We start from the raw sequence: 72089 nt of genomic DNA on the forward strand, positions 1-72089 counted from the left end.
AAAAAGACCGACAGGACTAATATAATTGCTACCAACTTCGTTTGAGAGCAATTAATAAAGAGTACTGAGGGTGTCAGGACAATTTACCCATTTGTATTTTACCCAATGCCAACTTAACCAATTTATCCTATTGCTAAATTTACCATATTTATATAATATTACTATATAATAAATGGCCTGTTTGACTTGATATGAAACTAACACAACATAACATGGGATTATATTGTCCACGTAAATATTTTAAATAATCCTTGTAATAGCGATTGCTAAATTGTAATCAGATAATTGAACGAAAAGATCAAAGAGAATTGGGTAAAATGGCATTGGGTACAATGGAATTGGGTAAATTGTCATGTAACCAGTACTGAGTAGTCATGATTACAGATTACTCATGACTTCTGAGCAATAGAAGACCGACAAAAAAAATTGCTGAAAACTTTGTTGCAATTGTGCGCAATTAACAAACATTAATTTAACAATTTCAATAATAATCGAACAGAAAAGTAAAACTTAAACTGCAAATCAATATCTAAATACCACAAACTCTTTGAATATAGAAATCATCTCTCCAGAAGCAATTAGTTTTCAGCAATAAGTCTAGTTCTTCTTGGCGCGTACTAAATTCCGGCTTTTTTGCCATAACATATCCAAAGACAAGCAGAAACTCAAGGTGATTCATACTTTTCGACCACTGTTCAATTGACTTGTTGATCTGAAACTTTTCGAGAATTCCTGGAGCGGCTTGAAATGCTAACACCTTAAGATTTGGTATACTTTGAACCGCATCCATTAAAAACTCAAATTCTTTCCGAATATTTTTGTCGATACCAACTAGATGCACACAAAGCACCTCTATTGAAGAATCTTGGATTTTGGTCATTGTTTCGCATTGCCCTTTCTTTTCCTTTGATGACCTCCAATACGTCAAAGCCAAGTTTCTCAAACCTTTAGGAATAACAACATGAGAGAAAATATCAGCTGGAATTGACAATGTTTGACATCTTGCACCTACAAGGTACTCAGTTTGATTCCAAGATTCCGCTTCATCGGGCTCCAAAATGCGACTCCCAATTTTGATGAACTGAAGGTTCGGTGCATTCTTTTCGAAAAAGGTGAAAAAGGACGCTTTAGGCTGTTTCAGCATTTCTATGTCTAAAAGTTTCAAGTTCGGGAACCGAGGGGTATCCGGAAGTTTGGGAACTTCAGGAGTCTGACGGACTTGACGATGACGTCGTAGGAATTGATCAAAACCATCTTCCGATTCATCGGAATCGGAAAAATCAGAAATATCATCCATGATCCAATTGGCTTGAATAACTTCTTCGAAAAACCACGCTTTCGCTATGTTCAAGGTCCTCATGCGAGGGAACCATTTTGATGACAGGCTCAAGATTCTGAACAAACTGAAACACAAACAGAACTATATGCAATGCTCATCAAATTTGAAATATTGCTGCAAAATAGTCAAAATGGACGCTTTCAACGTTAATAAAGGAAAGCATAAACAACTGACGCCGGAAAAATTGCTCTCGAACGACTAGCGGGAACTCAAACCTTTTGCAGGCTACTTCAGTCGGGGATGGGCGTAATTGGAGATTATTAAATACACTAAAACCACTGAAAAAATCAAAATGACAACAATTTTGGCGTACTTTTCATTTGATTCTTAGAAATGAATTGTCACCACTTGAGTTCACCTGCTGGCACATGTCAATGAGACAAAATATTAGATTACGCAAAAAAATCAAGGGCATAAAAATCATTCGAAAATTTAAAACGGTCAAGAAAAAAATTAGTGTTGCTTTCAAATCGAAATTTCTGGGCTACAAAAAAATTACATTTTAACTGTTGCTTTCAAATTGATGTTTCTGGGATAAAAAATTACGATTACAATAATGAACACTAAATATTTTGAGACCTTTGTAGAATATTCTTCTCACAGAGACAATAATGATTGTTTCAAATGCTGTAATCAAATTGTTTGTAATTGTCTGATTCGAAAAACGCAGCAACTGCTTCGAAAAAATTACAACAGTCCAGATCAAAAATTTTCACCGCAAAAAAAAGATAAAAATAATTTAAAAATTCTAAAAAAAACAAAGATGAAAAAATAAAAAATTACATGAAAAACTACTGAGCAAGTTGAAAAGTAAAAAAATTACTTTCCTAATTTGAAAATTACAGTTCAAAAAACTAATCTAAGGTCAAATTTTGCCGGCGGGAGAAACATGCTTATTGGCAAAAAGGCGGTAACTAAAGATGTTTGAATAGGCTTGACAAACAAGCCAAGACATTGGCTAAACATTACTTTGAGAACTAATTTTAACCAATCGCTGAACGTAGACTATTTTTTCAATTCCTCATTTACTATGAACATTTGAACCGCAAATATGAAACAGTAAACAGCAATTACAAGCATAGCTGGTAGATTGCCAGAAAATAGACGCAAAATCTTAAAAGGAAACTTTTTATTAAATGTTGAGATGTTATATTTTATGAAATTGATTAACTTATAGATCCTTCTATTAGCTGCCCTCAAATAACCTTCAATTAGAGGGACACGCATTCACTTGACCTTATCTCTTCCAATTAAAGCAAAGAAGTCAATTCAGAGAGAGGAAGTCATTATTGAGAGAGTAAGTCACGCGAATGGACAAAAGTACTCTCTGCATTAAGAGAGAAAAAAAATGTCACGCACGCAATGCAGTTGAAATTGCATGAACAATGAACAAAAAGCAGAATTAAAGTTATTGTGACGTCAAATGGTCGTAACGAAAATCTTGATGGCGAAAAAAAACATAGCAGGACAAGTCGATACAATTCAAAGAATTTTCATTGACTAAGCTGAAAACTGACCAAGAATGGACAATGAATGCATTGGGAAACCAATTTAGGAACTAATCAGATAAAAAATTTATAAATAGTAAAAATCAATGTCAAAATGCCGCATGTGAACAAAAAACCACTAGCGGGAAAGCAAATTTTTGTTGAAACACCATTTTCTCACTCCCACTTTATTATTAAGTCGAAAATTCCACGCCGCAAAGAAAATCGCATTTTCGCTTCAATTCCTGTTTCGGTTTGACCAAAATCATCACTTCTATTTGACTTGAAAACGTGTGAAAAGATCTTGAAAAAAACAGCGCCCCACCACAATTCAAATTTTTGAATTGTAAAACATTACCCGAAGAATTTCGGAAGCATCTCGAAGCGTCAAAAATTCAAAGGAAACCGTAAATACATCTGGAACTACAAAATTCGTTTTGAAACATTAACTCCTCATCAGCAGATTTGAAGAGAAAATTGGTAAAACTTACACTACTGTCACCAAGAACAAAAGGTGAGCATTGATATAATGGGAGAAAGTTGAAGTTAAAAACAAACACGGCATCAACCAATAACAATACAGAAAAAAGAACAGGATTAAGAAATAAAAAATCTGACAAAAATGAAACCTGAAGCCTTGATATCGTTCACATTAATATTACTAAAATCTTTCAGTATCGTTGACATAATGCCAAAATACTTAGGATGGCGAAAAAGCGATAGGCTCAAGAAAATGAGAGGGCTACAAATTATCATGAACAAACAAATTATACTAACTTGAGAAAGATAGACCTCCACATTCAACTGTGCTACCCAAAAGACACATTGCGAAAGCATAAGGCATGTAGTATTCCTATAAAATAAAACGAAAAATTTAAATAAAAAAATAGGACTCGAAAGACGCCAAGTTTTAAATTTTTTAAGTTGTTCTTATGAAGTCACTGCGATTAAGACAGAAAGAAAGTATAAATCTCTTATTGGAGACATCGTAGAGAAAACGAAATTAAACTTTTGCAAAAACTAAAATCACCAAAGAGCTCAACCATAAATTATTTCAAAATAACGTACCACTTTTTTTATTGATCCTGTGATCTGACAGTTTGATTTTCTTAATTTTTGAAAAATGAAATAGAAAAACATGAAGTAGAAAAACAAGTACATTTCTTTATTTAGCATTCAAGGCTAAGAAAAAATATATAGCTATCCTCCTGTAAAGATTGAAAAGTAGAAACACAGTTCAAAGATTAGAAACAATAAAATATTTTGCGAAACCGACTATTTTCTTACAAAAATCTACATATGAAGAAGCTTTCGCCAAAATTCAATTATTATTATAACGGTGCACAAAAAGACTTCTAGTAATTAAAACCAATAAACAAACAAAAAATTGGACAAAAACAGCCAAAATCGGGCAAGCAAGTGAACAACTTTAAAAAACAAAAATACCTCACGTTTCAAAGAGGCATGTTAAGTTGTCATAAGTGATGATTTTTGGACAAAAGGTCGGCTTTAAGATCTAAAAACAAAATTAATTTTAAAAGCCAAAAACGAACTAAAAAAAAGAAACATTTGCTCATTCAAATTTGAAGAGCATTATTAGACTCCCAAAAACAATGTGGAAACAATTTCAGAGGTTCACATATTCGTACAGCTTGTATTAAAGAAATTTTTTACAAAAAACTAAATTACAAGCACAAAAGGAGAGCCAATAGACAAAAAAATGGCTAAAAATGCCTATCTATATGCGGCATTCTGCCAAAAAACACATTTCAAAGTCGAAAAGTCCTTCACTGATCGATGCGGGTGATAAAAAAAACTTCTCTCGCTCAGAAAAAATGCGTTCACACGGCAATTTCACTCTTTTGCGTGTAGGTCAAACCGCTGTCTGAACGAATAGTACTTCCGGCAAAAAACCTTAGTCTTCGAGTCGTAAAAAAAAACAAAGAGAAGGCCAATGATAGCCTCAGCTATCGCTTTTCGGCTATTAATAAAAAAAACTAGCAGCAGCTAAGGGATGTTCAAATTTTCTGGAGCTGAACCAAAAACTATCTAAAATTTAAGTACCACTTTTATTGACCCTATGATCTCAAAGAGACAAAAACATTATTCCCCTTACGTAACAATTTGAAAGCTCAACAGTCATTTAGCATTCAAGGCTAAGGAAAAATATATAGCTATCCTCCTGTAAAAATTGAAAAGTAGAAACACAGTTCAAAGATTGGAAACAATAAAATATTTTGCGAAACCGACATTTGTCTGAAAAAAATCCACATATGAAAAAGCTTTCGCCAAATTTCAATTATTAGTAAAATGGTGCACAAAAAGACTTCTAGTAATTAAAACCAATAAACAAAAAATATTGGTCAAAAACAGCCAAAATCGGGCAAGCAAGTGAACAACTCTAAAATAAAAATACCTCACGTTTTAAAGAGGCATTCAATGCATGCAATATCATTGTTAAGTTGTCATATGCACTGATTTTTGAAAAGGTCTGCTTTAAGATCTAAAAACGAAATTAATTTTAAAAGCCATAAACGAACTAAAAAAGAAACATTTGCTCATTCAAATTTGAAGAGCATTATTAGACTCCCAAAAACAATGTGGAAACAATTTCAGAGGTTCACATATTCGTACAGCTTGTATTAAATTTTTTACAAAAAACTAAATTACAAGCACAAAAGGAGAGCCAATAGACAAAAAAATGGCTAAAAATGCCTATCTATATGCGGCATTCTGCCAAAAAACACATTTCAAAGTCGAAAAGTCGTTCACTGATCGATGCGGGTGATAAAAAAACTTCTCTCGCTCAGAAAAAATGCGTTCACACGGCAATTTCACTCTTTTGCGTGTAGGTCAAACCGCTGTCTGAACGAATAGTACTTCCGGCAAAAAACCTTAGTCTTCGAGTCGTAAAAAAAACTCCTCATCAGCAGATTTGAAGAGAAAATTGGTAAAACTTACACTACTGTCACCAAGAACAAAAGGTGAGCATTGATATAATGGGAGAAAGTTGAAGTTAAAAACAAACACGGCATCAACCAATAACAATACAGAAAAAAGAACAGGATTAAAAAATAAAAAATCTGACAAAAATGAAACCTGAAGCCTTGATATCGTTCACATTAATATTACTAAAAACTTTCAGTATCGTTGACATAATGCCAAAATACTTAGGATGGCGAAAAAGCGATAGGCTCAAGAAAATGAGAGGGCTACAAATTATCATGAACAAACAAATTATACTAACTTGAGAAAGATAGACCTCCACATTCATCTGTGCTACCCAAAAGACACATTGCGAAAGCATAAGGCATGTAGTATTCCTATAAAATAAAACGAAAAATTTAAATAAAAAAATAGGACTCGAAAGACGCCAAGTTTTAAATTTTTTAAGTTGTTCTTATGAAGTCACTGCGATTAAGACAGAAAGAAAGTATAAATCTCTTATTGGAGACATCGTAGAGAAAACGAAATTAAACTTTTGCAAAAACTAAAATCACCAAAGAGCTCAACCATAAATTATTTCAAAATAACGTACCACTTTTTTTATTGATCCTGTGATCTGACAGTTTGATTTTCTTAATTTTTGAAAAATGAAATAGAAAAACATGAAGTAGAAAAACAAGAACATTTCTTTATTTAGCATTCAAGGCTAAGAAAAAATATATAGCTATCCTCCTATAAAGATTGAAAAGCAGAAACACAGTTCAAAGATTGGAAACAATAAAATATTTTGCGAAACCGACTATTTTCTTACAACAATCTACATATGAAGAAGCTTTCGCCAAAATTCAATTATTATTATAACGGTGCACAAAAAGAGTTCTAGTAATTAAAACCAATAAACAAACAAAAAATTGGACAAAAACAGCCAAAATCGGGCAAGCAAGTGAACAACTTTAAAAAACAAAAATACCTCACGTTTCAAAGAGGCATGTTAAGTTGTCATAAGTGATGATTTTTGGACAAAAGGTCGGCTTTAAGATCTAAAAACAAAATTAATTTTAAAAGCCAAAAACGAACTAAAAAAAAGAAACATTTGCTCATTCAAATTTGAAGAGCATTATTAGACTCCCAAAAACAATGTGGAAACAATTTCAGAGGTTCACATATTCGTACAGCTTGTATTAAAGAAATTTTTTACAAAAAACTAAATTACAAGCACAAAAGGAGAGCCAATAGACAAAAAAATGGCTAAAAATGCCTATCTATATGCGGCATTCTGCCAAAAAACACATTTCAAAGTCGAAAAGTCCTTCACTGATCGATGCGGGTGATAAAAAAACTTCTCTCGCTCAGAAAAAATGCGTTCACACGGCAATTTCACTCTTTTGCGTGTAGGTCAAACCGCTGTCTGAACGAATAGTACTTCCGGCAAAAAACCTTAGTCTTCGAGTCGTAAAAAAAAACAAAGAGAAGGCCAATGATAGCCTCAGCTATCGCTTTTCGGCTATTAATAAAAAAAACTAGCAGCAGCTAAGGGATGTTCAAATTTTCTGGAGCTGAACCAAAAACTATCTAAAATTTAAGTACCACTTTTATTGACCCTATGATCTCAAAGAGACAAAAACATTATTCCCCTTACGTAACAATTTGAAAGCTCAACAGTCATTTAGCATTCAAGGCTAAGAAAAAATATATAGCTATCCTCCTGTAAAAATTGAAAAGTAGAAACACAGTTCAAAGATTGGAAACAATAAAATATTTTGCGAAACCGACATTTGTCTGAAAAAAATCCACATATGAAAAAGCTTTCGCCAAATTTCAATTATTAGTAAAATGGTGCACAAAAAGACTTCTAGTAATTAAAACCAATAAACAAAAAATATTGGTCAAAAACAGCCAAAATCGGGCAAGCAAGTGAACAACTCTAAAATAAAAATACCTCACGTTTTAAAGAGGCATTCAATGCATGCAATATCATTGTTAAGTTGTCATATGCACTGATTTTTGAAAAGGTCTGCTTTAAGATCTAAAAACGAAATTAATTTTAAAAGCCATAAACGAACTAAAAAAGAAACATTTGCTCATTCAAATTTGAAGAGCATGATTAGACTCCCAAAAACAATGTGGAAACAAATTCAGAGGTTCACATATTCATACCGCTTGTATTAATTTTTTTTTTTAAATTAAAATTACAAGCACAAAAGGTGAGCCAATGGATAAAAAACGGCTATAAATGCCTATCTATATGCAGCATTCTGCCAAAAAACACATTTCAAAGTCGAAAAGTCCTTCACTGATCGAAGCGCGTGATCAAAACTTCTCTCGCTCAGAAAAATTTAGTTCACACGGCAATTTCACTCTTTTGCGTTTCGGTCAAACCGCCGTCTGAAAGAATAGTACTTCCGGTTAAAAAAACCTTAGTCTTCGAGTCGTCAAAAACCAAGAGAAGGCCAATGATAGCCCCAGCCATCGCTTTTCGGCTATTAATAAAAAAACTAGCAGCAGCTAATGGATGTTCAAATTTTCTGTTTCTGGAGCTCAAACAAAAACTATTTAAAACTTACGTACCACTTTTATTGACCCTATGATCTCAATTAGACAAAAACATTGTTCCCCTTAAGTAACAAATTGAAAGCTCAACAGTCAAAAGTTCAAAAAATTGTCACCGCAAAAAACATGAAAAATATTTTAAAGATTCTGAAAAGAAACAAAGATGAAAAAATATTAAATTATAGTGAAAAACTACTGAGCAAGTTGAAATGTAAAAAAATTACTTTCCTAATTTGAAAATTACAGTTCTAAAAATAAATCTACGTCAAATATTGCCGGCGGGAGAAACATGCTTATTGCAAAAAGGCGGTAACTAAAGATGTTTGAATAGGCTTGACAAACAAGCCAAGACATTGGCTAAACATTACTTTGAGAACTAATTTTAACCAATCGCTTAACGTAGACTATTTTTTCAATTCCACATTTACTATGAACATTTGAACCGCAAATATAAAACAGTAAACAGAAATTATAAGCATAGCTGGCAGATTGCCAGAAAATAGCCTCAATATCTTAAAAGGAAACTTTTTATTAAATGCTGAGATGTTATATTAAATTGATTAAATTATAGATCCTTCTATTAGCTGCCCTCAAATAACCTTCAATTAGAGTGACCCGCATTCACTTGACCTTATCTCTTCCAATTAAAGCAACGAAGTCAATTCAGAGAGAGGAAGTCATTATTGAGAGAGGTAAGTCACGTTTGATAAAACTTAATAACGTACCACTTTTTTTATTGATCCTGTGATCTGAGTTTGATTTTCTTAATTTTTGAAAAATGAAATAGAAAAACAAGAAGTAGAAAAACAAGCACATTTCTTTATTTAGCATTCAAGGCTAAGAAAAAATATATAGCTATCCTCCTGTAAAGATTGAAAAGTAGAAACACAGTTCAAAGATTGGAAACAATAAAATATTTTGCGAAACCGACTATTTTCTTACAAAAATCTACATATGAAAAAGCTTCGCCAAAATTCAATTATTATTAAAACGGTGCACAAAAAGACTTCTAGTAATTAAAACCAATAAACAAACAAAAAATTGGACAAAAACAGCCAAAATCGGGCAAGCAAGTGAACAACTTTAAAAAACAAAAATACCTCACGTTTCAAAGAGGCACGTTAAGTTGTCATAAGTGATGATTTTTGGACAAAAGGTCGGCTTTAAGATCTAAAAACAAAATTAATTTTAAAAGCCAAAAACGAACTAAAAAAGAGAAACATTTGCTCATTCAAATTTGAAGAGCATTATTAGACTCCCAAAAACAATGTGGAAACAATTTCAGAGGTTCACATATTCGTACAGCTTGTATTCAAAAAAATTTTTTTTACAAAAAAACTAAATTACAAGCACAAAAGGAGAGCCAATAGACAAAAAATGGCTAAAAATGCCTATCTATATGCGGCATTCTGCCAAAAAACACATTTCAAAGTCGAAAAGTCCTTCACTGATCGATGCGGGTGATCAAAAAACTTCTCTCGCTCAGAAAAAATGCGTTCACAAGGCAATTTCACTCTTTTGCGTGTAGGTCAAACCGCTGTCTGAACGAATAGTACTTCCGGAAAAAAACTTAGTCTTCGAGTCGTGAAAAAAACAAAGAGAAGGCCAATGATAGTCTCAGCTATCGCTTTTCGGCTATTAATAAAAAAATAGCAGCAGCTAAGGGATGTTCAAATTTTCTGGAGCTGAACCAAAAACTATCTAAAATTTACGTACCACTTTTATTGACCCTATGATCTCAAAGAGACAAAAACATTATTCCGCTTAAGTAACAATTTGAAAGCTCAACAGTCAAAAGTTCAAAAAATTGTCACCGCAAAAAACATGAAAAATATTTTAAAGATTCTGAAAAGAAACAAAGATGAAAAAATATTAAATTATAGTGAAAAACTACTGAGCAAGTTGAAATGTAAAAAAATTACTTTCCTAATTTGAAAATTACAGTTCTAAAAATAAATCTACGTCAAATATTGCCGGCGGGAGAAACATGCTTATTGCAAAAAGGCGGTAACTAAAGATGTTTGAATAGGCTTGACAAACAAGCCAAGACATTGGCTAAACATTACTTTGAGAACTAATTTTAACCAATCGCTTAACGTAGACTATTTTTTCAATTCCACATTTACTATGAACATTTGAACCGCAAATATAAAACAGTAAACAGAAATTATAAGCATAGCTGGCAGATTGCCAGAAAATAGCCTCAATATCTTAAAAGGAAACTTTTTATTAAATGCTGAGATGTTATATTAAATTGATTAAATTATAGATCCTTCTATTAGCTGCCCTCAAATAACCTTCAATTAGAGTGACCCGCATTCACTTGACCTTATCTCTTCCAATTAAAGCAACGAAGTCAATTCAGAGAGAGGAAGTCATTATTGAGAGAGGTAAGTCACGTTTGATAAAACTTAATAACGTACCACTTTTTTTATTGATCCTGTGATCTGAGTTTGATTTTCTTAATTTTTGAAAAATGAAATAGAAAAACAAGAAGTAGAAAAACAAGCACATTTCTTTATTTAGCATTCAAGGCTAAGAAAAAATATATAGCTATCCTCCTGTAAAGATTGAAAAGTAGAAACACAGTTCAAAGATTGGAAACAATAAAATATTTTGCGAAACCGACTATTTTCTTACAACAATCTACATATGAAGAAGCTTTCGCCAAAATTCAATTATTATTATAACGGTGCACAAAAAGAGTTCTAGTAATTAAAACCAATAAACAAACAAAAAATTGGACAAAAACAGCCAAAATCGGGCAAGCAAGTGAACAACTTTAAAAAACAAAAATACCTCACGTTTCAAAGAGGCATGTTAAGTTGTCATAAGTGATGATTTTTGGACAAAAGGTCGGCTTTAAGATCTAAAAACAAAATTAATTTTAAAAGCCAAAAACGAACTAAAAAAGAGAAACATTTGCTCATTCAAATTTGAAGAGCATTATTAGACTCCCAAAAACAATGTGGAAACAATTTCAGAGGTTCACATATTCGTACAGCTTGTATTCAAAAAAATTTTTTTTACAAAAAAACTAAATTACAAGCACAAAAGGAGAGCCAATAGACAAAAAATGGCTAAAAATGCCTATCTATATGCGGCATTCTGCCAAAAAACACATTTCAAAGTCGAAAAGTCCTTCACTGATCGATGCGGGTGATCAAAAAACTTCTCTCGCTCAGAAAAAATGCGTTCACAAGGCAATTTCACTCTTTTGCGTGTAGGTCAAACCGCTGTCTGAACGAATAGTACTTCCGGAAAAAAACTTAGTCTTCGAGTCGTGAAAAAAACAAAGAGAAGGCCAATGATAGTCTCAGCTATCGCTTTTCGGCTATTAATAAAAAAACTAGCAGCAGCTAAGGGATGTTCAAATTTTCTGGAGCTGAACCAAAAACTATCTAAAATTTACGTACCACTTTTATTGACCCTATGATCTCAAAGAGACAAAAACATTATTCCGCTTAAGTAACAATTTGAAAGCTCAACAGTCATTTAGCATTCAAGGCTAAGAAAAAATATATAGCTATCCTCCTGTAAAAATTGAAAAGTAGAAACACAGTTCAAAGATTGGAAACAATAAAATATTTTGCGAAACCGACATTTGTCTGAAAAAAAATCCACATATGAAAATGCTTTCGCCAAATTTCAATTATTAGTAAAATGGTGCACAAAAAGACTTCTAGTAATTAAATCCAATAAACAAACAAAATATTGATAAAAAACAGCCAAAATCGGGCAAGCAAGTGAACAACTCTAAAATAAAAATACCTCACGTTTTAAAGAGGCATTCAATGCATGCAATATCATTGTTAAGTTGTCATATGCACTGATTTTTGAACAAAAGGTCTGCTTTAAGATCTAAAAACGAAATTAATTTTAAAAGCCATACACGAACTAAAAAAGAAACATTTGCTCATTCAAATTTGAAGAGCATTACTAGACTCCCAAAAACAATGTGGAAACAATTTCAGAGGTTCACATATTCATACCGCTTGTATTAAATTTTTTTTAAAAAAAAAATTAAAATTACAAGCACAAAAGGCGAGCCAATGGACAAAAAACGGCTATAAATGCCTATCTATATGCAGCATTCTGCCAAAAAACACCTTTCAAAGTCGAAAAGTCCTTCACTGATCGAAGCGCGTGATCAAAAAACTTCTCTCGCTCAGAAAATATTAGTTCACACGGCAATTTCACTCTTTTGCGTTTAGGTCAAACCGCCGTCTGAAAGAATAGTACTTCCGGTAAAAAAACCTTAGTCTTCGAGTCGTCAAAAACCAAGAGAAGGCCAATGATAGCCTCAGCCATCGCTTTTCGGCTATTAATAAAAAAACTAGCAGCAGCTAATGGATTTTCAAATTTTCTGTTTCTGGAGCTCAAACAAAAACTATTTAAAACTTACGTACCACTTATTGACCCTATGATCTCAATTAGACAAAAACATTGTTCCCCTTAAGTAACAAATTGAAAGCTCAACAGTCAAAAGTTCAAAAAATTGTCACCGCAAAAAACATGAAAAATATTTTAAAGATTCTGAAAAAAAACAAAGATGAAAAAATATTAAATTATAGTGAAAAACTACTGAGCAAGTTGAAATGTAAAAAAATTACTTTCCTAATTTGAAAATTACAGTTCTAAAAATAAATCTAACATCAAATATTGCCGGCGGGAGAAACATGCTTATTGCAAAAAGGCGGTAACTAAAGATGTTTCAATAGGCTTGACAAACAAGCCAAGACATTGGCTAAACATTACTTTGAGAACTAATTTTAACCAATCGCTGAACGTAGACTATTTTTTCAATTCCACATTTACTATGAACATTTGAACCGCAAATATGAAACAGTAAACAGAAATTATAAGCATAGCTGGCAGATTGCCAGAAAATAGCCTCAATATCTTAAAAAGAAACTTTTTATTAAATGCTGAGATGTTATATTATGAAATTGATTAAATTATAGATCCTTCTATTAGCTGCCCTCAAATAACCTTCAATTAGAGTGACCCGCGTTCACTTGACCTTATCTCTTCCAATTAAAGCAACGAAGTCAATTCAGAGAGAGGAAGTCATTATTGAGAGAGGTATGTCACGTTTGATAAAACTTAATCACGAGAATGAACAAAAGTACTCTCTGTATTAAGAAAGAAAAAAGTTGTCACGCAGGCAATGCAGTTGAAATTGCATGAACAATGAACAAAAAGCAGAATTAAAGTTATTGACGTCAAATGGTCGTTACAAAAATCTTGACGACAAAAAAACATAGTAGGACAAATCCTGATACAATTCAAAGAATTTATAATTACTAAACAAGAAAATTGACCAATAATGGACAATGAATGCAGTGGGAAACCAATTTAGAAACTAATCAGATAAAAAATCTATATAGCAAAAAAAATCAATGTCAAAATGCCGCATGTGAACAAAAACTACTAGCGGGAAAGCAATTTTTTGTTCAAACACCATTTTCTCACTCCATTTTATACTTAGAACAAAAAATTTCACGCTGCAAAGACACACCCTTTTTCTCTTCACTTCCTAATTCGGTTTGACCAAAATCATCACTTCAATTTGACTTGAAAACGACTTGAAAGATCTTGAAGACAGCGCTCCAGCACAATTCAAATTTTTGAATTGTAAAACATAACCCGAAGAATTTCAGAAGCAACTCGAAGCGTCGGAAATTCACATAAATAACCGTAAAAACAGCTGGAACTACAAAATTAGTTTTGAAACATTAACTCCTCATCAGCAGATTTGAAGAGAAAATTGGTAAAACTTACACTACTGTCACCAAGAACAAAAGGTGAGCATTGATATAATGGGAGAAAGTTGAAGTTAAAAACAAACACGGCATCAACCAATAACAATACAGAAAAAAGAACAGGATTAAAAAATTTAAAAATTTGACAGAAATGAAACAACTGAAGCCTTGATATCGTGCAGTTTAATATTACTAAAAACATTCAGTATCGTTGATAAAATGCCAAAATACTTAGGATGGTGAAAAGGCGATAGGCTCAAAAAAATGAGAGGGCTACAAACTATCATGAACAAACAAATTATACTAACTTGAAAAAGATAGAGCTCCACATCCAACTGTGCGACCCAAAAGACACATTGTGAAAGCATAAGGCAGGTAGTATTCCTAAAAATTAAAACGAAATTTTCTTATGAAGCCACTGCAATTAAGACAGAAAGAAAATATAATTCTCTTATTGGAGACATCGTAGAGAAAATGAGTTCAAACTGCAGAAACTAAAATCAACAAAGAGCTCAACCACAAATTTCAAAATTACGTACCACTTTTTTATTGATCCATTGATCTGACAGTTTGATCTTCTTGATTTTTCAAAAATCAAATATAAAAACAAGAAGTAGAAAAACAAGAAAATTTCTTTATTTAGCATTCAAGGCTAAGAAAAAAGCTATAGCTATCCTCCTGTAAAGATTGAAAAGTAGAAACACAGTTCAAAGACTGGAAACAAAAAAATATTTTGCGAAACCGACATTTTTTGTAAAAAAAATCTACATATGAAAAAGCTTTCGCCAAATTTCAATTATTAGTAAAAAGGTGCACAAAAAGACTTCTAGTAATTAACCAAAAATTATTTAAAACTTACGTACCACTTTTATTGACCCTATGATCTCAAAGAGACAAAAATTTTATTCCCTTTAAGTAACAATTTGACAGCTCAACAGTCAGAAGATTTGAGAATAAAAATTTGGAAAATTACATTTATAGCTTTGATTACATTTCAAAAACAGAAAAAATCAGCTCACGCATGCTGTGAAATTTGATGATTAACGCATTCTTAGCTGAAAAAAACTTTCTCCAACCTTAAAATCACAAGAAAAGCAAGTTAAATAATACCGCGCTCAAAGTAGCCCTCGCGAGTTGCTGTATTTCAAAAAACCAGGAAAATAAAGCAAAAAATTGCAAACTTCGACATGTTCTTGGAATATTGTTTGTGTCACTATGTAACATGATTACATTAGATCAAACACAGGATTCCATAGTTATCGATTTCATGCGGACCATTTCAAGAATGAGGCGAAACAGTGATCAATCAAACCAAAAACATTGAGGAATCGAAGCTAACGTAGCCGGAACATAGTTTGCAATGAACAGTTGCGATAACTTTGAAGTATAATTGTTCCTGATGACAAAGAGGCTCGGTAATTTGCGTGCACACAATTTACCGACCCGTATCATTTATGATTGAAGAAAAGTGTTGAAGCAAAGCACCGATTAATTGATAGTTTATAATCTGAATGGCTCCTGAGTAGTAAAAGAATTAATTTAATTTCATTGGATGGGTATTAGACCAATAAAAACGAGAAATAATAAAAAACTTAACGCAAAATTTAATGCGAAAACATTGAAAATCCATACAAAAATCCAACAAACTCCTCAGGTCTCTATCAAGCAGAACAGAATACTTGTAAGTGCAGAAACCTGAGTTCGTTTAGAAATGATAGTAGAAGAAGCATCAATAGTAGAAGAAGTAAAAGACTTAATTGCTTATTATGGCACTATATAACAATCAAAACAAAAACCTAAAATAACAGTTATCAAATTTATTCAATAAGACAATTTTTAATGACAATTTGACTTATCTATTGATCTGGTGTCAAAAAAAGTTATCACATTACATGGAAAGTGAAAAATGACGCCGCACTCAGAACGCAAAAAATGAATAAATGAACAAAATCTTGCTAGACCTCATATGGTCGGACCTCATATGTTTCAAAAAAAGTTATCACATTACATGGAAAGTGAAAAATGACGCCGCACTCAGAACGCAAAAAATAAATAAATGAACAAAATCTTGCTAGACCTCATATGGTCGGAACGAAATTTTCGACAACGAAATAAAATAATCAAGAGAACGAACGCCATCCGCTGAGCTATCACTATCACTATCACCCGCTGAGCTACCAAAAACTTTTGGTTTCAAACGCAAAGAACAACATGGAGCTCATACAAGGTTAAAAATTGTTATAAATTAGATCCGATAGTGATAGCTCAGCGGATGGCGTTCTCTTGATTCTTTTATTTTGTTGTCAAAATTTTCGTTCCGACCATATGAGGTCAGGCTGACTTCAAGATTTTATTCATTTATTCAGTTTTTTATTGCGTTGTGAGCATGGCATCATTTTCCCTCGCTTTCCATGTAATGTGATAACTTTTATTTTTTGAAACCAGATGAAATAGATAAGTCAAATTAACATAAAAAATTGTCTTATTGAATATATTATATACAACAATCAAAACAAAAACCTAAAATGACAGTTACAAATTTACTCAATAACACAATTTTTTATGACAATTTGACTTATCTATTTGTTCTGGTTTCAAAAAAAGATATCACCTTACATGGAAAGTGAGGAAAAATGACGCCATGCCACAACGCAAAAAAAAAATAAATGAACAAAATTTTGAAGTCAGCGTGACCTCATATGGTCGGAACGAATTTTTCGACAACGAAAAACATAGCCGGCAGATTGCCGAAATAGCTGCGAAAGAATAGACCTGCGTGCCATATAGAGATAGAAACAGTTACAGATCAAAATTGAAAAAAAAAATCGACGCCGCTCAAAAAAACTAGGCGAAAAAACATTCAGCGAAAAATGAAAAAAGCTTGTTAAAATTCAATCCACAGAAGCCTCTTATTAGGGACCTTTACTGCACATTTGAGTTCCTTTGACCTTAAACAAATATAAATTAAACCTAAGTTTTAAAGTGCAGAAGTCATTTTATTGAGTGAGGTAAGTCACGTATGATCAAAATCTAATCACGCAAATAACCTAAAAACTTTTGCTAAAGCGAGCGAGAAATGACGTCACGCGCGCCAATGCCGTTAGAGAGAGGAAGAAGTCATTCAGAAAATTTGACTTTTTCAGCTTTGCTGTGTGAACAAATGTAAAACGAAAAAAGAGCGTCAGACGACGAAACAAAAAACATAGCCGGAAGAATTCCGGAAGCGACTCGAATCGTCAAAACTTCACTAACAAAACCGTTATTGCAACGAAAGTCACTACCTTTTGTATTAAACCATTAACTCACTACCTCTCCAGGTCTGCTCTAAAAATTGGTGAAACTTGAACCACTGTCACCAAGAGAAACAAAATGCAAAATTTTAAATTATTGAAAACGTTTGGCAACGTCAAAAAAATCCGAAATAATTAAGGTGGTCAAAAATTTGATAGTCTGAAAAAGCTGACAAGGTTATCAACTGCCCTCAAACAATTCATGATTCTAATCTGAAAAAGATCGCGAAAGCAAACGGGAGATAATAATCCTAGAAACTAAGTTCTAAGTTTGAACCAAGTTTAAAATCTTTTCAGAAAAGAAACCTCAAAATTAAGAATCAGAAAACACCAGCAATTACAATTCTAATCACTGCAATTAAGACAAAAAACAACACACACCTGATCCTTGTTGTACATGTGCTAGACTACATGATTTCATACTAAATCAAAAATAAAATTGATCATAGAAAAGACATAAGTAGAAGAATATTCAAAGGCAAAAAATCGGTTAAAATATTACCACGGCCGGAAGAAAGCTGCAGTAAACAGTCATAAGTGAAAATTTTGCAAAGGGCTTGCTTTCAAACGCTCAGTACTGCCTTATGTTGAATGAAATCGATTGCAAACCAAAGAAATGACGAAAATCTAAGAAAAAGCCGAAATCATTCATTTTTTACTACTGACAAAATCAATATACCGAAAATAAATGTAGGTTCCAGGACAAAGCTGCAAAGATACTAACTAGAATGTGAAGAATATCGGCAAAATGTACGGAACACTGTAACAAAAAGACATTCTTAATTTTTGAAAGTTAAAAATCAATTTCAAAAATTCAAGAAAAACGAATACATTTCATTGTTCAGCATTCAAGACATAGAAAAGATAACTAGTAATCCGATACAAAGATCTATCCTCCTGAAGAGAACAAAAAATAGGAAAACGCAAAATTCATAAAAACGAAGCATTGAAATATTTTGCAAAAAAAATGGTCAAAGAACTTTTAAGTTAAGACTGCATTTATGAAAAAGTTTTAACTGCTTTTCCAAAACTTAACGCCAAGAAATGATTGAATTTTCATTGAAACGAAATTAAAGTCCCACATGTTGCTCAAAAAAACTATTTCTAGCAATTACAACCAAAATACAAACAAAAAAACTGACGAAAATCGGAAAAAAACCACCAAAATCGGATTAGCATGTGTACAATTTTATGAAACAAACTTACATTGAGGTAGAAAGAGGCGTTGAGTATATAAATTATCAGAGAAGTTGCCATATGAACTGATTTTTGACAAAAAGACGGTTAAAAGACCCAAAAATGAAAAAAATTATTAGAAAAAAAGCCAAAAATTAACTAAAAAATCAAGAAATATGCTCCAATTTTCAATTTGAAACGCATTTTCAGGCTCTGCAAGACACTGTGGCATCAATTTCCGAGGTTGAAATTTCAATATAGTATCGAATAAAATTTATTTCTACAAGAAATCAAATTAAAAGCAAAAAAATTGGGCCACTTAGACGAAAAAACGGCTAAAAACGGTTATTTATATGTGCAATTCAATCAAAAACTACTTTTCAAAGTCAAAAAGTCGTTCACTAAACGCAGCGCATGATCAAAAAACTTCTCTCGCTGAGCGAAAATCTGTTCACCAAGACAGCTTTTCTCACTTTCGCTTTTAGGTCAAATGCCGCGTGAACAAATCTACTTCCTGTAAAAAAAAAAAACCGAGAGAAAACCAATACTCCTCTTCGAGTCGTAATAAAAACCAAGAGCACCGCAATATAGCTATAAAAAAGCAGCTATAAAAAAAGAATCAAGAGAACGCCATCCGCTGCTCTATCACTATCGCAGCTAACTTATAACAAAATTTATGGTTCCAAACAGAAAGAACAATATGGAGCTCATACAAGGTTTTCTTAGTCGTTTTTCCACTTCGGGCTTCTTAAATTGTAACATATACTGTAAATGGAAAGGAAAGCAAGTACACCTGACATCGGAACCCAAACAGCAGGAAACATGCCGGACAATAGCTGCCATTGACACCACCGACCGATGATGAGATTAAAACAGTCATTAAAAAATGACGACAGCCTGTGTCAAAAAGTTTTCCAATTTGGTTCCAAGCTTCATTGATTCGTGAATTAGTTAAATTCAGCCTATAAATAGGAAGACAAAATGCTTAGTATTAGTACAAGTTAAGAGTTTGCTCTAAGGAACCCAGATAACCGTCACGTATTTATACATAAGTCTTAGTGCCCGGGCTTGATTGGTTAATCCCAATTCTTTTGATCTCGCTTTTTGACCTTGAACCTATTTGCCGAGTAAAATCAAAATTCAATTCAGTTGAAACTGTGAGTGAGATCGGTCAGAAACCAAATGTAAAAAATAGGTAAATTATCGAAAGGTAAAACGAATTTAGAAACAGCCGGAAAAATTCCGGAAACGACTCGAAAATGAATCTATCGCATAAGCTACCTTTTCACGTCACTAGTAACGATTAACGACACTAGTCACTATTAAAACAACAAAGAGAACGTGACAAAATTAAAAAACAGCAAAAATTAGCACGCAAAGCCAACTGAATTAAAAGTCAATTACTTCTTTATATAATACCAGTGCACCTTACAACAATCTTTCTTTTCTATGAAATTGAAAACATGAAACAGTTCACACAGCAATAAGCCAGAATTCTAAAGCTCACAAACATTTTCATTTTTGAAGAATTGGGAAAAGGCAAATAATTGTCAACAAAATTTAGCATAATTTACCAACGTTCCGTCATTTGTCTCAACAAAACCACTGTTTTATACCATAAGAACAGTAACCAATCGGAAACTTAAAAAAAATGAGCAATAGTCGTCTTTTCAACTCCCAACAAATCCGTAAAACAAAACGATGCTCAAAAAATAGCTCAAAAATTAGCAAAATAGCTGAAAAACATTGAATACAATAAAGCTGGTATTAGCTACAAACATTTTTCTTCGAATATTATCTGAACGCGTTCAAAATTGTTCCTATAGCTTACTCAAACAACACTAAGCCGAAAAACAAAACATTTTAACCAAAATTGTCTGGCTGAAAAAACGATTGTTAGTTGAAAATTTGGATCCCTTACAAAAAATCTACTGTTTTCGCTCCACTCTTTGATTTTGCTGAACACTCAAACCACTCTTTTCACGTGTTTCTTTTCCTTCTGTAAAATTCACTACAATACAATTGATTAAAAACACTTCTCAAACACGCCTCTTTGAGTCATAAAAAAGAAGAGCACCTGAACAATAGCCTTTAAGAGTCTGCCGGTCGCTTTTAATAAATTAGTTATCTACTGAGTACCCAATTGTCATGTTTCTAACCAAAAATACTTAAAAATATGAATAATATATAAAAGAAAATATGACAGACAGAACATAGCATAGATATCTTTGTAGACATGCAGTCTCAAATTTCGAAGGAAAAGAATTTAGGTGACGAGAAAAAACAGACTTCATAATCTGTCTGAGAAGAATTTGTTTGAGTAAGGTTGTTTCGATTAGCAGCCCTCAAATAAATTCTAATTTGCGAGGTATCCTCAGTTGAACTTCAATTGAAGGTGGCAGAAGTCTATTTTAAAGTGAGGAAAGTCGTGTGTGACCAACAATTTATCCACGCGAAGGAACAAAAATTTCGCTCCCATAAGAGTGAAAAATGACGCCATGCACACCACTCAGTCGATATTGTACAAATGAATGAATGAACAAAAGGCTGATTTTAAGAGAGCGTGACGTCACAGGTCGTAACAAAAATAGAGACAAGATTTAAAAACCAAAAACGGCTACTAACAGCTAGCTCCGCTCAGCTATCGCAGCTATCAAGAAAAATCGAGAATTATTCACTCCTTTCAAAAAGATTATTGGATAAATCAACTTGAAATATTTTTTTATTGATGAGATCTCACAGCGGTTATCTTATTTGAGTAAAAAGACAGTTTAATATTAGATTGTTTATATTACAGATCTTTTGATATAGCAGGCTGTTTTTTCATTGCGGATTCAACAAGCTAATCAACTAAAAAATCAACTAGGAAAACGTTTTGTTTTTAAAATACAAAACAAAAGCTGATAGTAGAGCTCGGTCTATTTTCGTTTATTCGTCTACATACACAGTGGAACGAGGTATTATTTTCGAATTTGTCAACAGCTTAAAAGGATAAAAAAACATATAAAATGAATATAGCTGGCAGATTGCCAGAAAATAGCCGCAATAGCTTCGTAGACCTGCAGTCTCAAAAAAAAACAGTAAAGAAGACAGACCAAAAAAAACTCGTCTTTTCATTGAAGGCTGATATGTTAAATCTTGATTAAAAATCTGTATAAATTTTTGCTGCCTCTATTAGCTGCCCTCAAATTACCTTCATTTAGAGTGACACACCCATTTGACCTTATCTCTTTGAATTAAAGTAAATAAAAGTCAATTTCAAAGTGAGGAAGCCATTTTTGAGAGTGAGGTAAGTCAAATGTTACCAAAAATTTAATCACGCGAATGAACAAAAAAACTCGCTCCACAAGAGTGAAAAATGACGTCACGCACGCAATTCAGTTGAAATTGCATGAACGAATGAACAAAAAGCAGATTTGAAGTGGTTGTGACGTCATATGGTCGTAACAAAAATCGCGACGATGAAATAAAAAAAAACCAAGAGAAGGTCAATAATAGCCCCAGCTATCACTGTGCAGCTATTAATAAAAATGACCAAAAACGAGTTAATACAGACCTTTAAAATTTATGATGTTTTTTCGTTATCTATTATATTGCGTGAAAATCTGTTTGTTCCATCAGCCTTGACCGCCATTGCAAAAACTCGAAAAAATTGAAGGGTCAGTTATTTGAATCAAATATTGGAACTATTGGATCTCTTCCCGTTAAGCCCACTACTGCATTTTGCAACCTCCAGTTGCGAATCATTTATAATATTAATACATGGAAAATTTGCATGTTCGCCTGTGGTTGCAAACAATATGGATCCACTAAGTTAGGGAGAGGAGAAAGCAATAACGGAAAATACACCAAACATAAATGCTCACGTCGAATCATCGTGGTTTACGCTGACAGCTTCCTGAGCAATCGAGTCTCTAACATCGTGCAGGTTCCAACTGTGTAGGTGCCAATCAGTTCGTTCATTTGTCAATCTTTCCAAAACGTCGAAAAAATTGTTAACCTCGTAGAATCTTTCTCGGAATGAACTTTGGTAAAACAAACAAAGACGTCTAAGAGAAGGTTGAATAAATTCTATATGTGACTCCAGCAAACAAGCCAAAGCATTGCAGGACTCCTCTCGTTCACGTGGCAATGATAACTGCAGACACCAAATTCTCCAATTTGTCATTCTTTTCATGAACTTCACAAGTTCTTTAAACTGCCACAAATGGACTTCGTATCGCGGAGCTGGCTCTATGCAAAATGTTATTGATGCTCGAATCCGAAAAGACAACACGTTACGACGCATAGCTCGACTTGTACAGGACAAATTAACGACGTCTCTGATGTCTAGGAGCTCACAGATGTCTTCCATGACGTTTAAAGGAACATCAAAAAGCCCAATCAGAAGACGTTGCTGTCCCATAATCTGTTCTGAAATGATGAATGCTTTGCCTTGTAACTGCTAACCATAATCTCAAAGCAGTGCAATAAATTGACGCACGTGAAAAGAACTCGTACAACAGCGCCCCATTTTCGCATCATGTTACCAGCTTTTGCACTCAATAAATAGCAGGAAAAGGCCCTCATTGTCATTCAAATCATTGGTAACAAAAAGCACTGATAGTCGAGCTTCAAATCTAAGTTGAGGGACTTCTCTTGAAAGAAGTCACTGTGCACGTTTTGTTCATGTTTTCATATTTGTTTTTACATTCAATCAGATTTCTTGCAAACTGAAAGCTATATCGTGGTAAAAATTGAGCAATTTACTGAGCAAACGTTTTGCAAAAATCCATAGATGCCTTAAGGGAAGCCAAGTTAATTTTCTATTTTTTGTTTAATTTGCAAATCAATTCACGATTAATGTTTACACCAAAAGATTTTAGGCAAAAATCAAATTGCGGGCTATTTCGAGAATTGACATACTGTTGAAAAGAAACAGAACGAGGTGGTAACACTCATTTTTAGTCAACAATATTTTAGCCAATTTTAGTCAACATAACATTGGCCATTTCTCGGGATTTTTATATCCGTCGGAACAATAATCATAAGTTTAGTAGATCTATTTTTGGATAAACTGCCAAGTTTAGTTTCGGAGGAACTGCAGATAGAATTTGGCCGGGTTTCCATACGCAGCTGTATTTTGAGTCTCAGGTGGAAGCTGTTCAACTTGTTCATGTCATCATAACTTTAAGTAAAATTGTGCATTGTGAATTCAACAACTGTAAGAGCAAGTTGAACAGATTTCACGTGGGACTCAAAATACAGCTGCTTGTGGAAAGGCGTAGAAATTGACGAAATCATATCTGGATTTCCTCTGTAAGTAAGCTTGGCAGTTTGTCTAAAAATAGATCTATTTAACTTTTGACGATTTGCGTCGACTATAAAAATCCAGAGAACCGGCCAAAAATATGTTGACTAAAATTGGCTTCTAAAACAGGTTGTTTACCATGAAAAATTGAATTTTGCGCGTTTTGTCAATGAGTGTATTTGGTGTTGTGTCAAAATGAAATAACAAATTACCGTTATCTGATACCTAATTTCGGTCTATAAAAATTCAAAATTATAGATCTTTTCCGTTTGTGGGCCCCCAGTACCTTATGCACCCCATCCCCCTCCCCAATTACAGAGCACGTGCCATTACCTAGTAAATTATAATGTACTCATATGCATCTGGGGGGGGGGGTATTAGTATGCAATTAGTATGCACCCACTAAGCAGGGGGGGGGCACAAAGAAAAAAGATCAAAAAACTTCAGCGAATGCTGCGTAAATTCAAGCCCAGCTTCGGGCAAAAGCCCAGGTTCGACTCTGATTGCCTTAGATCTCCCAGAAATAAATTCTAACATACACCTAGACCCCAAATTAGACACCCTATGCGTAGACCCACAAATTCGCCGTTTTCGAAGTCACCTGCACGTTTAACATTTTAGAAACTGTTAACTGCAATGAGGAAAAAGTCATGAAAATTACATTGAGTTTCACGAAAAATCTTCAGCTTGATCATAAAGCTTTTGATATTATGCGGCAAAGACTTGCTTGAAATGGAGGCATGATGAACTTGAACAGGTACTACGTTGAAATGATCTCACTACTTCAGAGGGAAACCTGGAAAAACTACCCCAATGTCCTCCGAACGAGCGTTTCTCATTTTTCTGGAAATGAGAGCAATAACAATCCGTTCAACTTTCAATTTATATAATATTCAAAACAATCGGTAACCGGAAAGCCACTGAAAACCCTCTGCAAAGTTGGCAGCTTACCATAAACAAAATAGCAATTTTGTCTACATATGTACCAGAAAACCGACAAGCACGAGTCCGAAAAAATGTGGTAAGGTTGCCAAATTGAATTCTCGAGTTAAGTCTGTTCAAGCTATAGAAAATTTATTAACCCAACGCAGTTTTTCTTTGCCTAAAATTCTAGAGGCCTAAACAAGCTGAACAGATTAGCCTTGAGACAAATTAATGCTTCTAACAAAAAATTGTCAACCTTACATACTGAGCATCACAAGAAAGTTATTACTTTTTAGTTCCCCAAAGCTAGAGAACTCGGCTGCAAGTAAAATTTGGCATAAAAAAAACACCAACTTTCAGATAACTTAACAACAAAATCAATTGAATCTCTTAACAGTACAAAAAGTTGTAACAAACTCAGTGCGAATTCACGTTTCTTTTCAACGTTTAAGCTAAAGACGAATTCAGTAAAAACCAAAGCCGCACGTAGCAAAGATCAATATCGCACACTAGAAGCATAAAAAATGTTTCCGAACAAAACATAGCCGAAAAACGTCGGAACAAATTGCTCTCAAATGACCGGCGAGCGGTTGTCTTCGGTAGAAGCCCGCTGGGGCTTAAGGATGCAATCATTAGGGGGGGGGGGTGGGTTCAAGCGTTGCGGGAGAGGAGGTCAAGTAATTGGGGGCAGGCTTCAGAGGGCAAGACAAGAGGGGGTTCAAACCGCCAAGTGGAGGAGGGCGGAAGGGGTGTGCGTGTGTGCGGGGGGGGGGGGGGGTGATGAATGAGTGGAAGTCAAACTTTTAACATAAAGAACAGCTCTTCACACCATGAAACTATCTCTTCAAAACAAGTGAGACTAGTAAGGCTCCAAAAGAGCTGCTCAGCCACTTATTGCCTTCTGGCTTAACCTGCTTATCCCAGACGAAAAATTGATCAAGGGAAAAACTACATAGAAAGACCACAGGACTAATATTGCTAAAAACTTCGCTTGAGAGCAATTACCCAAAGTTAGAGTTTCCTGTCACATTGAATTTGTACTTCGTTAAACCAAAGTAAAACCCAATCACATACTTGACAATTCATAACATCAAAAGCAACCACAAAAAGTTATCAAAGAGTTAACAAGAGACAATTTAATTAGAGCGGTACTGATTGAAAGGAGTCTTCGTCAATTTCTTGAGCTAAATACAAAAACTAAAATATAACAAAACTTCTAGAAGACAGATAAAGTGAGTAGTAAACTATCGAAATCATTCATAAGAATTGCGTGTCACTAAAAAAAGCCAAAACTCCATGCAAAACTCAAAACACTTAAAAGGTTACCACTGATTTTCATCAGACAAATAAGAACTGATAGAAACAAAGACAATTTTGCTTATTAAAAGGTATACTAGCACGATGGATCGATAGAACAACAGATGGCAAACTAATTTATTCAGATTGGGTATTGGTCAATCAGATTTAAGCGCTCACTGAGAATACAGCGCATAACATGTTCGGTTGTAATAGATTCATACCAAGTCCCACGGGCCGCTGATGCCATGGCTCACCAGGCATGGACAGATACAATAATTTAAAATTGCCTCGCAGAAAGGCTCAATTTCAGTCAATGAAAACAGAGACTTATTTTCAATTTAATGTCCCAATTTTTTTGTTATCGATCTATTGTCCATTCGATCTATTGTCCGGTCAACATTTAAAGGTGAGTTATTGGCGTCAAATTAAAGTAGTATCACTCCTCTAAAGCTGACCCAAGATTTATAAAAAAACTTTTAAACAAAGGAAAGCCTTTCAATATTCGCCTTCCATAACCTAATGTGTCCACAAAATATTGCAACGCAATGTATGCTTTGAAAAAATCTCAAGGTTTTTCAGCAATAAATATTAAACTTTTAGTAGAAATGCCTTTTGACTTTTTCTCCCTACATTGATTTTGCAACAGTTTGAAACCAAGCAACATATTAAGGTTGGGCATTAAGACAGACGGCGAGACAAGTAGAAAAATTCAGGACAAAAAAATTTTTTAGAACTGTATTACCTTCGAGAGTACTTCAAGCTAACAATTGATTACGTTACTTTTCAATCGCAGAACTTATTTCAGATTTCTCAAATTTTAAAACGTTCAAAAAAGATATGGAAGAACCAAAACAATTAGAGCAAACGTTTTTATCAGTTTAAGAATTGAAGTTCCAAATTTTCTCGTTAGAAAAAGTCAACAGGACATGTTTTCACGCCTTCTCAGCGACCAACTGACTAGATCAACAACTTGTTTGTTACAACATAGACCGCGACTTGACACAATCACTCTCGTTCAAAACCTCTTTCACAAATGGAACCAATCATTTTCACAGTTGCCTCTGTCGCTTTGCTTCTGGCGCTTCATTGGCAGAATCATTTGTTTCTTCACTCTCTTCAACCGCCTTTTCAGCACCTCCTCTTAAACTCATTGGAACGTAACTTTGTGCCATTGCATTTAGCAACCCGTCAATTCTGTGAACTTGAAACGAGGTAACCAGTCGACTTTTCTCTTGCTCCTTTTCTTCATTGGATGAGATACAGCGGATACCACCGATTGATGTAGAGGTTGAGCCAAAGCCTTCCGCGTCTTTCTTATCGTCGTCTGAACTCAGAAAATCGGTAGACGTCAATTCCTAAACAGATGTTCCCTGCAAAATCCTAGGCTAAGTACCACAGATATGCTAAAAATTGCACATGGACGCAAAGAACTCTCAACATGCAGTCTTAGACCCTAAGCTGATATTGGGACTTTGACAACTCAAAAGGTTGTTATCACAAATGCGATGTTCCACAAGTCCTACAATAAACCTTGTTTAATTGTCTTGGATCTGTCGTACCCGAATGTTACAGTCTAAATTGCTTCTTAATAGGTGCGTCACTAAACCCTAACAAAAACATTTACCTGAAAAGCTTCGTTCAAATAGTCACACGATGTCGCCAGTCGAGAGCTCAAAATGCGATTCAAATCCGGCGCTCGGTATACCACGCCTGCAATTATGTAATAGTTGGCTATTGGAGTAACATGTGTAGCACTGTGTCGCTTTCGTTTCTGTACAACAAAGAGAATAGGAGCCTCTTCATATATCAAATCATATTCCAATCCTTGCATCGTTCGCAACAGCTCAATTGGTTTGTTATGGGGGTGTTTGAGCAACTCATTATTAGACCTCCTGTCGTAAAATGGATTTGTACGCTGCGTGAAGTACATCATAACATTCGCACGAGTCAGATTAGATACCAAGGTACTGTCGTGCCACGACTGAACAAATTCGCTGTTCAGCTCGTTCAAGACATCAGTAGGTGTTGCAACGTTGCTTTGCGATGCAGCATTTGCAGCCATTATTGAGAACTGAAATCAAGAGATGAGAAGAATTTTTGATGGTAAAGAATGTAAGAAAACATTTTTTTAAAGCTGGGTAAGCAAGCATGTTCTTAAGATTCAAGTCCCATAGAAACACAATAAGATTATATACAGTCACAGTAAATTTTGGACATTACTGGAGAAATAAAGACGTATACACGGATGGATAGAAAAAGCTTTCACAGGCCCAAAAGATTTTTCTATCACCTACGGCATAATGCTCAATGATTGATTTAAGCGCCTAATAACACTACCAAAAAATAGACTGTAAATCAAATCTCGAACCACTACTGCTCATAATTAACAGTTCCACAAGGCTTACAAGACTTGCTACATTCCACTAATAAATCCACGTGGAGGAAAAGGAAGTTGAGCGTACAACAGTGCAGGTGCAAAATCTATAGTAAACAAGGCATGCATGCACATTTATGGACGTTATACCTAATCGACTATTGACTAAATGACGATTGAAGCAAAACGAAACCAATCTCGACGTATTTGAATTTGATTCGAGAGCACTTTAACAAGTTTCGACTAATAGGACCATTTATAACATCGACATTGATACACATCCTTCAGTGCAACGACTTGGTAGAAAAAGATCAGCAATTTAAGCTCAACAATTATGGTCTAACTCAATTATGTGCAGCAAAGGGTTCGATAAGATCATTTACAGAGGAAAAGGGGCTAGCAGAAAAACAAGAAACAGAAAAAATGCAAAAGTTTGCGCAAAATGCTAAGGGCACATTTTTTGTGAAACTAATATTTTTCATTGCTTATTATCAAAGTACCTATTATTGTCAGATTTCAATTACCAATTTTACGTAATCGACCACTGAATTCAAAAAAATGCATTCACCCCACTACAACTACATTCCACTACTCTGATTAAACAATTCAGCATGCATGCCAACCAGCAAGTCAAACAAAAGCATTCGTTAAATCAATCAAGAGTTAAAAAAGCCAAAAGATGTCGGTTTATCAGTTTGAAAAGACATATTGAGAGGGAGTAAGTCAAGTGTTACCAAAAACTTAATCACATAAAATGAACAAAGAACTCGCTATAAGAGAAAAATGACGACATGCACGCAATTATGTCACAGTTCCACGAATTCTAAACAAAAAGCATATTTGAAATGAGCGGGACATCAGATCGACAGCAAAAACCTTAACAAAATTAAAAAAAGACAAAGTAAGACCAGCCTTGACATACAATTCTAACTTTTTTCATTGACTAAACAAAAAACAGACTTAAAAAGACTGGAATTGAATCTAGAAAAACCGATATAAACTCAAACAATAGCAACACTTATAGACAAAGTGCCGCATTTTAACAGAAAACCATGATCAAGAAAGCAATTTTTTTTCCAAACACCGTATTCTCACTATACTTTAAAATTATAGTGAAAAAAGCTCACGCCGCAAAACCACCGCTTTTTCGTTTCACTTCCTGTTCTGCCCTGGCTAATATTGCGTCTCCGAGCTGACTTCAAAAATTATGAAAATGTGTTAACAGATCTAAAAAAGCCAGTGCCTTAATTTAATTTCAATTCTTTGAAACATAACCGGCAAATTGCCGGAAAACAGCCGCAATAGACGCTTGCGGCGTTCCAGGAATTGAAAAAAAATAGAAATAATAAGATAGACAGATCGACCACCAGTTCTTTAATAGACTACTAGAGTTTTTGGATTAGATTCGGATGGACTGTTAAATTTATGACACTTACGGTCTAAAAGGAAAAAGCCCTAAAAGAGTTTTTTTCAAAATTGATATTTGAAATCAGAAACTCAAGACTAATACTCAAGAATTAGGGCATATAAGTTAGATGCACTACTTAGATGCACACTACTGATCTTTAACTAGTATATGTTCATAAAATTTAAAGTTCCATAAGTGAGTTCAGAAGTCATTTTTTAGTGAGGTAAGTCACGCAATTGACTTAAAAGTAGAAATGCCGTTACGTACAAATTTTAACTGCAACGCAGTAGAAGTCACTGAAGTCATTGAAAAAAGTCAATTCCGAGAAATCAGGCCGTACGAATTTTCGATGGAGACGACGAATTAAAAAAACATAGCAGGACAAGACCTGAAATACAAATCGAAAAATTGAATGAAAAACTTAGAAGTACTCTACCTGACCAGCAGATCAATTGAACAACACCAGCTAAAACAAACGATATGATCTCAAAAATGAGAAACTAAAACAATCTAAACAAACTAAACAAAATATACACATTGCATAAACTCTTGCAGATTTTAAACCCCTGAGACAAAATTGATCCCTATAAGTAAACCTATTTCAAAAATAGATTCAAAAACAATATTTTCGGAAAACGGTCCAGTATTATCTCTGCAAGATCTGAAAAAATTCATTGGCCTTTGAAGATCGATTAACTCGAAAATGACCATTTTTAAAATGAAATTAATTGTAATTTATGTTTTCTGTGTCTTCACTTCATACATTTCTGTGTCTCTAGAGGCTATCCAGTAACCCAATTCTAAAACTTGAAAATATATTGGCTCAAAGATCGAAAGGCAATAATCTTTGGAACAATTCAGATTTCAATAAACAGAAATTCGTTCCATTAAAATGTTGAAAACCCATTCAATTAACCCCTAGCAACTATTTAATAACATACTATAAAACTCTGGATGAGGTTATCTGGCTACTGAAGCAAGAAAAACTGATTAAAAGACAAATCCATTGAAACTAACAACTCTGCAGTAACGTTTTTTTATCAGACTGTGAAATAGGTTTTCTGGCACTTGAGGATGGAGAATATCAAAAATTGACAAAAATTTTAGGAAACTTTAAAAAAAATGCAGATTTTATCATAAAAATACTATAATTCGAGACATTAAAATGTTAATTTTGGTACTCCATTGATACTCCATTGGTACTAGAAACTATGCAGTGCCCTATTATCAAACCTTAAAGGAGATTTCCTGTTCCCTGAAGCTTGAAAAACTCAGAAAAATTACAAAAATTTTCAAAAAAACTTTCAAAAATTAGTATCATATTACGTGTTTGTGTTTGTAGTACCAAAACATACAGCTCATAAGATGGTCATAACAAGTAATTTTGTCTCACAAAAGGCCTTCGTCAAGTTTTAAAAACTTAAACCTGAGACTAATTGAACAAAAAACTGCAAAAAAAAAATGAACATGAAAAAATGCACCATTTTGAGCCCAAAAACTCCTAAAAATGACCTTTCAACTTTTTGACCTTTTAAATTAAGGCCATCGCAGCAGCTGCACCACTCTAACCAGTTGAAGGACTACTAAATCCCACATTGGGCCTCTAATGAAACTTAATGCCCGCTGGTCTTTACCTGTTTATCCCGTTTTGAAAGATCAAAGTCTTTGAAAAATGTGTGAACACATCTTAGAAAAAAAAACACAGCGCCCCAATACAATTCAAATTCTTTGAATTGTAAGAAAATCACTATGTTCCCAACTATAGCCGCTATCGCTTCACGGCTATTAAACAGCAAAAGTAGAAATCAAACAGCAGCACGTGAAAATTCGCTTTCAAAAACTCTGTATTACGCCCCTTGGTCTGCCTGCCAATGAAAGCGGTCATTAATTAGACTAAAAACTGGACAATTAAAACAGACAAAACAAAAAATCATTGATATTCTATTAACACAGAGAGCGTCTTATTCATATAAACCATTAAAGGCCCTTTGATAACTTCAAAAAATAAAACTATTCCTTATTAGAACACTTGACCTTGAGAAACCAGTAGTTGAGAAAACTAGGAAGTAACAGCAATAGAAGTCAAATAGAAGCACCCCAAAAAATTTTGCTTTCAAAAACCGAAAAAATGGTAAAACATCAATTTCTCACTCCTAACTAAAAGCAGCTAGAAAAAATCACCCTTCAAACTCACTACCTTTTTCGCTCTCTCTATAACACCAGCGTGACCATAATTACCTATCTAAATTTGACTTCTCATTGATCTCAAAAATGATGAACATATCACAAAAAAGACAGGGCAGCAATACAATCTAAATCTTCTGGATTGCTAAACAGGATAGCTCCGAAATAATAGCCGTTCAAAGTGAAAAGTAGTCTAATTAATTTACCAAAACTTTGTAATAGTGTCCTGAAAAACAGCTGTTTTTTGACAGACACTACAAAACTGTCAAGCTGCAGGCTAGCAGAAAACTCTGCTTGACAACTAGGAGACAAACAGAGCAAGGAAAATACCCAACCTCTTTTGAAATCTTGATAAAATGCAAATGGATAATCAGTCGTTTCTTGCCATCATTTTGAAATCATTGACATGCAAAAAAGGTAATCATTTTTTAAACAAAAGTGTAAAAATACAAACTTTTGCTTTCAAGGTAGCATTACAAAAACCATATACCTCACTACACCAGGTGAAAAGAAATTAGTTCTAACACCAGACCTCTCTGAACAAATGAAGGCGCATTTGTCAAAAATCTAAAACAGCAAAAAACGTGAAAAACCGCACCACGTTAGACATAAAAACGTCAGAAACTGGCGTTTTCACCTCTAGATCACCTTTTCCAAGCAACTTCAGCCCCCTCAGCAATAGAAAGACTATTAAAACCAGATAAGGGGCATAAATGAAAATGATAAACGTTCAAAAACAGAAATTCGGAAAGAGTTGACGTTTTTTCAAAACTTCTATAAATATTACGAAAGGTAACTAAATGAAACCCACTAGTTGGCAACTGTTCTTATCGGCCCAATTTCAGTTCTTTTTTCTGTTAATTATTAACAGGTGAGTTAAATCTGCAAAAAATGCATTAATACATTTTTCTTCTGAACAATTACCTGATTGCTCGATTATGAGATTTTCCAAATCAGTTACACCAAAAGCAATTTAGCAAATTCTAATGCCGACTTATTTTTCCTATCAAGAGTCGAGCTTAAAACTTTTCTCGTCCTGGCTCGAGAATCAGCCCCAAACCCCAAATAGAAGGAATTATTCTATTTTTTCATTAGAGCACTTTGAAATCATTTCCAAGTGTGACATGCTGAAGAATACGCGAGTTCTAAAAAAAACCAAAACAGCTGGCAATTGCCAGAAAATAGCCGCAATAGCTTTATAGATCTGTAGTCTCAAAAAGAAGGTAAAAAGACAGACCAAAAAAGAAACATTCTTTTCATAAAGGACTGGGATGTTAAATTTTGATTAAGAATCTGTATAATTTACTGCTCTTTCTATTAGCTGGTCTTAGATAACCTTCAATTAGAGTGACAAACACTCATTTGACCTTATCTCTTTGAATTAAAGCAAAGAAAAGTCAGTTTCAGAGTGAGGTAAGTCATGTGTGATCAAAAATTTAATCACGCGAAAAAACTAGCTCCACTAAAAGTGAAAAATGACTTCACGCACCAATTCAGTTGAAATTGCATGAGCGAATGAGCAAAAACCCAGAATTGAAGTGGTTGTGACGTCATATGGTCGTAACAAAAATCTTGACGACGAAATAAATAAAAAACCAAGAGAAGGCCAATTATAGCCTCTGCTATCGCTTCGCAGCTATTAATCAATAACATAGCTGAGAATTCCGGAAGCGACTGGAAGCTTGAGACCCCAACAAAACCTTTATTGCAGACGAAACTATTATCCTTAGTCCCGAAAGGATTATTCATGACCTTAGCACAGTTAAATTATATGGTAAAAAATAAAACCCGCTAAAATTTCACCCTTAAAACCAAATTTTGACAGAAGTCCCAGCGCAGTCTTTCAACCGCTAAATTTCGAAAAAGATGCCAAGGATTGAAAAGCTTTAAAAACCGACCAGGCTAATAACCGTCAGAAAACCGACACTTCTCAAAAATTCGAGCTCTGCAATCAAATCCGTGAGGCAAAAGACACATTCGGAGAGAATAAAGAAGATAACAATCTTAAAAATAAACTGAATTAGAAAAAAAGTAAATTTATGTCTCATTAGAACAATAAATCATTCGTTTTAGCGTAACAGTATTTAAAAATTAGCAAAAGTTTCTCTTGAAGAAATGAGGTGCATTACTAATACGATAAACAGCGAAAACAAAATGAACAGATAAGAACTCGAAGGCCAAAAATTGTTCATAGCCCGAGAAACTTTGCAGAAAATGCAGCCGATTCAGTCAAAAGCATTATATCAGAAATTCCAACAAAACTCAGGGCCGCATTATGCTAAACGAAAACAGCAAGTAAAAGTTATAAAAAAATGAGGGAATAGGCTAAAATCTATTTAACTATGAAACTTCTCATTAGCTCCTAGATATTTGCTGAGCATAGACATTTGCCAGACACAACAAAAATTACAGAAACCAATCAAGTACCAATCATTAACAGGCTTTTGAAATTCGATAAAAATAAAAGATTTTAAGCATTCACCGATTTTGCCAAAATTGAAAAAATACGGTGAAAAGGTCAATAGTGAAAGAAACTCAATGAATTTCAAACTCTTAAGGATAAAGAATAAATGATTTATCGATGGCACAGAATTAAACTAACCTCCGTTGCACTGAAAGACTTATTTTAGTAAAAAAAAAACAATACACAAACTAAAAAAAGAACAAAACATACGTAATAAACGAAGATTTTGATGCATGAAATATGAGAGGTACGTTGCTTTGAATGCTGATTACAAAAACAAACTCCACTCCAACATCTAAAAACAAAAATTAATAAACCAGCCAAAATTTAATTAAAACTTGGAAATTTGAAAGTTTTGCACTTGAACGCAATAACGAGATCTCAAAAACACAGTTATATTGACTCCAGATGGTTACAAATTAATGATGCGTCAACAAAGATAACATCTTAACAAAATCAAACTTGAGCCAGTAAAAAACTTCAGCCAGATGTACAAAAACGGCTCAAAATTTATCGATATGCGATAATTTATCGAAAACCCTTCAAAGACGACAAATCATTTACTCAATGGAGAGTATGAACTAAAAACTCATCCCGTTGAGAAAAAAATAGTTCAGACGTCCCTTTCATCACTTTGTCCTTTAAGTCAAAACGCCACCTATCTGAACAAGTACTTCCTGTTAAAAAAGCATAGCCCTGAGAGTTCAGAATACGAATAGAAATCGGCTTCGCCAATCAACTGGCCTACAATCTACTTCAGCTATATTCGCCAAAAACTAACAAAAAATTTGCTAAAAAACCAACAAAAAATTGGACAATTCAAGTATTTTTTAATAGACTACATGTAGACAAACTCAACTCTTGTTCCTTGCAATTACATACAAAACGGCCATGCAAAATTAGGCAGGCATTAATAAGTTCACAGATATCTCTTATTTCGAAAAAAAAATTAACAGAATTTCATTTTTTGAAAAATCTTTTAGGAAAAAACTTCTTTGTACGGCAAAAAAATTGTAATATTAACTGACAAGAATTAGCCCTCAATTCAATTAAAATAAATGCTTTAAAACAATTAAATGTACAAAAATTACTGAAATATCCTAGATCTGCAATTTAGCGTAAAACTACCTTTCATTACAAAACTGCTTTAAGAAAGCTTAAAAGAAACTGAATATTGCTACCTATTGTCAGAAAATACCCACCACTGATTCCGACAACCCCGACTGCAATTCAAAGAACAAAAAAATTAAAGTAGAATTTCTCACAAAACAGACTGAACTTTTTTAAATATAATTTCGTAGTTGGACATCCATTTTGGGTCATAAGAGGGTACAGGGTCTCGCATACAGGGTCTACCATCCTTAAATAAACTTTAAGGATGGTAAATAAGGCATAGCAAAAAGTTCAATTATCGGGCATCTAAAACTGGGCTTGATGGGTTTATCGAGTTTCCATTTTTGCTTTGGTTTTCCGATACTGACTCTGTTGATTCAAGATTGTTTTGCTGAGCAGCTGCCGTTTAAAAGCACGCAGAGCAGAACGAGCGAAGAACAAAACTAGCCTAGAGGAGTCAAAATCATTTCACGCAAATTGTTTAACAATCTGTCTCTTGCGGTAAAGCAAAACAATTTTTAATTCGACGAGGAGTAAAAAAAATAGCAGAACCATTCCTGAATTACAATTCGAAAAACTGAACAAACTGAAGACAGGGCCATTAGCCTCTTTAAGAGAATAGCGCCCGATAATAAACAACTCATTTACCAAGACGCCGATGAAAGTAACAGTAAACTACCAAAATCTGAAAACGATTTGATTTCATTTCCCTTTCTGGAGAAAGGGTTATCAAACTTAGTATGTCCAGCAACATAAAAAACAAAGAGCTTCAGAGCTTTACAAAATTTGAGTTTAGTCAGCAGACGCCAACTTTGTAAAAAGCACTGAGAGAAATTTAAACGACAACAAACATTTTGCAAAGATTTCGTAAGAAGTTTTTACGATTTCAGAGAAAACAAAATGGCATTAAAGTCATTGGAACACGCAATTAAAACTTGAAATTTTTAACGTCCATCGCAATATGAAGAAAAGTAAACCCTATATCAACTTCAATGATACCAAATGGTACAACCACGTAAAAAAGTAGCAACAATCAAAGTAGAAAAAGAATCTAATTTCTTTTTTAAAAAAGAATAATATAGTCAATAAAACTATTAACAATATACTGAAAACTTAACCTGCATTTAATAAAGACTAAGTAGCGATTAAATGAGAACTATCAACAATAAATACGCGACAGAACAAAAAACAATAACAACAATGGGCGAAATCCAATCCAAAAATCAACAATTTCTTAAACAAATCTTGTCAAAGTCGTAAGAACAATTAAATAGACTTAGACTCAAACTTGACTCATCAAAGAGCCTCCAGACCTGTTATTAGTGACACCACAACGAAAGCAACGAAGGGCAAAGTCAAAGTCGTGAAAACCTTTAGTTATGAATGAGATCATAGAAATCAGAAATTGATCAAAATGAGACTGATAAAAGCACCAAAAAATGCTTTCCTGAATAAATTAAGTGGCAGAAGAATGAAAAGAAAAGAGTGAATAATCCAAAAACAATGATGATAGCTCGTGAAAACTAGTATTGCCAAAATTGTTAAACAGTTAGACTTCAATTCAAGTCAGTAAAAAAACCAAAATATACCTCAATAGAGCAATTGAGAACTATCATTAATGACAGTAAATATTAACAGCAAAACTACAAAAAACAGGTAAAAGCCAACAATCACTTCTATTTCATGAAGACAAAAAGCGATTGTCGCCTTTTAGGGTGTTTAAACAACTGCAGCTGCGTGTTTTTGGATCACACTTATCACGTTGCAAAAGCATTCGTCAGAAAATGAAAAAAGCACCAAAAACAGGAGTCAAATTGCCGCACGTGAAAGAAAGCTTTCAAAAACCAAAAATTGGTTTCAACATTAATTATTCACTTTTGTTAAAGCACTTTGAAAACATTCCACTTACAAATACACACTTTTCGCTCCTCTAACTATCAGGATGATTAAAATCACTAGTCAGATTTGATCTCATTGACAAGACAAGGTGAAAAAATGTAACAGATCTCACAACCACCGGACGCATTCCAGAAAAAAACTCGAAATACAGAACTGAACATCCTCCCTCACTGATCTGATGCATCACCTACCTGATAAACACTCATTTTACAACAACAAAAAGTTACGTCAGAAAAATAACTGACAAAAACTAGAAAGCATCTGATCAAACTGACCTTGAGTTGCGACGACAGTTGATAACGAAGCACAGAATCGTAAAGTATCCTCTAAAAAAATGCAATAAAAATCTCAACAAAACGATTAAGCGCAACTTTCCAACCATTATTCAGAGAGAAATTTTAATTACATCTTCTGCTAAATAAGTCCAAGTCACCCACACACAATTTGCCTAGAAAATTTAAAAAATAAATTAAGCAAGGAACAAAGAACCTGATAAAAAGAAAATTATATAATTGATTTCAGAGAGAAATTCCCTGCCTAGCTATCAAGTGTCACTTCACAGTAACAACACCTATATAAATGCTCTTAATTAAGAATTGATAAAGAAAATCGACAGCAAAAACCCTAGAATCAGAAAAAAACAGGCAAAAAACTTAAAAGGAAAAATTGGCGAAAATGTGCTCCAATTTACTCGATTTTCGTCATCAAAAACATCTCGAAGTTAACGTCAATCACATTGAAAAACCAAAAGTGCTGGATCAACCAATTTTAACCACAAAAACTCCCCAAATGCAACAACAAGGCAAAAAGCTAAACACAGCTGAAAAAAAGACACCAAAAAGTGTAAACGAACGTCAAAAAGCTTCGAAACGCGCTATTACCAGTTTAGATAATGGAGAAAAACAGCTGACTAAAAAATTGAAGCTAAAACTAAAAAAATTCTCTTAACAAGCCGCATGTGATAAAACAATTTCGCTCTCCTAGTGAAAATTTTTCACACCTACTTCTCGCGCTCTCTCTCAAATAAGCGACAAGAACAGAAAACAACTCTCTCATCTCTTCACCAACTTTATCTGAACACTTTGCTTATACGCATTTCAGTTCCTGTTTCAAATAAACTTGAATAATATTACCGGTCAAAAAAAGACGTACCACCAATACTCTTCGAGTCGTAAAAAAGACAGCACCCAAATACAATTCAAATTCTTTGAATTGTAATAGGGCCGCTATAATAGCTGGCTGAGAACATGAGAGCGGCTATTAGTAACTATTAATAAAGCTGCACTTTATCAATAAAATTCTCTCGCTTCCAGAAAATTTTTCTAGCTTTATTTTGTGCACTCTTTCGTACTCTCTGCTCTTCGAATCTATTCACGAAAACAACTTTTTAAAGCACTATTCACGGTATTTCCCATGTTTTTTTAGATTACCTATAAAAAAACAAACCGTAACGCCTCTTCGAGTCGTAAAAAACCAAGAGACTCAGCTATCGCTGCTTATAAAAACAATTAAACTCTTGGGCATTCTCAATTGATTCATTACACTACTTAATTTTAGAAAAATATTTTGTACAAAAATATATTTTACATTGTCAACTAGGTTGCAATATCAATTTTTTGACATTGTTCGTGAAACAAGATATCAGGTTAGACATTTCAACAAGCAGCAGTTTTCAAACGTCTGCTTTTTTCTTGTTCCATTTTTACAGCATTCCATAAACTTCTGATATTATTTTCTCCAAACCCACGAATAGAACCAATTCTCTGAATTACTTCCAGGAAAAATGTGCGTTCATTTGGAAAAATAGGTTCTGTAAACACTTGCAGCAAATAACTGGGCTCATCAGAAGTGTCATCATAGTCAAGTAACAAACTATTTTGTTCAAGCTGGTCAGGACAAAAGTTCAAACTCTCTACATAATTTCTCCATTGGGCATCTTTGTAATATTGTTTAGGCACGTTCAAAAACTTCACACCCCGTAATTTCAAGTCTTCGCAAGTAGAGACAATATCGTCCGTATGCAATGATATATGTTGAACCCCTGAATGGTTGCCATTATTTCGAATAAACTCGCATATTTGGTTGCTTCCCTGAGGGTTTAGAGAATCAGCTAGGATAATTTTGGTTTTCAAATTGTGCTCATGAAGGGCGAGTTCTGAACACTTTGTAAAATCCATGGCTTTCAATCGAATCCCTTCACCTTCACTAGCTTCCACGCGCATACCGGAAGACTCTGTTTCCTTAGAGGAAATCAAAACGCGGTCAAAACCGAGCTTTTCAGTGTGAAAACTTACAAAACTGTCTAACTTTTCATGTTCAATGGCCAGCAAAATGTGATCTAAATTCGTAAAATGTGAAAACTTTGATGATGTCATTTTTGAAGAAAGTTCTAGAAGCTTTTGATCAATTTCAGAGTAAACGTAAGACAACCCTTCGCATGGCGTGTTGACTAAACTGAACGCATTATCAAAATGAGGTTTCCAACGAATCAGTTTGTCGTGGTGAAATCTTTTGCAGTAGTTTGTTTTTACTGTGAATGAAATATTGACAACAGAGTTACATCTACCATAACAGAAACTGTTTGAGTTGCCATTGGGCTCTGTTTCATTATTTGACTGAAGGGGCATTGCGTACAAATCTGACAAAATGAACTCTTTGTTGTGACCATTGTTGTGATTACTTGATTGACCTAAAACAGATTCACACTTGTCCACTCCCTCGAGTGCCATTTATAGCCAGCTTCAATTACTATTTTTAATGGTAATGACGGGAAAATATAGCCCTCACAATAAGCTGGTTATTTATAATAGCGTGGCATTTATTGAGAACAAGTGTTAGGATTAATACTTTTCATTCTCAGAATTCCCCGGCGGCTTCCCCTCAATTTTTGAAGTGATGGCTCTTACAATGAGCCTTATTTTGTTCAAATAAAATCTGAACAGAATAAGCGTATAAACAGAAACCGACGAACGTCGAACAAATTGCTTTAAAAAAGGCGGGAAATTTAATTCAGAGGGGGGCTGTACACAAGACATTTCATGGGTGTCGAAAATTCCGACAAGGAGGTGCTCGAAACTTCGACCCTCGGCGTAGTGGAAAAAATTATTAGCATCTCTGCTACGATGGCCTTGTGATATTCTATCCTACAATCGCTTTTACTTTAGCTGCAGATAAGCGCAGTTCAGGTCACGCAAAAATTAAGAAGTATATTGTGAAAAGGTCATTCGAGAAGTGAAATCAAAGAATATTTGGATCGTTTCAGCTGGCCCTCCCCCACCCCTCAGTAAATTAGGCAACCCCTCCCCCCATTTGTATATGTTCAAACATTATGCATGCATTTGGATGATTAGTATGAATACGTGTGAATGAGCATTCAGAAAATACTAAAAAAAGAACACTGAGTTCAATCCATTATTGCTGTGCAAAAACAAATAAGTAGATTGCGCAAAACAAAATGACAGTGAAAAGTATCAATAATAATAGCAATGTCATTGCTGAAAAAAAATTTATTCGAATTGGAACCCAAGAAAAGTTAGTTTTTAAACCTTACATGTTTCCAAGAAAAACAATCCGATAACTGCATGCAAGGGTCTCCTTTAAATTCCTCAAAAATATGATTAAAGATTTGTTTTTTGAACTTTTTTAATTTTCGTTTTTCTTAAGAGACAAGGTAAAGAATTCCAGTCCTGTAAAGCTTTTCTAACGAATGAATTTTCTAGTTTTGAGCTCTTGAATTTATAGCCCCATTACTCGAGTCCAGTTCTTTCATTTTTGTTAAGTTTCCAGGTTTTAAGTTCATGGCCCCTGCTTTTATCAAATGCTGGTAGTTAGTTGTTTTTAATCTTCCAGATGTAATTAATTCGCTTTAATTTCAAAAAAAAAATGCATAGGTAGAATTTTATGCTTTAGTTTCAGATCTCTAGATGAATCAAACTTTTTCCTAAAGAAGCTAGCTTTAACTGCCCAATCAAGTTGTCAGTCCAGTGTTAGAACAAGATTTTGGTTGATAGACTGAATGATAGTTGCTGAATAATGTATGTGACTCAACACTAATGCGTTGAGAATGAGTTTTTTCATATTGTCTGGAATTACTCTTCTTATTGTATAAATAGTCTTAATACCGGCAGCCACTTTTTTAGTATGTGTTTTGCTTCTTCTTGGATAGTTCATAATCTATCAATGTGGACGCCTAAGTATTTGATCGCCTCTTTTTCATCAATGACTACATTGTCAACAACCATTTGTGTATTGGCAGTTCGTTTTGTTTTGCTAAAACTATGAACTCTGTTTTAGAGGCATTGAGACTTAACTCATTTGATTGGAAAAAGGTAATTAACTTTTGTTATTTCCATTTCTATATTTTATTGCCATCTTCGATTGAGGTATTGGATGTGAGAACGATGTTGTCATCTGCATATTGAATAAGCTCTGTTTCGTTGTCAAGGTATTTATGCATGTCATTTATGTATAAATTGAACAGCAGTGGACCAAGGACCGTTCCTTGAGGAACTCCTCTTGTGAGTTCAACTGGATCCGATAGAATGTTTTGTATTTTTACTTGCTGCTCGCGATGAGAAAGAAAATTTTTGATTAATAGCCTAGACGATGTATTAAAACTTAACATATCTAATTTTTTTTTCATCAAGAATTTTGTGCTTTATAGAGTCAAAAGCCTTGGATAAATCCAGTGGGGCAGCAGATACATATTTACTTTTATCAGTTTCTGATCGTATAAACTTAGTACAGTACGTGATTGCATCTGTGGTTGAAAATCTTTCTAAATCCATATTGCGTTTTGGTGATCAGCTTTTCACTCCATATATAATCTACAATTTGGTCTCTGAGAAGAGATTCAAAATTTTTTGATATACATGGTGTGAGTGAAATTGGTCTGTAGTTGTCTGGATTCTCTGAGTCTCCTTTTTTGAAAGAAGGTATAACAATGGCTTTCTTTAAAGATTTTGGAAAACTTAGTTCTTTGATGGATTGATTTATTATGAATGACAGATGTGGAACAAGTTCCGACGCTGCATCTTTAAGTGCCCATGCTGGTATGCGGAGTTAAATACTAGTAGAGCGGAGGTTTGAAATTAATGTGTATAGCAATACGTCAATGCATATAACGTTAACATTAATAAAAAATTTGTTCGTATTACATTTTTAGGAATTACGTATTTATAAAGGCGTCTACTACTAAGATTTTTGCCTAAAATGTAGCAAATGTGGTTGTTGATATATTGATTGTACCATATGTAACTATGAAATGACCTTTTCAGAAAGGAGCAAAAAATGAAAGGACCAAAAGAAAAGATCCGAATGTTTTAGAACCGGTGAAGCGCAAATTTTGCATGAAGACACAGGCATTTACAATAATTGCTCTACACTTCGTTCGAAAGCAATGAAAAGCTACATGAGTAGAAAAATTGCTTAATCCAAAAATCGCCTGTAAAAGACAGAACACGACTAATACAATTGCTACAAGATTCCTTCGAGAACAAAACTTCAAAAGACGCAGCCTTTCTCAAAATTAAGAACAAAAAGAATCAACATGCGAAATTGCTGAGCCTACATACTTGAAAGGAATTAAGGATTTGTCACTTTATTTTCAAAAAGCACCTGAATTCCCACGTCAGGTATAAGATAACATGGCAGTGGGAGTGAGTAAGCAATGATATAATTGATAGTTATTAAAGCCCCTATTTGTGCCCCTCCCTCACCTTACGAACCCCCCGTAACGGAGCACATTCCATTACATAGTAAATCATTATGTAGTACGTTAGTTAAGATATGGCACGTCCATCTGGGGATTGCAAATAATATCATAATAGATACGTAGTTGCAAATCAAAATGCTAGATTATTGAAATTATTTAAAACTTTTTTTTGCTTATTAATGCTGATAATTCTGAACCACAGTCATAGTTAAACAATACAACATGACCCTAAATTAGCCATGCGTATCAAACTTACTGATCACAAACTGGGATGGCCCACATCCGTAAGCTGTGTGCACTCCGTTAGACGTGCTCTTGCTCCACAACTCGGGTAGTCTGAACTGCTTTGCAAACACATTGCTCAGATAGGAGTGACAATCCGTCAGAATGTTCACATGTTTTAAGTAGCCACCAACAGACATCTGAAAATATCTCAATTGACATGCTCAAAAACATTTACTTAAAATTTCAATTCATATTTTTCCGATACAAAGCATCGGAGAGGACATCATACAATCACTCGGCCGCTCTTATAATGTTTCCCAGTTTCAAAGCGCGATATCATTACAGGAGTTAATAAAACCGACAAAAATGTCTGAAGAAAGTAATCGTCGCAAGATTAAAAAAATGGGTACTTAAGGGTAGTTAACTTATCACAAAGCCGTTTCCCGATGGACCGTAAGAAAACCGCGAGCGAGTTCAGAAAAAATCATTCAAATATATATATATATATATATATATATATATATATATATATATATATATATATATATCGGTATATCCCGTCTCTTTTGATTTTGCTCTTTTGACCTTGACTGTATTCACTATCTTGCGTAATTCATTGAGTGAACGGATTTAAAAACCATTCAGTTGAAACAGTGAGTGAGGTAAAACAGAAGTAAAACGTGAAAGTCGTGACTTATGTAAAACGAAAAACGTGATCAAAAGGTAAAGCGAATTAAAAAAACATAGCAGGACAAGTCTTGAAATACAATCCAAAGACTTGAATGAAAACTTACAAGTACTCTCCCTGAACAGCAGATCAAATGAATAATGCCAGCCAAAACACACACAAAATTATCTCGAAAAGTTGAGAAACTAAAACAAACAAACTAATCAAAAATATACTCATTGCTAAACCTCTTGGAGCATTTATCCCGAAGGCAAAATTTGCTCCCTTTAATTATACCTCTTTCAAAAGTACGTTCAAAACCATTTTTTTCACTGAAATCTTTTCAGTATTATATCTGGAAGACCTGAAAAAATTCATTGGCCCTTAAAGATTGAGTAACTCAGAAAATGGCAGAAAAATTCAAAAAAAAAAAAAAAAATGAAATCAATCGCAAATTTTAAAGATATGTTGCTGAAAATCGTGATATTCATATCTTCAGAACCATTTATCTGTCTTTAGAGGCTATCCAGTAACCCAATTCCAACCCTTAAACAATACATTGGCTAATAACGATCGAAAAACCAGGTGAAGGACAAAAATTTTTAGAAAAAATTTCAAATCTTATCAAAAAATACTAATTTTGTTTGTACTATTGAAACAACGAAAGCCATTCGATTACCCCTAGCAACTATGTAATAACATACTATCACACCCTGGAGGAAGTTGCCTGGATACTGAAGCGAGAAAAACTGAATAAAAAATGTTCTCCAGAAACTAGAAAAAAATGCAAACTTTATCAAAATATTTCTAAAATTGGAAAAATTAAATTGTTGGACACAATTCCATTGACACTAACAACCATGGAATAACATCAGAACGTGCAATAGGTTTTTGGCTCTTGAGGCTGCACAATAATCAAAAATTGACAAAAATTTTAGGAAAACTTAAAAGATTTTCTCAAAAAAAATAACGAAATTCGTGATATTCAAATGATGAAAACCACTCTAATGTTACTACAAACAAAGCCGTGCTTTATTATCAAACCCTAAAGGAGATTCTCTGGACCCTGAGGCTAGAAAAACTAAAAAATAACAAAAGTTTTTAAAATGGCAAAAATTAGTATCATTTTACGTGTGTGTTTGTAGTACCAATATATATAGCTCATAAAATGGTCAAAACAAAGTAACTTCTGATATGACCTTCATCAACTTTTAAAACCTCAACCTAAGACTAATCAAACAAAAACCTCAAAAAATCACAAAAACATGAAAATTGCACCATTTTGAGCTCAAAAACTCCTAAAAATGAACTTTTAACCTTAAATTAAGGCCATCCCAGCAGCTGCCACCACTCAAAGCACTTAAAAGACTACTAAAGCCCACCTTGGACCTTAATGAAACTTAATGCCCACTGGGCTTTACCTGTTTATCTCGTTTTGAAAGATCAAAGTCAATGAAAAATGTGTGAACAGATCTTGAAAAAAAAACAGCGCCCCAATACAATTCAAATTCTTTGAATTGTAAAAAAAGGGAGCGCCTACATAATAGCCGTTTGAGAAACTGACGGCTGCTATTAATAAAAAAATTGCCTAATTGATGAAAAAAAGCCTAAGTTGAAAATGCCTCACTAACAATGCCTAAGTTGATGAAAAAAAGGAAATTCCGGTTTCACAGAATTGCTCTTCTCCTGAAATTAAATTTTTCCTCAGATGGTTAATTGCATGTAATGGGCAGCAGGTTATCAGTAGTTAAAACGCATTTGTAAAAAGCAAATTCATGACAAAACCAAAATAACCTCACTTTCAGCTTCTTTTTTTTGGAATTTATGAATATCGTTGAATACAATTTCCTAAGTAACAAAAACGAAACCTGCACGATATTGATACAATATGCCTTCCATTCACTCCTCATTTCTGTACAAAAAAGCATGATTACTTAATTAGAAGATTTATAATGAAAAACAGCGAAATGTGGTATTCTGGTTAGGACATCCCATTCTGAAGATGTCAACAAAATGAATGGGACTTGATCAAAATAACCAACCAGCGTCGGCCGAATTGTTTTCAAATGACTGGTAAGCAGTTGGCTTTGTTAGTAGCTAGCAGCTCGGCTTACGCAGTCCAGCTTTAGTTTAACTGAGAGTGTGGGGTGAACATGAGTGTGTTTCTTAAACAGAATTGCTGAATCGTCTCAGACTAGTGAGCAATAGGGTTCTATGAGAACTCAATTCCCTCTGGGCTTTACTCTTTAATCCCGTTTAGGAGCACGAAAAGTCAACAGGGTCAGAAAAAATCATTGAAGCGAAGAATAGCCTAGAACAGACCGCAAGAGCTATTATAATTGCTACAAACTTCCTCCGACAGCAATTAATTAGAACCTTTTTCATCTTAAAAAAATGTAGTTGCAGAGGCATCAGGCAGACTCAACATTGATACGAAAACAATTTTCTTATGACAACAGGGTTTTCTTTCACTCTGGCTTTAAAATTTGTTCAAAAAATTAATAATCTCTAAAAAAAACGCCTAGAAAAAGGTGCCTGCCTTATTCAAAAGCTAAATGCTTGTAAACTTTAAAAAAATGAAAACGTGAAAAAATTAAAAACGATTTTAATCTTCAGACATCCTCCTTTCAAAAAATTATTTGAAACCTCTCTCCGTACGCCTATCAGAACATAAAGCAGTTTAGCTGAGTTTCCTGCAAACATACCAAAGGCATGAGCATAAATGAAAAACGCTCCGTAATTTTACTTTGTACAAAATGTGGAAAATAATGCCCGATACTTTTACTGACCGTTCTTCGTGCTAATGTTTGAAAAAAAATACAGAAAGTTAATTTACAAAGTTTAAAACGATAAAATTGTTAGTAAAATATGTTAAATAAAAATCACAAATTTCTCATTTCAATGCTCATTCATTGCCCCTATAATTCAGGCTTTACAGTGTTAAACTACTGCTACTGTTACGTGATTAATCGTAGAGACTAACTTATGTGCTACAAGTTCAATTAAGTTTTTCGATATAAAAAGAGCTTTCGAAACAACATTATGCAATTCTATATATCGTTTTTTTAGTTCACCATAGGACCGAATTTTTCAAAAATTTTAAGATCCAAAAATTAAAGATACATTGAGCACATTATTGGATACAACAAATCTTCCAAAATCATAGAATCGATAAGCAATAAGGTTCTAAGAGAACTCAATTCCCTCTGGGTTTTACCTTTTGATAACGTTTCGGAGTACGAAAAGTCAACGGGGTCAGAAAAAACCATTGAAGCGAAGAATAGCCTAGAACAGACCGCAAGAGCTATAATTGCTACAAATTTCCTCTGGAAGCAATTAATTATTAACTTTTTCCTTCTAAAGAAATGTAGCTGCAGAGGCATCAGGCGAGAAAGCCAGACTCAAAACTGCAACAAAAACAATTTTCTTGTGACAACAGGGTTTTCTTTCACTTTTTAATTTTTTTTTGAAAATTAAGAATCTCTAAAAAAAGAACGCCTAGAAAAAGGCGCTTGCCTTATTCAAAAGCTAAATGCTGGTAAACTTAAAAAAATGAACGTTAAAAAATTCAAACAATTTTAATCTTCAGACATCCCCCTTTCTTCAAAAAATTATTTGAAATCTCTCTTCGTACGCCTATCAGAACATAAAGCAGCTTAGCTGATTTTCCTGCAAACATACTAAAGGCATGAGGATAAATGCAAAACGCTCGCTCCGTAAATTTACTTTTAAAAAATGTGGAAAATAAAGCCAGATACTTCAACTGACCGCTCTTCCTACGTTACAAGGTTTAAAACAATAAAACTGTTAGTACAATTATTCATTGCCCCTTTAGTTCAGCTTTTATTGTTTTAAACTACTACTTCTGCAAATGGATTAATCGTAGAGACTAATTTATGTGCTTCTTAATTTTTTGATATAAAGGAGCTTTCGAACAAACATTATCCAACTCTATATCGTTTTTTATTGAGTTTACCATTGCAAGTAACTTCTCAAAATTTTTACGAACTAAATTAAAGATACATTGAGCACATTATTGGATACAACAAATCTTCCAAACTCCAATGATTTAAAATCCGGTTACATATAATTAAAGATTGTAAGGAAAAAACACTTATTTTAAAACAGATCTGAGCTTAAGACATCATGAAGTTGTTAGAGTTAAACGGAAGCAAAATTCACAGACAGGCACAGATATTTCCATTATTATGAATGCAGACTTCAGAACGACTTAATATTGTGCCTCCGTTGAAAGCTTAAACTGCTGATCAATTATCTGTGTTCATGGATAGTTGAGCACAGAAGACTGATAAATATTGGTTTTTTAGACCCTTTCCTCAAGAAATAAAACAATTTTAAACAAATGGATTTGCAAAGTTTTCTCCGCCGAAAAACTTTGACTGCATAAAAAGTGATTACCTGTCCTATATTTATATTTAAGGAACAAACTAAAATATTGCAAAATTAGCGGATCAAATAACACTCACTTGCTGAATTGTAACTTTATTCAACAACAGATCTGATGTTAAGCAAAAAGTTGTCGTGAAAAAGAACACGACTGTCTTGACAAACTATAAAGCATAACAAGAAAGAAGGTAATACGACTTCTCCTCTGTTTTGTCTTCCGACGACAATTCATCAATTTTTTTAAGGCATTACAAGGAGTATATCAAAACCAACGAAACCAGATAGTGGCATCAGAAAAACAAGGCTAAAAAGATTCGCATGTAAATTTATCTCAATCTCATTTCAGATTAAAATAAATGATAAACAGACATCTTCAAATAGTTTGAGTGAAAGAGAAGCAACATTCAGAGACAGGTACAGATAATTCCATTAATATGAATGTAGACTTCAAAAGGACTCAATGTTTTGCCTCCGTTGAAAAGCTTTGAACGCTGATCTATTATCTTTGTTTGTGGACAGGAGAAGACTGATAACTTGGTTTTTTAGACCGTTTCCTCAGGAAATAAAATAATTTGAGACAAATGGATTTGCAAAGTTTTCTCCGCCTAAAGAATTCAACTATCTGCATTAAAACTAATTACTTGCTCTATATTTTTTTAATTTAGGAACAAAATGAAATAATGGAAAAAATTAGATGAACAAAGAAACACTAACTTTATGAATTGTAACTCTTATTCTACAACAGATCTGAACTTAAAACAAAAAGTTCGCGTAAAAAAAACCACGACTGTCTTGATAAACTAAAAGCATAACAAGACAAAAGGTAGTACGACCTTTCCTCTGTCTTTGCCTCAAACGACAATTCATCAAATTTTTAAAGCAATACTAGGGGTATATCAAAAACGACGAATCCAGATAGTGCCATCAGAAAAACAAGGCTGTAAATTTATATCTATCTTATTTCAGATTTAAATGATAAAAAGACATCTTCAAATAGTTTGAGTGAAACAGAAGCAACAGTCAGAGACAGGTACAGATAATTCCATTAATATGAATGTAGACTTCAAAACGACTCAATGTTTTGCCTCCGTTGAAAAGCTTTCAATGCTGATCTATTATCTTTGTTTGTGGACAGTTTAGCAGAGAAGACTGATATCTATTGGGTTTTTAGACCCTTTCCTCAGGAAATAAAAAAATTTGAGACAAACGGATTTGCAAAGTTTTCTCCGCCTAAAGAATTCAACTGACTGCATTAAAACTAATTACTTGCTCTATAATTTTTATTTAGGAACGAAATAAAATAATGGAAACAAATTAGATGAACAAAGAAACACTAACTTTCTGAATTGTAACTCTTATTCTACAACAGATGTGAACTTAAAACAAAAATTTCGCGTAAAAAAGACCACGACTGTCTTGACAAACTAAAAGCATAACAAGACAAAAGGTAGTACGACCTTTCCTCTATTTTTTCCTCAAACAACAATTCTTCAAACTTTTAAGGCATTACTAGGGGTATATCAAAAACGACGAATCCAGATAGTGGCATCAGAAAAATAAGGCTAGAAGTATTCGCATGTAAATTTATCTCAATCTCATTTCAGATTAAAATAAATGATAAACAGACATCTTCAAGTAGTTTGAGTGAAACGGAAGCAGCATTCAGAGACAGGTACAGATATTTGCATTATTATGAATGCAGACTTTAAAACAACTCAGTGTTTTGCTAAGGAGACGACTTCCTCGGGAAAAAAACGAAAAATTAATTGGTAAAAAAACGAATTATAGATAAATTTCCTTTCCTTAAGAAAATTTAACTGAGCTAAAAAGGAAATATCATTAATAGTTCCACACTTAATTTGTCGAGCGACAAATAAAATTTGGATACATATTCAATCTCCCGAAACTAAGGAAAACGCCCACTCAGCTTTATAAATAAAGCAATTCATCACAAATGACAATTCCTGACCAAAATGAAACAGCTTTTTCAACCCAATTCATTAAAGTTGAAAATCAAATGATTTATGAACAATCCAAAATTGACCTTTGAAGTGCTACAAATATGAGCAAGTTGGACTCGGTGGTCGCGTGCTTTTTGCAATAGTCAAGCTGGTAGGACGGGGCAGGGGCCCCGGACGTGGTATTACAGGAGTAGCATATACCTTAAAATTTTGCCACGACAAGTTTTCGAATTGCACCAGTCAGAATTTTTTGAAATTTTGTCAGCTGGTCCGAAATGGCGAGTCAGGTAAATTTACCCTTATGACCCGAAACGATTGAAACAATCCTTCCATGGTTTTTTGGGCATTTTTACAGGGAGAAAGCGTCAAAACGAGTTGATCTGAGAAAAAGTGACCTTTCTCAAAATCGCCAAAGGAGTTACTTTTTTGTGCTGGTCTATTGAAATTGTCCTGAAATCTGGTTTATATTAGCTGAAACCGTTGAGAGATAGCTTTTCGCAATTTGAAAACCCACTTTAAAGTTCGCCCCAATTGCTTATTTTTATGTAAGCAGAGAACCTTGGCGCAGTGCACGATATAGAACCTCCCACGATTCAGGTTGTCAGATCAATTCTGAGCAAGAGAGAAAACGACAACTGAATGAAGTTTTCTAGAAAACGTGTTCTCTTACGTGCGCGCTTCAAATCTGCAGCGTGTGTGAGTTCTCAAATACATCAATTTTCCGTTTGTTGTCTTCAAAGAAAAGCAGTTCGTAAATGAGGCCAATTAGGCGTTGAGATTACTCATTTGGCGTACCTATGTTTTCCTTGATTGTAGAACATTTATTTCAGAAGTAGAAGAATTGATTAATGCGTGCGTTTTGGCCCGGTGGCGCAAATGAAAAGAATCTGAAGAGAAGTTAACAATGCGTGTTCAAAAGCTGCGTAGCACAGTGGTTACTAAACGTTATACACCGAGGATTGGAAGCTAAGACTCTATAGTGAGTTGACGCATTGCTCTAACTTTGAAATGAGTGAAATCAGAGGTAACATGGTGCAGTGGTTGAAGATGACACTTCTACTATAAAGGCTTGGGTTCGAATCCCTTCAGTGTCATAATTTTTGTACGTCGTTTCACCTTTGACACATTTGAGGAGCGTAGTTTTGATTCTACCAGTGTCTAAAAACGTGATATTTGCTATTCTTACTATTTCTTTTACTTTAAACCAAACAGGAACTGTCTAAGGGGCTTGTCCCCCGCCAGACAGTTCCCTTCGTAGTCAATTGACAATGAACTATCTACACTGCTTCTTCCTACCCCGAGCCGGAAGGTCTCATAGTCTCAAACGTCGTTTTTAAATAGCTCTGCCATTTCCTGCGTGCTGCAGTTCGAGGCCTCTGCAAGATTACTGCCGGTGTGTTTTTTTCTGTATGGTAAGTGGAGGGGAGATAATCAGCCAAAGAGAAACAACACAAAACGAATGAGTTCGAGTGACAGGGGGGAACTCATCATTGAGAGGAAAACTCCTGACTTTTCTAGATGTCTATATAAAATTATGAGCAGTGAGGCATCAAAAGTTTGCTGCATAAATAAGCGGCCTCTTAAATAACTTCTCGGCCTCATAGATAAGCAAAAAATCTAAAAGTAACAAGCAAAAAAATATTTGACATTTACTGACCCGAAGAATACGCACGAGCAGAACAGCTCAACCTAGGCAGGTGAACAAGGTATTCCGCTTTCCACTGGTTATTGATACTGTTTACTCGGAATCCAAAAACGATTGATTTGCTGAACATTTTCAGCCTAAAGGCGGAAAAATTGATTGCGCGAATTATCTCAATCATCAACGAACAAATGGAAAATACGCAAAAAGATGTAGGGGACGGGAGAACACGACTAACTTCATTAAATACAACGCTTAACAAAACTAATCTAAGCCAGTTCAAAAACTCGTCCACTATTTCTAACAGCGACATACAAGAACTTGCAAAACAAAACCGCCATATTTCGCAGTTATTGGCCAAAATCAAACGGATTTCACGAGCAGATTCAATGTTAAGACCAAATGTTTTCTGAGAAAACTCATAAATCGCCTTCGGATTTGTCATTATTGCACTTAGAGTTGCTTCCGAGAAGCGAAACTTCAATATCAAGTTCTACTCGATGGAAAATACGACAAAATTTGGGCTTCAAAATTTATTTTATAGAGATGCCAAAAATACGAAACTAAAAATAAAACACTAGCAAAAACTTCTGCCTAAAAGCGCAAAAATTGATTACCAAAACTATATCAATCATTTACGAACACAATAACACAAACATGGGCAAACGAAGAAAAGTATTAACTTGATTAGTTGCAATGCTTAACAAAAAGAATCTAAGCCAGTTCCTGCCAATTTTAATCTGATTTCGTTGAAGTTTTTCCCATCTTAAGCTCGCAAGGAGTGATTACTTGCCCTATACCATTTGAAAAAAAACACAAAAAATAAGTGGAACAAAGAACAATATTTACCTTGATCAAGTGCAACACCTAAAAAAACAAAAGCTAGCTTAAACCTCCGAGCGATAGCGCATTAAAACAGGGCTTTTGTTTTCAGGCCTTAATAGAGGGAAAGCTGACTATCATAGAAGTAAATTATCACATTTAACAGTTCATCACCAAAAGAAAGAGATTCACAAACAGAGCAGCTTCACCATGATATATGAAAATAGCACACCAAAATCTACGGGTTAATGAGACCAGTTCCTAAAAAAAAGCTTTAAACTAATTCATAAATTTATTTCGCTTAGGCGAATTGAGCTAAGATAATAAAGTATCAAAAATCTGCTCGAAGCTTCTGGTATCATATATCTGAGATTCGAACAGAAAGAAGTTGACAGAAAATTTCAAGGCGCGGTGCATGTTCAAAACGCTAATTTTAGACTCTCCAAAAATTACAGCAAATAGAGTGCTAATTAGACATGTTCAAAGTACAGAAAAATCATGGAGTATAACAATTAATTAAAAATTTACATCGCCATTTGAATAATGGACGAACGAACACCAGCTATATAGAACAGAACAAAACGCTCCGCTCCAAAAGATTTTCCGATTGTCCAAAAATTTAATGCAGGTTTTCAGAGCAGAAATGGGAACAGAATATGGGGAGAGACACCTAACTTTTTCTCGATCTTAAAAAGCAGGCGTAAAAAACTGAACCTACAGGCACTAATATATGCAGTCATTGTAGATAGCTGTGCAAAGTAAACCTAAGATTGACAACTTTGTACATGAACAGAGATCGCCCTTGGATGTTGAAAGAGTAATCTGTTTGCCTTAATCAAACACGTTTTTGCTGATTTTGAGCACAAAGTTAAAAACTTCTCTAAAACAAGCAAATTCAAATTTATGAAAAGAAAGTTAACGGAAAAAAGACAAAATCAACTTGTTCAATTCGTCCATTTAACTCTCTCGGCTACATTAAAAAAAATTCGTAAACAGAAGCAAATAAAATCAAAACTCACAATCGGCCGAGTTATCGGCCTAAATCAACCAGATTTATGATATTTGAAAATCAAATATTGTCAGAACGTCAAAAATTGACCTTGGAGGTGTCACCAACACCCTTTGATTTGCTGCAGAAAAAGGAAACATGAATATGAAGTTCTACTCGATGAAAAAGTGAACAAAATGTGGGCTTCAATACTCATTTTATATAGATGCCGAAAAGACGAAACTAACAAAAAAATACTAGCAAAAACTTCAGCCTAAAAGTGCAAAAAATGATTACTAAATTTAAATCAATCATTTACGAACAAAATAACACAAACATGGGCAAACGAAAAAAAAGCATTAACTTGATTAGTTGCAATGCTCAACAAAATGAATCTAAAACATTTCCTGTCAATTTTAATTTGATTTCGTTTAAGTTTTTCCCGTCTTAAGCGCGCAAGGAGTGATTACTTACCCTAAACCATTTGAAAAAAAACCACAAAATAAGTGGAACAAAGAACAAAATGTACCTTGATCAAGTGCAACACCTAAAAAACAAAAAGCTAGCTTAAACCTCCGAGCGATAGCGCATTAAAAGAGGGCTTTTTGTTTTCAGGCCTTAAAAGAGGGAAAGCTAACTATCATAGAAGTAAATTATCATATTTAACAGTTCATGACCAAAAGAAAAAGATTCACAAACAGAGCAGCTTCACCATGATATATGACAATAGCACACCAATATCTACGGGTTAATGAGACCATTTCGTCAAAAAAAGCTTTAAACTAATTCATTCAAATCTGCTCAAAGCTTCTGGTTTCGTATATCTGAGATTCGAACAGAAGGAAATTGACAGAAAATTTAAAGGCGCGGTGCATGTTCAAAACGCTAATTTTAGACTCTCCAAAAATTACAGCAAAAAGAGTGCTAACTAGACATGTTCAAAGTACAGAAAAACCATGGAGTATAACAATTAAATAAAAACTTACATCGCCATGTGAATAATGGAAGAACGAACACCAGCTATATAGAGCAAAACAAAACGCTCCTCTTGAAAAGATTTCCCAATTTTCTAAAAATTTAATGCAGGTTTTCAGAGCAGAAATGGGAACAGAATATGGGGAGACACTTCAAAAATTTTTCCTCGATCTTAAAAAGCAGGCGTAAAAAAATGAAACTACAGGCACTAATATATGCAGTCATTGTAGATAGCAGTGCAAAGTAAACCTAAGATTGACAACTTTGTACATGAACAGAGATCGCCCTTGGATGTTGAAAGAGTAATCTGTTTGCCTTAATCAAACACGTTTTTGCTGATTTTGAGCACAAAGTTAAAAACTTCTCTAAAACAAGCAAATTCAAATTTATGAAAAGAAAGTTAACGGAAAAAAGACAAAATCAACTTGTTCAATTCGTCCATTTAACTCTCTCGGCTACATTAAAAAAAATTCGTAAACAGAAGCAAATAAAATCAAAACTCACAATCGGCCGAGTTATCGGCCTAAATCAACCAGATTTATGATATTTGAAAATCAAATATTGTCAGAAGGTCAAAAATTGACCTTGGAGGTGTCACCAACACCCTTTGATTTGCTGCAGAAAAAGGAAACATGAATATGAAGTTCTACTCGATGAAAAAGTGAACAAAATGTGGGCTTCAATACTCATTTTATATAGATGCCGAAAAGACGAAACTAACAAAAAAATACTAGCAAAAACTTCAGCCTAAAAGTGCAAAAAATGATTACTAAATTTAAATCAATCATTTACGAACAAAATAACACAAACATGGGCAAACGAAAAAAAAGCATTAACTTGATTAGTTGCAATGCTCAACAAAATGAATCTAAAACATTTCCTGTCAATTTTAATTTGATTTCGTTTAAGTTTTTCCCGTCTTAAGCGCGCAAGGAGTGATTACTTACCCTAAACCATTTGAAAAAAAAACCACAAAATAAGTGGAACAAAGAACAAAATGTACCTTGATCAAGTGCAACACCTAAAAAACAAAAAGCTAGCTTAAACCTCCGAGCGATAGCGCATTAAAAGAGGGCTTTTTGTTTTCAGGCCTTAAAAGAGGGAAAGCTAACTATCATAGAAGTAAATTATCATATTTAACAGTTCATGACCAAAAGAAAAAGATTCACAAACAGAGCAGCTTCACCATGATATATGACAATAGCACACCAATATCTACGGGTTAATGAGACCATTTCGTCAAAAAAAGCTTAAAACTAATTCATTCAAATCTGCTCAAAGCTTCTGGTTTCGTATATCTGAGATTCGAACAGAAGGAAATTGACAGAAAATTTAAAGGCGCGGTGCATGTTCAAAACGCTAATTTTACACTCTCCAAAAATTACAGCAAAAAGAGTGCTAACTAGACATGTTCAAAGTACAGAAAAACCATGGAGTATAACAATTAAATAAAAACTTACATCGCCATGTGAATAATGGAAGAACGAACACCAGCTATATAGAGCAAAACAAAACGCTCCTCTTGAAAAGATTTCCCAATTTTTTAAAAATTTAATGCAGGTTTTCAGAGCAGAAATGGGAACAGAATATGGGGAGACACTTCAAAAATTTTTCCTCGATCTTAAAAAGCAGGCGTAAAAAAATGAAACTACAGGCACTAATATATGCAGTCATTGTAGATAGCAGTGCAAAGTAAACCTAAGATTGACAACTTTGTACATGAACAGAGATAGCCCTTGGATATTGAAAGAGTAATCTCTGTTTGCCTTAATCAAACACGTTTTTGCTGATTAAAAACTTCTCTAAAACTTCTCTAAATTAAGCAAATTTAAATTTATGAAAAAAAGTTAAAGGAAAAAAGACAAAATGAACTTGTTCAATTCGTCCCTTTAACTCTCTCGGTTACATTCAAAATTCGTTAACAGAAGCAAAAAATCAAAACTCACATTCGGCCAAGTTATTGGCCCAAAATCAACCAGATTTATGATAGTTGAAAATCAAATATCGTCTGAGAAGGTCAAAAATTGACCTTGGAGGTGTCATCAACACCTCTTGATTTGCTGCAGAAAAAGGAAACATGAATATGAATTTCGACTCAATGAAAAAGTGGACAAAATGTGGGCTTCAATATTCATTTTATATAGATGCCAAAAGAAGTCAACTATCAAAAAACTAATGGTTCATGCAGAATCATGTGCGTAAACAATAAGAGGGCACACTTAACTAACTTGGTCAGTGAAATAGTTTGAGGACGAGGTTCAACGTATACCGAAAGAACTTTCCGGACACCAACCCAAGTAGTGATATCAGACGCAGACAGATTTGGATCAACATTTTGATGAGCAGAGGTAAAAAATCAGGACAAAAAGTCACGCATCCAAAAAATCACCCAAAATGTTTGCATTAAACATTGAAGAAACTTGCAGTCATTAGAATAATGCACATTTTGATCTAGGTTTAGATAAAAAACAGCTCCAAAAAATCCATTCATTCAACGTGCTAAGACAAATGATTATTCCAGAAAAATTGTAAATTTTCAGTTGTTAGAGTGAAACTGAAGCAGCCTTCTGGGACTGGAACGGAAAGTGGCCTTTGCCTATTGGGAGACTTCAAAAGGCCTCTATCATCCGATTCCTAAAAAAAGGCTTGGACTGCTGGTCTACCAACCTTTTACCTTGATAGATTGATAGCACGGAATATCAATTACTATTGGTTAAAGAGACTGTTTCCTAAAAACTAAACTGAATACATTGCAACCTTTTCTCAACCTAAGTGCGCAAAGAGTGACTCTGCGCCCTATAACATTTACCTATTACAATGAAAATACCCACAGAAAAATTAGGGCGAACAAAGAAAACTATTAACCTTGATCAACTGCAAAGCTTAACAAAACAAATATCGGCCAGTTGGACTTTTTCAATGTTTAAATATCCGAGAGTTAGCGCATCAAAACTTGGCTTTTTTTCAGGCTCCCAAAATAAGAGAAATGCTAATTATCACAAATTACAAAAATCACCGGTTCACAACCAGACAGATTCACCTTGATAGATAAGCACAGCATTCCAATATCAATTGGTTAATGAGACCACTTCTTCGGAAAAAAAAGCGTTTAATTCATAGATAAATTTCTTTTAAGAAAATTCAACTGAGTTTAAAAAAGTATCACTAAGAGTTCCATATTTAATTACTCTAGCCATATATAAAAATTGGATTCATTTTTTAAGTCTCCCGAAACTAAGGAAAACACCCACTCAGCCTTATAAACGAAAAATCAGTTCATCATTTGACAGTTACTGACAAAAATTAAACAGCTTTTCTAGCCGGATTCAACAAAGTTGAAAATCAATACTTTCTGTGAAAACGTTGTCCGCTTAAGCGCGCTAAGAGTGACTACTCACCCCCTATCAATTAATTATGAATAACGTCACGGAAAGACTTAGAGTTGCAAAAAAAACTTAATTTAATCAATTGCAACAATCAACAAAATATGAGCGAGTTTGACTGTTTGTCTTCAATTCTCCAAGCGATATTCAAAATTTGAATTAAATTTTTAGTCCACAGAAATAACAAAAACATCTTCTCAGTCAGAAAAGAAAAATCTTCATTACAATTGAAAGAAAACTATTAACCTTGATCAACTGCAACGCTTAACAAAACAACTATCGGCCAGTTGGACTTTTTCACTGTTTAAATTGCCGAGAGTTAGCGCATCAAAACTTGGCGTATATTTCCAGGCCTGCGAAAAAGGAAATGCTAATTATCACGAAACACAAAAAACACCGGTTCACAACCAGACAGCTTCACCTTGATAAAAAAGCACAGCACTCCAATATCAATTGGTTAATGAGACCACTTCCTCGGGAAAACGTTGAATTCATAGATAAATTTTCTTTCCTTAAGAAAATTTAAATGAGCTAAAAAATGAAGTATTATTAACAGTTCCACATTTCATAAGTCGAGCGACAAAAAAATTTTGATTCATATTTTTCAATCTCCTGAAAAAAAGGAAAACGCCCACTCATCTTTAGAAACAAAAAAGCAATTCATCACAAATGAGAGTTACTGACCAAAATGAAACAGCTTTTTCAACCCAATTCAACAAAGCTGAAAATCCAACAACTTATGAACGATCCAAAACTGACCTTGGAGGTGCCATATTATAGTGCATTTGCTTAAGAATAGCGGAACTTTAATAACGAGTTCTACTTTAAAAATGACTAACAGAAATCTGATGGCTCTTTGCAGAATTATGAGAGTAAACACTAAGAGGGTACACTTAAATAACTTGGTAGATGATAACGCTTGTATACAATGTTAAACAAATACCAGAAGTCCCATTTAAGTGAACTCAGACTTCAATGTTTCCATTCCAAGAGAGCATGGATTGGTGAGCTACCATCTTTGTATTTTGAAAGATCAGCACGGAGAACTGATAAATATTAGTTAAGACTTTTCTAAAACTGAAGGAAACGTGTAACAGATTTCTTTGCAAACCTTCACCGCTCAAGGGCTCAAAAAATACTCACTGCGTATCACTTAAAGATGAAAAACATCAGGGAAAAATTAGAGGAGCAAATAACACTTAATTTAATTAACTGCAAACAACAAAGTATATCGAGTTCGACTGTTTCTCTCTTCAATTCTCCGAGCGACATTCAAAATTACATTTTGTAATAACAATTTTAGTCCCCAGAACTAACGCCTAGTCAGTCAAAAAAGAAAAAAACAACACTTCATCAAATCTGACAGTTACTGGCCAAAACGAAGGACCTTTCACAACCATATTTAATAAAGCTGAAAATCAAGGTTTTCCGAGAACGATCGCAAATCGCCCTTGAAGGTGTCATAAAAGTGCATTTGCTTGAGAATAGCCAAACGCCAGTAAAACTTTCCAATCAATACAAAAATGAACATAATGTGGGCTTCATTCATTTTATTGTGATATAAATAAAATATCTAAATAATAAAATCTGTAAATTATCAAAAATATCTAATAAATTTGATATTTACAAGAGTAAACCGCAACAGGGCATACTTAATTCACTTGGTCCGTGATAACGTCTAAATGCTATATTAAACGTACACGAAAAGCACTTTCTGGACACTACAAACATTTCGATCCACGTTTAGATTTAAAAAAATCAAATCACAAAAGGTCATGCACTCCGTAACTCACACAAAACGTTGGCTGGAAACATATTAAAACTTGCAGAAATTTTAGTGAATTGGCTGCATTTCCTGCGACAACTTCCCAATTATCTAAAGCAGACTTCAAAAATCCTCTTTCCCGATACCGTAAAAAACAAGGACTGCTGATCTACCATCCTTGTACTTTGAAAGATCAGCACGGAAAACTCTATCTAGTGGTTAATCAGATTGTTTCCTAAAAAAAACCAGAAATTTTAAAGTGATTTCTATGCAAAAGAAAACACAAATTTTGAAATGTATTCTTATCAAATACATAAAATAATCAAATTGCAAGCAATGAAAACCTGATGGTTCTGTGCAGACTTCTGAAAGGAAAAACAAGAGAGCACGCCAAAAAAATTAAAGAAGGCCGTGAAATGAAAACGTGACATTTACCATTCAAACAACTTTATTCTTCGCAGACATCCCCTGTTCTCCAAATTATTATTCAAATTCTTTATTTATTAAACTACCAAAATCTAAAGCTGTTTAGCAGATTACAGAAAATTATAACATTTGACAGTTATTGACCAAAAGAAACAGATTCACAAACAGAACAGCTTTACTATGATATATGAGCACAGCATACCAATATCTATGGGTTAATGAGAGCATTTCCTCGGAAAAGAAAATAAAACTTTAAACTAATAATTTTTCTTGGCTCAGGGGAATTGAACATAGTTGAAAAAAAGGATCATTAAAAATCTGCTCAATATTTCAAGCTTCATATAATTGAGATTCGAAACGGAGGACTTTAACAGAAGATTTCATGGCGCCGTGCATGTTTAAAACGCTAATTTCGGGCTAACCGAAATCTTCCAGAAAATAGTGTGCCACCTAGACTTGTTCAATTTACAGAAAATAAATGGAGTATAACTTTTAATTAAAAACGTACATCGCCATGTGGATAATAGACGAACCAGCACATGTATTAAATGGCGCAAAACAAAGCTCTTAGCTCGATAAGGCTGCAAAGAAAACCTTTTAAAATTTATCCATCTCGCAGTCGTAAATAAAAGTTATTTGTGATAAATTCCGATTGTCCAAAAGCCTAACGCAGGTTTTCAGAGCAGTACTAGAAAAATGTTAATGGAAAGAAAACTATTAACTTGATCAATATGTCTGTTTAACACTCTCATTGGCATTCAAAAATTCGTTAACAGAAGCAAAATAAAATCAAAACTCACATTTGGCCGAGATATTGGCCGAAGTCAACCAGAATTCACAACCAGATATATGATAGTTGGAAACCAAATGTTTTCTGAGAGATGACCTAGGAGGTGTCACCATCACACTTAGATCTGCTGACATGAAGTTTTACTCGATGAAAAATTGGACAAACTGCGCTTCAAAATTCATTTTATGTAGAAGCCACAAAAGATTCAATTATCAAAAAAACTAATAGTTCGCGCAGAATCAAGTGCGTAAACAATAAGAGGGGACACTTACCTAATTTGGTCCCAGAAAAGGTTTGAAGGCAAGGCTTAACGTATACCAAAAGAATTTTCCGGACACCAACCCAAGTAGTGATATCATAAGTAGACAGATTCGGATACACAAGGTGATCTGAGCTGAGATAAAATATCAGGACACAAAAAGTCATGCATCCAAAATATAACCCAAAATGTTTGCAATAGAAACTTGCAGTCGTTACGTTGATGCACATTTGGATTTAGTTTAAGTTGAAAAATCAGCTCCGAAAAATCCATGCAATCAACGTCTTAAGCCAAATGCTTATTGCAGAAAAATTGTAAACTTAAAGTTATTAGAGTGAACCTAAAGCAGCCTTTTGGGACTGGAACAAAAAGTGCCCTTTGTCCAAAGGAAGACTTCAAAAGGCCTCTAGCATCCGATTCTTATAAAAACGGCTCAGACTGCTGGTCTACCATCCTTTTACCTTGATAGATTTATCGCACGGAATATCAAATACTATTGGTTAAAGAGGCTGTTTCCTAAAAACTAAACTGAATACATTGCAACATTTTCTCAACCTAAGTGCGCAAAGAGTGACTATGCGCCCTATAACATTTACCTATTACATTGAAACCCACAAAAAAAAAATTTAGGGCGAACAAAGAAAACCATTAACCTTGATCAACTGCAAAGCTTAACCAAACAAATATCGGCCAGTGTGACTTTTTCACTGTTTAAATGTCCGAGAGTTAGCGCATCAAAACTTGGCTTTTATTTTCAGGCCCCCACAATAAGAGAAATGCTAATAACCACAAATTACAAAAATCCCCGGTTCACAACCAGACAGCTTCACCTTGATAGATAAGCACAGCATTCCAACATCAATTGGTTAATGAGACCACTTCCTCGGAAAAAAAGCGTTGAATTCATAGATAATTTTTTTTCCTTAAGAAAATTCAACTGAGTTAAAAAAAGTATCACTAAGAGTTCCATATTTAATTACTCTAGCCATATATAAAAATTGGATTCATTTTTTAAGTCTCCCGAAACTGAGGAAAACGCCCACTCAGCCTTATAAACGAAAAATCAATTCATCATTTGACAGTTACTGACAAAAATTAAACAGCTTTTCTAGCCGGATTCAACAAAGTTGAAAATCAATATTTTCTGAGAAATGTGAGAAATCAACCCTAATGGTGCCAAAAAATGCCTTTGAACAAAAAAACAATTCAATAACAAGGACAACTTGATGGAAAAATGGACAAAAGGTGTGGGCGTTAAAATTCATTTCATTAAGACGCCAAAAAGATGCATTTACAAATAACTGATGGTTCTGAATGGAAGAGAACTTTCTCGACACTCAACCAAGTAGTATCAGACGCAGAATGATTGTGATACGCAATTTGATCTGTTGAGATAAAAAAATCAGTTTACAAAAAGTCACTTATCTAATGACTGACAAATTAATTTCGCTCCAGAGATCTTGCAGTCGCTGAGTGAAAGGAAAAAAAAGCAGAGTCAGTGGGAAACATTTCCATTTACGTGAAATCAGACTTGAAGAAGCGTCAATGTTGGGATTCCGAAAAAAGAGGACTGGTTAGCTGCCATCTTTGTATATTGAAAGATCCGCACAGAGAACTAAAAACTATTCACTAACGAGAATGTTTTCTTAAAAAGGAAAATTTTACCCAATTTCTTTGAAAACATTCTCCGCTTAAGTGCGCTAAGAGTGATTACTCACCCCCTATCAATTAATTAAGAATAACGTCACGGAAAAACTTAGAGGTGCAAAACACACTTAATTTAATCAATTGCAACAATCAACAAAATATGAGCGAATTTGACTGTTTGTCTTCAATTCTCCAAGCGATATTCAAAATTGGAATTAAAATTTCAGTCGACAGAACTAACAAAAACATCTTCTCAGTCAGAAAAGAAAAAGCTTCATCACAATTGATAGTTGCTGGCCGAAATCATAGAGCCTTCACAACCAGACTCAACAGGATTGAAAATCAATGTTTTCTGAGAACGATGAAAAATCAACCTGGGAGGTATCATTAATATGCATTTGCAAAAAACACTTCAATAACAAGGACTACTTGATGAAAAACTTGACAAAAGGCGTGGGCTCATATTATTGACATGCCAAATAAATGCATTTTAAAAAAAGGCGTTTCTGTAGAATCATGAGAGTGAACAACAATTGGGCACACTTAAACCAGGTTCAAACTTTTGAAACGGAGAAACATTCCTCAAAGCTGAAGACATTTCCATTTCATTAAAAGCTTATCTCGCGATTCCGTCGTTAAAAAAGCGATTCCGATCGTGCTAATCTACCAAATTTGTTCGTTGAGAGATCAGCACTGAGTACCGATATCTATTGGTTAATGACACTTTTTCCTCAAAAACACAATCATAAACTGATTTCTCTGCAAAAATTCTCGGCCTAAGCGCGCAAAAGGTGACAACTCGCCCTGCATAATTTAATCACGAAAATAAAAAGTCCCGGAACAATTTGAGGAGCAGAGAACACTAACTCGATTGATTGCAAAAATTAGCAAAACAAATACGAGCGAGTTCGATTTCTCATCTGTTAAATTCTCAAAGCAAAAAATATAAATTGGATTTTTATTTTGAGTCCTGAGAACTAAAGAAACCACCAACTGTCAAAAGTTCTCAAAAAACAACGCATCACTTGTGATAGTTACTGGCCAAAATGAAGGAGCTTTTGAAATTTATTCAACCTAAATACACAAAAATGCGCAATTAAATGGTTCTTTGCAGATTTTTGAGAGGAAACAATCGGGCACGCCTAAAAAATGAAAAGAGCCGTGAGAAGAAAACGTGACATTTACCATTCAAGCAATTTCAATCTTCGGCCGACATCCCCCTTTCTTTAGAATATTATTTGACATCTTTATTTATATAACAAGCCAGACTTACAGCCGTTTAGCAGATTTTTCGGATGAAAAGACACATCTTCAAGTTGTCTGTGGGAAACGGAAGCATCATTCACAGACAGGCAGTGAAATTTCTATTAATAGTAACCCAGACTTCGAAACGAGTTAATATTTTTTTCTCCGCTGAAAAGCTTTCGCTAAGAATCTATCTTTGTTCGTTGATAGTTCAGCACAGAAGACTGGTATCTATCCTAAAATGAAAGAATTTTTAACATAAATTTGCAAAGTTTTCTCCGCCTAAAAATTCACCTGACTGCATTAAAAGTGATTACCTGTCCTATGTTTATTATTTGCGAACAAATTGAAATTATAAAATTAGGGGAACATAGAACACTAACTTGCTTAATTCTAACACCTAAAAAATAAGGAAGTGGGACTTTCCGTCTATTTAATTCTCCAAGCGACATAGCATCAAATTTTGGTTCAAAACTTTCCTGTCTTAAAAGAATAAGGAAAACGTCGACTCATTAACAAAGCAGTAAAAAAATCTTTGACAAAGACTGGCCAAGAAGCAAGAGCTTACAACCAAAGATTTTTTGAGAAGAGTTATTAATCGGCTGTGAAAGTGACATATAAGGCATTTGCATCGGAGCAGCAGAACATCAAAATCAATTTCTCCGCAGTACAAAATGGAGAAAATGCGGGCTTCAGTGTTTATTTTATCAGAAGATAAAATAGATGGAACTGATGAAAAGTTTATTTTGTTAAGAATTACTAAAATAAACAACAAGACAAATCTTCAAATTGTTTGAGGGAAACAAAAGCAACAATCAGAGACAGGTACAGATATTTCCATTAATATGATTGTAGACTTAATAATTACCTCCGTACAAAAACTTTTACTGCTGATTTACTCTTTATTCGTTGATAGTTTAGAACAGAAAACTAATTACTATTGTTTGGAGAGACTGTTTCTTCGACAACGCCAAAACTAATTGAGTTGCCAAAAAAAACCACTAAGTTCGAGCGAACTGTACGAATGTATAAATAAAAGTTTGTCTCTAGATAATTATTTCTATATATTACTATAATTTCTTTATCATTGGCAATAGACAAAATACATGCACAATATTATGCAGTCATGGCTGACATCTTTATTGAAGTGAACATAAAATTGACAACTTCGGACACGCACGATCGATCTTTGATGATAAAAAATCCTGTTTTATATTTTTGTAAAAAAAATGACTTGGAAACAATTCTTACCGTGTTACTTCTGTAGATAGCATCTCATGGGGCAAGAATTATTATTCTTAATTATCATGGGTCAAGAATTATTATTAACATGAGCTATGCATTTTTCGATAGCGCTATATGTTTACTGTATAAGAAAATCGATTTTCAATAGAAAGCCAGATACCGATATGTGAGGCAATGTGATTTGGATCCACATCTTGACCTACTTTTAGATTAAAAACCTACACAATGGAAGCCTTAACCAAAACAATTGTTCCAGAACATTTTTTAATGAGTTTGCAATTGTTTGTGTCAAACTGAAGCAGATTACAGAGACAGGTACAGATATTTCCACTGCTTTGAATTTATACGTCAAAATATCTCAATCGTTCGCTTCAGCTGATAAGGCTTTGATAAGGCTTTGATCAGCACTGATTATTTAAAATTTTCTGATAGTTCAGCCGAATCTATTGTTTAATGAAGCTGTTTACAAAAAGAACTGAAGAACGATTTTAAGATAATGGATTCGAATAATGGTCACCACCTAAGCAGCTTCAAGTGTAAACCAAACTGCTTATTTGTGATTAAAACATTTTGGAAAAAAGTAAATAAAATTAACTTCCCATTTGCAAAGCTCTACAAAATATGTATATCGGCGAGTCGGACTTTTTGTAAGTCCGACTCGTCGATATACATATTTTGTAGAGCTTTGTGATTCATTCTGTAAGTTCAGTCACGAACGCCAACTCAGTCATAGAAGCAAGCTTGAAATTTTATTATATTAGACAGTGACGACTAAAATAACAAGATTTCACAATCAAATTTAACAAAGTTGAAAATCAAAATATTGAGATCCAAAACGAGATTGAAATTGACAATTGAGATCCAAAATAGGATGAAAAACGAAACAAGCTTCAATCATTGAGATTCAAAACCAGATGACATTGACAAAAAACTGATACTTTTTGACACATTTATCAAGCTAGCTCTACCTTCATATCCACCAAAATGCACTCAAGAGTCCGAACCAGTAATGAGTACAAATAGGAATACACAAAAACTTTCATAAGAAAGTGTAATGCTTTCCAATAAAATTACATCAATCAACTAGATTATTATATAGAGAGCACACCAGGGTGAATTGCAAAAATTGTTTCAAGAAGATGACCATAAATTTGCTAATAGAAAGTATTTCTCAGAACAATAAGAGTTACCGATTTTTGAAAAGATACTAAAAGAAGATTGTAGAAGAAAGAAAACTAATTCAAGAGACAAATTCAGAAAGTTTCTAAAATCTTGGACTGCAGACAAACAAGATTGAAATATACACAGCCATTAAAAAAGTTCGAGACAAAGGGCAGTTTAATCTTTACAGTCTGTGCTAACTTTTTGTACCTAAGTAACTTCACTTCACTCTTAATTCTTTCCTTATGCTGTATTTATATTTACTATCCATCAAAATGAAAACAAGGGAAATCGTGCTAAAGAACAAGCAAAAACTACATTCCAAGTCCGAATCCGTCGTTTATCTTGCAAATAACGCTGCAAATCTTGCTAATTTCTGGCCAAATGAGAGATTCGACGCTTATCTTGTACCAGATTCGAAGGATTTTGAACGATGCACATCAAAAAATTTAGTTGAAGATGCAAATTTAAGTTGATTTATTTCGTGCACAGTTCTAATGAGTTGAGTCGCTGATGTTCATGTGTAGCTGATATCAAATTTAAGATGATGGGTAATCTTACAAGACTTTGGAATAAAGCCGGCGGTAATAGTCTAGATTACCAGATCAAAAGGAGAAATAATTAACATGACGAATGATGTTTCCAGAAATGAAAAGAAATTCAGAGAGTTTCGCTGAATTTTTTCAATTTTCAGATAAAAGAAAAATTATGGGAAACGAAACAAATGTTACAGAGTAGAGCCACAGACTAGAGTATTAGGGCCAGAATCGTGCTAGTAAGTCCTCTAATTTTTCTCGCATTAATACAATCGAGCACGAAATTGTTCAAAGGTTATCGTTTTTCAAACCCATGGATGAAAAAGCGATTTTTTTCTCAATTGAGGAAAACAATTGTTACAGATCAGCAAAAAAAAAACAAACAAAAAATCTAATTAACTACCAATAGCAACGTCTACCTTAATTTTTAATATTCAAAGCTCAGAGAGATCGGCAATCCAACTCATTACAAAACTTTTGATGTTCAATTTTTCGATATATTTCCAAAATGAAAAGTAAGTTTTCGTTAGGCAAGGCAATCACTTTTATAGATAAGTTAAATTGAGCAGTTTTTCTATTGTCTGAACAGCTACGCGATCTGATAACCTCGCTATTAAAGAATTGAGTGCCACCGATTCTAAGGTAAACAGTGCAAAAGTTTACCGTTTTTTAAATGTTCATAGACACATTTATCAATTTTTTTCTCTTAAACCAAACATAACCGACTAAACGTCCGAAGAATTGCTCTCGGACGACTAGTGGGAGCTCTAATCAATTGCAGCCCGCTTCAGTTGGGGGAGTCTAAATGGGACTGAAAAGTTCAATAGTGAGCTTCAAATAACCATATTAGGGGTTAACATATACCACTGTGCGGATTTAAAGTGAAAAATGGCACCAGTTTCGGCGCACTTTTCATTTGACTCTTTTAGTATTAAATTGCCACCAGTTGAGTTCAGCTGCTTGAAATTGTGATTAAGAGAAATTTTTAGATCACGCGAAACGCAAAAAGTCAAGGGCGTAAGTCACTCGAAAAGTCAAAACGGTCAAGCGAAAATTTTGCATAAAAAAGACAACCATGTTTACAATAATTGTTATGAACTTCGTTCAAGAGTAATTTAAAAAGCGTTTTCATCCTGTATTCATTATCGTACAACTTGATAGGCTCACAAATTAAAACATAGTTCACCAACACCGAACGAATTAATCTCAAACGCCCTTGCGTTAGGATCAATTCAAATCTAGTTCAGAAGGCGGCGTAAAAGTCACTCACAAAGGCACGGGTTAAGCGTAAATTTTGCATTAAAAGACCACCACGTGTACAATAATTGCTTCAAACTTCGTTCGAGAGCAATTAAACATCCACATCATTTAACGACACATTCTATAAAAACTTCTTGAATTGTAAATAAGGATATAACAAGATTTCATTTCACATTTTCAGCGGATCATTTTGGATCCACCTATAAGTTTCTTTTAACAGAATGCAACTAGCTGTCCATTGAATTGACAATAGCTGTCCATTGCATTGAAAGACACCTTATTGCTCCTAACGTTATTGCTTTTTCAGATGATGAACTGCTGAGATACATTGCAATTTCAGCTGGATTCTTCCCTTTACCTTATTTTTATTATAATGGCACAAGGAAATGATTTTCGTTTCAAAGACAGGTCATGAAATCAATAGCTTCCGATTAATTAGCGTTAACGAACTAAAATTCATCTTACCTGGTAGCAGAACGTGTTTTGTCACGATGAACCAAATTGACCCTTCATTCACCATTGTGATAGGATTATTTCATGCTGACTTAAACGTTATTTTTTGCTGAATAAATACACCACCAACTACCAAACAGAAGAAACAAAAACCGTTGTTCTTCAATATGAATCACAATGACCCAAACGAGTTTCGAACTGTCAAAAATTATGTAGGTCATTTTTTACTGAAACTTCGGCAGCCTAACCTTTCTATCTCGAATTCTGATAGAAGAAAGAAACACATTTCGACATTGATCAAAGATTTTTGCATCACGCAACAGGTCAGGCAACATTTTGATACAAAGTTAATTCCCATTATTTTCACTGACCCGTTCCAAAAACATCCCAATTCAAGATAACTTGACTATTTATATCAAATTCTGCTATTCTCGATTAAAATCAAAGTCTGCAATTAAGTATCTCGAAAACTCTTAAATTGACCTGAAATACAATTTTATAAACGTTTCCTAAAAGAACCCATGAAACACATCACGAAATAAATCAAGTTGAACCCAATTGAGGACTTACATAGGTTTCTTCGCACCCACAATCCATTTACAGCAAACGAGGATTGATTAATTCAAGAGTGGAACTTTGAATCAGTACAAGTGACCCTATTTTTTTAACCTAAGAAACCATGTTAGAAAATCCATTAACCATTAATTAGAACAGTATCATTTTGGTCTACTTCCTTGTAGAACTAACTCCATGAGATTCATAACGCACCACTTAATGACACACGAGAAAAGAATTGACATGCTGAAAAGGTTAAATTACAACAAAAGAGGAAATTCAAACACGAACAGTCGAAGAGTAATGAGTTATTTCGAGTCAGCTAGCAAGAGAAAAAGGCCTGAAACTATACTTTGTTAGCAGTTCAGAATAGTTTTCAAATAGTTAACGGAAACTTAGCTGAAGCTTTCCACCATTTAAGGGACACCAATCGTATCAAAAGACTACATTGCAGTGAGATAGCGAAACTTTAAAAATCGTTTAAATGCTGACTTTACTCTAAAACACAAACAATTCCTATATTTGAGCGATATATTTGAACAACAAAATGAAGCACAAAACATGAAGGAACAAAATTCGGTTGAGTTTTTTGTGGACAGCGAATGAAATGAAATCCCAATAATGAAGCGATGTCAGAGTTGTTTAGGACACCATTAATTGAGCAACTATAAAAAGTTAATCCATCAAAGCCAATCAAGAATCGAACGTAATCAATAAACTGTTCCATCAATTTAGAGAACACATTTGGGACACGAGCTGTTATGTAAATAAAACAATAAAAAATATCGACTGTAAGTCCCCGAAACGAAAAGAAGTTATTGTCATAACTTGGAAACCAATTTACAGGCCGCTGCTGTCAAAACGAACTTCGATTTCTCTCCCATCAATAACTTTTCCATTCATCCTCATTATTGCATTTTCAGCTTCTTGTGGAAGCGAGAACCTTACAATTCCACATCCTTTAGACTTCCCGTTCTCCATCTTAATCTCGGCATACAACACTTTTCCGAATTCCGAGAAACGATCTTTCAACATTTGCCAGTTCACCTGGAACGGCAAGTTGCGAATGAATATTTGACAACTTCCTCCACTGCTGCCAGTTCGAGCGGCAGCGCCTGCACGACCAAAACCTGGAGCCAAGGCAGGATTTGCCTGATCACCGGCACTGCCTCCCGACAACATGTCACGACCAAATGAGCTACTACTTTGCAAAGAACTTGCACCACCGAAAGTGCTAGTCATAGACGAAAGACCACCCGACATAGAACTACCAGAACTTCCGATTTGAGATCTTATCATTTCCAATTGCTTCATCAACTTCATTTCCTCCTGACGAAGATCGCCTCCTCTTGGATCTGGCCGTTCCATTTGGGGAATGGGAGGCGGCAGAGATGAACGAAACGAATCAAGGGGAGGTTCAAGCGAACGAGATGGAGGGAATGGTCGGCCAAATTCACCACCCAAACCCCCTCCAACACCCGGAAACGAAGGCCTATCAGAACCCATAGACTGCATCAAAATCTTTTCCCTTTCTCTTTGCAATGCAAGACGCTCGAGCTCTAACTCTCGCGAGATCAAGGATGTCGAACCAAGACCACCAAGAGGAGGAACACCAACTCCTCCGAGAGAAGGACCGTAACCAAAAGGCCGAGCAGGCATCATTTCCTGGTGAGGAGGATTGCGAGGTCCAAAGTCTGCCATTAGCTCAGGAATTGAGACCTTATTTTTGGACATTTGGTCAATTTTAACGGTCATGCGACGATCACGGACGGTCTGACCATGGAATTTAGCCACTGCTTCCAGAGCATCTAGAGGTGATTTGAACTGGATTGTTCCGTATCCTTTGGTTTTTCCATCAGTTCCATCGACCATTTTGACATTCAACACATTGCCAGCCATTTTAAAAATATCTTTTAAATCTTGCCACTTCATGGCGTAGTCCACGTTAGCCACAAAGACAGTGTCGGACAACTGGCCCGAATTAACAGCTTCTATGACATTTTCATTGACACCAAGACTTTTCAGAACGCTCGGATCAGAATTCATGATGGTATGGACCATCTCCAAAATTCGACTATTGGTATCTTCGCCGGACCGTCCGCCGAGCCGATCTCCTAAATCAGAGCTTCTACCACCACCACTGCCACCACTTCCACGTTGTTTATCATCCTTACGGTCCTCCATTCGTTGTCGTTTCCTCTTTTCTTCCTCAGTAAACATCTTGACAACCAATTGTCTACCGTTGACATCATGCCTATTGAGCTCATCAACAGCTTTCTTAGCCTGTTCGGGAGATGGAAATACAGCCACTCCTGCGCCTTTGTGTCGGCCGCCATCGTCCTGCCAAATCTTCACATGTCCTACTTCACCAACTTTGTCTCGGATTAAATCCTTTAGTTTTTGCCAATGGAATTCGTACGGAATATTAGACACGACTACTTCGCAACACCTGTCAC

At 34.3% G+C, this 72089-nt stretch overlaps 4 protein-coding genes across 4 annotated transcripts in view; all 4 read right to left on the minus strand.

The window, feature by feature from the left end:
• Positions 1-422: 422 nt before the first annotated feature.
• On the minus strand, positions 423-23200 carry LOC142342128 (uncharacterized). Its single transcript, XM_075393328.1, has 2 exons — positions 22420-23200; positions 423-1403 (listed from the first exon to the last, which is right to left on the minus strand). The coding sequence occupies exons 1-2, from the start codon at positions 22956-22958 to the stop codon at positions 530-532; spliced, it is 1413 nt and encodes a 470-aa protein (XP_075249443.1). The 5' UTR covers positions 22959-23200; the 3' UTR covers positions 423-529.
• Positions 23201-26774: 3574 nt separating this feature from the next.
• On the minus strand, positions 26775-28392 carry LOC142342129 (mediator of RNA polymerase II transcription subunit 6-like). Its single transcript, XM_075393329.1, has 2 exons — positions 27691-28392; positions 26775-27421 (listed from the first exon to the last, which is right to left on the minus strand). The coding sequence occupies exons 1-2, from the start codon at positions 28126-28128 to the stop codon at positions 27116-27118; spliced, it is 744 nt and encodes a 247-aa protein (XP_075249444.1). The 5' UTR covers positions 28129-28392; the 3' UTR covers positions 26775-27115.
• A 10624-nt stretch (positions 28393-39016) lies between these two features.
• LOC142342130 (4-hydroxyphenylpyruvate dioxygenase-like protein) lies at positions 39017-43663 on the minus strand. The gene is made up of 2 exons (XM_075393330.1): positions 43478-43663; positions 39017-40197 (listed from the first exon to the last, which is right to left on the minus strand). The coding sequence occupies exons 1-2, from the start codon at positions 43641-43643 to the stop codon at positions 39164-39166; spliced, it is 1200 nt and encodes a 399-aa protein (XP_075249445.1). The 5' UTR covers positions 43644-43663; the 3' UTR covers positions 39017-39163.
• Positions 43664-69871: 26208 nt separating this feature from the next.
• The window catches only part of LOC142342651 (myelin expression factor 2-like), a 2335-nt gene continuing 117 nt past the window's right edge, over positions 69872-72089 (minus strand). The window contains exon 1 of the mRNA XM_075394097.1: positions 69872-72089. This exon is cut by the window's right edge and continues 117 nt beyond it. Within this exon, the coding sequence (XP_075250212.1) occupies positions 70474-72089 (1616 nt within the window). The 3' untranslated portion in view covers positions 69872-70473.

Source organism: Convolutriloba macropyga, chromosome 7 (assembly GCF_964194025.1).
Source record: "Convolutriloba macropyga chromosome 7, txConMacr16.3, whole genome shotgun sequence".
Taxonomy (NCBI): Eukaryota; Metazoa; Xenacoelomorpha; order Acoela; family Convolutidae; genus Convolutriloba; species Convolutriloba macropyga.

Bases quoted from the DNA above. Each gene is read 5' to 3' on its own strand.
- LOC142342128 (XM_075393328.1), bottom strand. From the start codon at position 22,958: ATGGGACAGCAACGTCTTCTGATTGGGCTTTTTGATGTTCCTTTAAAC. The intron at 1,404-22,419 runs GTGAGCATTTAT...TTTGTGTTTCAG, and splicing joins GTAAACCACGATGATTCGAC to TTTGTTCAGAATCTTGAGCC.
- LOC142342129 (XM_075393329.1), bottom strand. From the start codon at position 28,128: ATGGCTGCAAATGCTGCATCGCAAAGCAACGTTGCAACACCTACTGAT. The intron at 27,422-27,690 runs GTAAATGTTTTT...ACATCTGTTTAG, and splicing joins ATTTGAACGAAGCTTTTCAG to GAATTGACGTCTACCGATTT.
- LOC142342130 (XM_075393330.1), bottom strand. From the start codon at position 43,643: ATGTCTGTTGGTGGCTACTTAAAACATGTGAACATTCTGACGGATTGT. The intron at 40,198-43,477 runs GTAAGTTTGATA...AATCTGTTTTAG, and splicing joins GCCATCCCAGTTTGTGATCA to GTCAATCAAGTAATCACAAC.